We start from the raw sequence: 65378 nt of genomic DNA on the forward strand, positions 1-65378 counted from the left end.
GGCTCCTGTCAAACCACCCTGATCAGCTTCTACGAGGAGGTAAGTTCTAGACTGGACTGGGGAGAGTCATTAGACCTTGTGTATTTGGACTTTTCCAAAGCGTTTGATACTGTGCCGCATAAAAGTTAGTATATAAAATGAGAATGCTTGGTCCTAAACTTAACTCTAGAGTGGGTAGAGATTAACCCCTTCAGTGGCAGGTTTATTAGTCAACAATGCAATTTAATCTCGCAAGTATTTATTATGGAATGCAACAATCGCATTGCAACATTTTTTTGTAATGAAAGAATACATTATAACAATTTTGGAAAATAATTTCCAAAGTTTAGAGGAAGGAGATTTTCTGGTCATGCCACTAAAGGGGTTAAGGGCCCATTTATACTGAATGATTATCGTTTGTCATTCATTTTTGGCAGGCATAAATGTTAAACGATAATTGGCCCATGTAAACAGGCAGTTCATCTCTGAAAAACTGCCTGTTTACTGTGAATGGAGGCAAGCAGCCAGAAGAGATCACCGGCCACTCCATTCACTGAATGATTATAATCGTTATAATTATTGCTCCTGTATGAAAGCACAGGAGTGATAATTCCTAGGATGACTGCCAGGTGCTTTATTATCCTGTCGTGGGCTGCATTCAGACGAACGTATATCGGCTCGGTTTTCACGCCGAGCCGATATACGTTGTCCTCGTGTGCGGGGGGGGGGGGGGAGGATGGAAGAGCCAGGAGCCAGAACTGAGCTCCCGCCCCCTCTCTGCCTCCTCTCCGCCCCTCTGCACTATTTGCAATGGGGAGATGCCGGTCGGGGGCAGGGCTAAATTACGAGAATTAGCCCCGCCCCACCTCTCCCCATTGCAAATAGTGCAGAGGGGCGGAGAGGAGGCAGAGAGGGGGCGGGAGCTCAGTTCCTGCTCCTGGCTCTTCCATCCTCCCCCACCCCAGTGCACACAAGGAAAACGTATATCGGCTCAGCGTGAAAACCGAGCCAATATACGTTCGTCTAAATGCAGTCTTAGGGTGCATTCAGACGACCGTATATCGGCTGGATATTCACGCCGGCCGATATGCAGAGGGAGGAGGCTGGAAGAGCCGGGAGCAGTGCTCTGAGCTTCTGCCCCCTCTCTGCCTCCTCTCCACCCCCTTGCACTATTTTCAATGAGGAGAGGTAGGACGGGGGTGGGGCTAATTCACGGAACTTAGCCCACCCCGTTCCGCCTTCTCTCATTGCAAATAGTGCAGAGGGGTGGAGAGGAGGCAGAGAGGGGGCAGGAGCTCAGAGCATTGCTCCCGACTCTTCCAGCCTCCTCCCCCTGCAGAGAGAGACGCCGAATATCGGCTGGGCATGAAAACCCAGCCGATATACGGTTGTCTGAATGCACCCTTAGGCTGGGTTCACACAGCGCGGATTTGCCGCGGAAATTCCGTCCGAAATTTTGCCGCAGCAAATTCGCCTGCGGCCTCTAATCCCGGGGTTAGCCAGCCATGTGGACGAGATTACTCAGAAATCTCGGCCACACGGGAAGGCGAATCCATCGCGGCAAAGCTGGCGTTGCAGCGTGCATTCCCCGGTCGCAGCATGTCCATTCTTTTTTTTCCCCGTTACGGCTGCGTTCTCCTCTATGGGAGCATCGGCCGCAAAGGAAAAGCATGTGGCCAAGCCACTCCAAAACCCGCAGCTAAGTGCCGCCGGTTTCAAAGCAGCGCTTTCCTGGCGGAAAGCTCACAGTTTTTCGCTGCAGCCAAACCGCGAGATTTCCGCCGAGAATACGCAGTTTGGGAACCCAGCCTTAAAGGACCGCTACTGCTTTGATGTCTCCTATATACAGCACACAGAAAGAAAAGGAGATCATGGCATACTATGTCTCTCACCTTCAGCCCTAGGCACATGACCTTTTTTTCGGTTCGTCTGCTGTCTGAGCTTACAACTGACTAGACTCGGATAGTCCACAGCAGTCAATGTGTCAATTCACACATCAGTTTTTTCACATGGACACACGAATCACATGTAAAAAAAAAACAAAACACAGCATACCCTATTCATGATCCAATTTGCTGAGAAAAGTGCCTACTCAAGTCAATGGGGGTGCAAACAAACTGAACAGCACTCTGATACCGACTGTTTTTCATAAATCCATTGCTAAGAAATGCAGAAAAAAAGAATTGGGCCTGTTTATTTAATTTTTTTTTTTGCACACATGAAAAGAGGATATTACTGCAGTAAAGAAATGGACAGACACACCGCATACAGATGGTATATGGAGCTGTACTTAGACTTTAAAAAAAATGTCAGTTTTTTGCATATGCAACACGATGAGTTTTTATACAGTTAAGTGCCTTAAGGTACATTTACTCAGAGCGATAGTCGCCTGAATAATCGCTCGAGCGATTTCGAAGGACTGTTGGCCCTTGCATACATGGCTCCCAACAAGGCACTGAGCAGGAAGCTGCTCAGTTGTCACTAGTCATTCCGTTTCAGTTCACTGAAACAAAATGACTGCTTAGCGCTTCTTGCTCAGTGTAAGCAGGAGTTGCTCAATCTATGAGTGAGTCCTGTTTACTGTAAATGGAGGCAGGTGGGCAGAACAATCCCCGAAGCACTCTGCCTCCATTCACTTCAATGACTATCACTCCTGTGTGAAACACAGAAGCAGTAGTCGCTGGGATGGCTGTTGATCGCTTTATGCACCCAACAATTGTACTATGTAAAGCTACCTTTAGGCTTCAGAAGCAGCAACAGCATGGAGGACATTATACAACAGTACAAAACAGTGTTACTGCAAACCTAGCACTGGAGTGAGACAGTAAAACATTTATTAGAACCAGCAGCAGTGTTTCTCTGTCATTACTGTGTCTTGCTCTGAAGCTGCTTGCTCCTCGTCTTCTCCTCCATAGACTTTAATGGGCAGCAGCTGTAACCTGATTCCTAATTGAATTTAAATTCCATCTTTATCTCAGCCTCTCTAAAAATGGATCTTAGCCTTTTTCTCTAATAAGCAATATTACAAAGGCTCTTTTCTTCTTTTGTACGATTGATTTATGCAAAGTTTGTTGAATCAACCATGCTGATTTAAATTATCTTTACATGTAACTCTGGACTTTATCTGCACTTTTAAGATGACATCATGAAGTAAAAGCAATTAAATTGTGAGTGAGGAAAGAGTAATAATCAGGTAACTGATGATCAGATCCTGGAATTCCTCTGAACTTCGGTAAACAGAACAATATTTTTTATGATGTATCGGTCCTTTTGGTCCCTGACACATGGGTATTAACAGCTTTTTTGTATGGAGCTGTGACAGGACTCCTAATCCAATGCATTTTGCCTCAACTATACCTCTGACTTCAAAGAAAGGTATACCGAAAAAAATCATGGCATGCTCAGAATCAGGGTCACAGTGAGACCCCTTAGTAATTTATAGGCCTCATTTTGCCCCCTTAGTAATTTATAGGTCTTGCTATACCTTTAGTCATTTGTAAGCCCCACTCTCCCCCCTTAATGATTTATAGGCCCCATTCTGGCCTTTAGTAATTTATAGGCCCAGCTGCCCCTCTTAATAATTTATAGGCCCCTCTGTGTCCACTTACTTATTTATTGGCTCTATTCTGCTCCCTTATTAATTTATAGTCCCAATTCTACCTCTTAGTAGCTTATAGGCTCTGCTTTGCCCACTTAGTACTTCATAGACCCTGCTATACACCTTTAGTCATTTATAAGCCCCTCTGTGCTTCCTTAATAATTTAAAGGTCCCATTCTGTCCGTTTAGTAATTTGTAGGCCCCACTGTGATTGCTTAGTAATTCAAAGATACGACTGGGCTTCCTTAATAATTTATAAGCCCCTGTGTGCCTCCTTACTAATTTATTGGCCCCATTTTTCTCCCCTATTAATTTATAATCCCCATTGTACCTCATTTATAGGCCCTTCTCTGCCCACTTTGTAATTTATAGGCCCTGCTATGCTCTTTGAGTCATTTATAAGCCCACGTTGCCCCTTAGTACTTTATAAACCCCTCTGTGCTAACTTAATAATTTATAAGCCCTATTCTGTCCACTTAGTAATTTATAGGCCCTGGCGTGCCCCAATAGTAATTTATAGGCCCCATTCTGCCCTCTAGTAATTTATAGGCCCCACTGTGATCAGTTAGAAATTTGTAGGTCCTGCTGTGACTCCTTAATAATTTATAGACTGATGTGCCCCCTTAGCATTTTATTGGCCTCATTTTGCTTTCTTATTAATTTATAGTTCCCATTCTGCCCCATAGTAATTTATAGGCTATGTTGTGCTCTCTTAGCAATATGTAGACTCCATTGTGCTCCCTGGGTTAATAAGACCCCACTGTGCTTCAGTAATAAAGTAAAATAATAAACTCACTCACCTCCATCACGCTGCCACAGGATCCTCCTCCTCTGCTTTGGCCTCTTCTAGCCAGGATCATGCGGAATAACATGGGCAGTGTGATGACATCATTGTATCACCTGCATGACAGGAAAGGTTCCAGGCGGTGAAACAGTAAGTGCTCAGCTTCCCGCAATGCCACTATCACAATCAATTGTATCCAGATCTAAAGGCTGATATAGACACAATGTGAATCTCTCAAAATTCGCTCAAAAGAATCTCTTGAGCGATTCTTGTTCTGTCTAAATGCAGGGACATCATGCAGTTTAGTGCACAAGTTATTGATCGCTGAATTCTGACTTGCTAGAATTGAGCAATCAGCTGTTATCAGCGGAGCAGACTGTTATCAGCCGGCTGCGCTGATAAGATTCTCTCTGCCTGTGTCCTGCTGTGAATTCACAGCGGGGCACGGGCTGTAAGAGCAGAGAACACTACAGATGTTTGCTTATGCAGAACAGCTGTAATGTTCGGCAAGAGATGGCGGCAGTGTCCCACTGCGCCTGCATAGCTGTATAGTAGCTAATTAGCTACTATAAAGTATGCAAAGATGATCGATCAAAGCTGTCACTCAAACTGTCGTTTGAGCGACTGTGGAGCAATCATCTGTCAGTGGAAATGGGATCTTAGAGACATGGATACAATTAACTTCAAACAATGAGGACTGGAATGATCTTACCCTGAGTGGAACCCCTCTGGCTCAGTGGGCCCCTGTTCGCACAGGCTTGCTGGATGCTGACACCAGCTCAGCTCAGAACTTGTCTCCCCCTAGAAGCATTATTAGGGATCCATAAGGCAGCCATGCATTGATGTGCTGGTTCGGTCTTGTGCATGGGGCCTAACTTTTTGAACTTTGGTTTATAATGTGCTGTTCTTAGCTAGGGCAGCATATTATACTGACAGATCCACTTTAGGGTGCGGTGCACTATATTGTAATAACTGTCTGATAAGCAAATATATTTATTGTGCTTAAAAACATGATCCTAGCAGGCAGTTTGGCAGGTTACAGCCCCTAAATTTTTAATAAGAATTTTCTAAAGGAAAATCTAAAAGACAATTCAGCACTTACGTTGACAAGAATGAATTTTTAATAGACAATCAAAAGTTAAACTTCTTAAAACTGCAAGCATTAAGCATTAGCTCGAAACAACCGAATGAAGCTGTATGGGAGCCTAAACTAATTATGAAACGGCATGAGGTGCATTACCGGGTCTGTTGTCCAATGAATGCATCTGTAATGAATGGCAGCTTCTTCTTCCAACAACCTCCTGGGCATCTAGATGACATTGTACAAATATGTTGCTTATATTGACATTTTACAGTGAGGAAGAATGTGCCAAAGAAACAATAAAACCCAATCCTAATAGGATAAATATTCAGTTTGAACATACACATGGGGATGATAAAGCATGCAGGAAGTCATCTGGCTTCATTTTCCAAAATACCGAAAAAGAATTCGGAAGACGTGTTATTCTGAATCCATACTAGAATATTTGGAAAACTGCTCAAACACTGAGGAAAGCAGCTATAAGACACCTCTTAAGCCACTTATCTCCACAGACCACAAAGTATCAAACACATAAAAACCCAACCTGTTCCATCCTTGACTTTCCCAATGCAAATCACAGTTGGACATTCTGTTCCCATAAGCAATAAATTGCTAGCAAGTCTTGCTTTTTCGATACATTCAGTAATGGCCCTAGGTCAGATGGCACCCTGTGCAGAATTTATTTGGCGTTGGTATGCAGTCTGCCTGTATTCTACTTGTGTATACCAGAAACATCATTATGTACCCACGCCAAAGCAGCTCAATGAATAACTACTGTACCAGAACCAGGTTCACATCATAAATACAGCACCAAACCCATAACATAAATACAGCACAAACAAACCTCAGTACATTGATACAATACCAGAACCAAGCTCAATAAGTAAATATAGCACCAGAACCATGCTCATAATATAAATACATTACCAGAATCAAACTCATAACATGAATACTGCATAAACTAACCTCAGTACACCGATACAATACCAGAACCAAGGCCATAACATAAATACAGCTCCAGAATCAAGTTCATAACCTAAATATATTAGCTGAATTATACGATTGTGTTGCGGACGTGCCGATGGGATGACAGCGGTGCCTTGGAACATCAGAGGGGTAGAGAAAGAGCCAGAAGGGGCATGATTCATGTAGTACTACAAGACGCAATTGCACGGAGGAAGAAGATCATATACCTAGGTGGAGTAAGGGGACGATCACCCCAAGCCTTCATCCATCAGGTATCCCCATACAAGCTGGTGGTCAGCACCATGTGCTAAAGCCAGACATTAGTATAGCCATTTATAGTTTATAAATTAGAAAGGCCAAAAATCTCTGTTTGCTGAGTATATAACTACAGGAACACCCACCAATCACAGAATGAGTGTACTTTCTAAAGTAGCTGCTGGAGGGACCATTGATTTCATACTTCGATGTGCAGTGTGTGAGGAGCAGGCCCTCAGCCGAAGAGACAGCGGGGTAGAGAAATACCTTGTCACGGGGCTCTACCGTGTTCTCCCTAAGGGTAGCTCGGGATCCAACCACGTTACTGCTGGGGGAGATCACAAAATGAGGTAAACGTGGTTACCTGTAGTCCAGCTTGTCACACGTGATGCCAACATTCCATCCTCTGAGGTGAATCTTGTAGATGTAATAAAGTAGTCCACGCACAGAGTGTACTTTTCTGAACAAGAACCGAGAATGTTCGGTTCTGCTCATTTACTTACCTCTTTCCAAGGCAAACAACAATACAATAGTCTTAAAGGGGTTGTCCCGCGGCAGCAAGTGGGTCTATACACTTCTGTATGGCCATATTAATGCACTTTGTAATGTACATTGTGCATTAATTATGAGCCATACAGAAGTTATTCACTTACCCACTCCATTGCTGGCGTCCTCGTCTCCATGGTTGCCGTCTAATTTTCGCCGTCTAATGGCCAAATTAGACGCGCTTGCGCAGTCCGGGTCTTCTGCTTTTCTCAATGGGGCTCCGTGTAGCTCCGCCCCGTCACGTGCCGATTCCAGCCAATCAGGAGTCTGGAATCGGCAATGGACCCCCCAGAAGCCCTGCGGTCCACCGAGGAAGAAGATGCCGGCGGCCATCTTCAGCAGGTAAGTAAGAAGTCACCGGAGCGCGGGGATTCAGGTAAGCGCTGTCCGGTGTTCTTTTTTAACCCCTGCATCGGGGTTGTCTCGCGCCGAACGGGGGGGGGGTTGAAAAAAAAAAAAAAAACGTTTCGGCGCGGGACAACCCCTTTAAGTAGAAAACACGATTTGAAAGAGTGCTGGATCAGTGAGGATTCTCAGGGGATTGCTCAACCACAGTCCCAGTTATCTGTCTGTTTCCTCTCCCGGTAATCCCCTCTCTACTGTCAGACATTCACATTTATCTCGCTCTTTGGCAGTTTCTTTTTCTCTACGGACTCATGCGGTTCTTTACGCGTCTTCTCAGGTCCGGGCTCATTCATTCTTTGAAGATGGAGGTCTTAGGGAGTTTCTCTAGAAGGGCTAGGCCCAAGCAGGGTATCGGGCCACCTCTCGGACTCTTCTATGTCTAACCCCTGGCTCCTCTCTCTCTCTCTCTCTCTGGAACTCACGAGGTACTCCTCTCTCCTTTAGATTCTCTTGACTTCTCCCCACATAGACATGTGACCCCTCTTTTATACCACACACAAGACAAAACAATACATTTGCCAGACACCACAAGACATTAACCCATTAATGCCTACAGACATCCAATACACATAAATCTGATTCATTCCACATACAAGAAAGTCAAACATAAAACATGTATTTTGAGGTGCTGGAGGGGACCTTTAACTCTGGGCCACTACACATATACAACTCCTCCATTTGCAATGTTAATAAAACTCTAAATAACTTTATAACATGCTCTAGCGAAGGGGACTAGCAGATTTCACCCACATTACAAGCCACCAGCCCTCCCGTACACAAAGTGTTTAGTTCCAGCAATGTCACCAATTGCAGTAATTGTTGCTTGCCATCAAATATACATTATATGGCTTCTCTCTAAGGGATCATGCACATGGAGGTCGTATAACTCTCTAGAGGAGCATATCTCTGTACATTTAGAGTCCGATTAAACATGCCAGAAATGAGTTCACACAATATATTACACCATTTCTCTTTAGGGGTTAACACTCCACTACTACAATACAGTTTATTAGAAATGCAGATTACAGAATACACTCAGAATATATCTTTATTTCAGGCTTGCTCGATACCCCATACAACGTTTTACTCTTCCCTTGCCAACAAATATCTAAGTGCATGAACAGTCACTCAAGCGCCAGAAACTTGCCAACAGTCCAGCGTTCTTACTGTAAGATTTATTTCCTATAATATGTCTGCTTACTATCTACCCGTAGTCCTAAAAGTGCGCACACTTAAGGATTTTGATAAGACCGGCCTCACTTACGCTTTGATGCGTGGGAGTAGTCACTTTGACCTACAATCAGCAAACGGCAGTATGGTAAAGAATACTCTGCTCCTTGCTCGGTCTCCTCGTTGATGCTGATGGGTCCTCTGTCTGTCCTGCATGGTTTTGATCCTTCTCACTCTCTCCTTCAGCAGCGCTGGTTCTCTAGTTGAGGACAGACATTGATTTTGGTCGATTAGACTATTCTCATACATGTATGGGGACCTTTTGATGATACTCCTACAGATGATGTCGAGGAAAGAAAGATTGCGCAGCTGAATTGTGTCACCATACCCTTTGTCCCTCTGGAGATAAGCTGCCACAAAAGCGGTCTGGCTGCAGCATTCTTCAATGTCCCCAAGTAAAACACATGAATGTGCAGCCAAACTGAGCATTCATATGTATGGGAGAGTCGGGGAAAATAGCTGTTGGCAGACGAGTATTCAGCCATCAACTACTGAATGTGTATGAGCAGCCTAAGGGTACATACACACGGGTGTGAAGAAATGGAAAAATCGGACCAGAATTCATTAAAATAAATTGGTGTATTTAGACGTGCACTTTTATGTGGACTGATGTTGCAATATAAAAAAAAAAATCGCAGTAGGAAAAATCGGAATTCCAATTAATATTAATGAGACAGATTGTAAGCGAATCAAATTTAGCATACATGAAAAATCAGCGTTCATAAAGTTCCCGCGCCACAGGTACATTAGGCCGTGCGGTCCAGTGAGCGGGTCGGACCATCTCTGCTTCCTGAAGGCTTCTCCCATAAGTCTGCCCCTCTCTACTTCTATGACGCCTGCAGCCCTGCAAATCTTGCACTGACGCCGAGAGTTCACCGGCTAGCGCATATACAGATGACCAGTCCCTTTAAAGGATATATTCGCTGTGCTCATCTGCGCATGCGCCAATCAGTGAACACCTGAACTTTTTTCAGGTATGCTTTTATGAAGAACAGCAGCAAAATAGGTTTTGTAAACAGGTGTATGCCATGGTTCTACCACTGTGGTGACAGGTGCCTCTTAAAGGGGAGGTCCAGTCGCAAAGAGTTTTTACATTTTGATCCAAATCAGTTAAAACAATAAAACCAGAAGGACTTACCTGTCTTCAGCTCCAGCGGTGCAGCATCACAGTCCTCCTGGCCTTTGTTGTGGGACGGACACCACGTGCCCGCTGGAGCCAATCAGAGGCCGCAGCGGTCGGGGGCCGTTTCTCCTGGCATCTCCACTCAAATGCTGGGAGCCTTGATGCCAGGAGAACAGCCCCCGACCACTAAAGCCTCTATTGCCGTGGTCACATGGTGTCTGTTGAAAAACGAAGCCAGAGAGGACTGCGGGGGTCCCAGTGCTGGGGCTGCAGACGGGTAAGTATAGCTAGTTTTATTTTAATTGATTTGGATCGAATTTTAAAAACTCATTTTGCACCTGGACACCCCCTCTAAATTCCATCACTAGGAACTGGTCATATGCACCAATCAGCTTTCTCCACGGCCGACTTAAAGCTGAATGGATATTTCTATATGTTTTAGTCGTTATACGATTTTGCATGGCTGGTTTCTTATATTGACTTTATACTGCAATGCTGTGGATTGTAGTTCTGCGACAGATATCTAAGTCTAATGATAATGTGTGTGTATATATATATATATATATATATATATATATATATATATATATATATATATATATATATATATATATATATATATTTTTTTTTTTTTTACGTTTATATAGTGCATACATATTCCACAGCGATGTACAGAGATTGTCACCACTTATATTTGTTCTTGTCCCCACTAGTTCTCACGCTCTTAACTTTAAATGAAATCTACACACTATGAGGATTACTCCACACAGCACCTGTAGATGACACAGCCGAACCAAGCACAATAAGAAATAACAGGAAGTGCTGGCTCCTCCCCGCGCTGTCATCTATAACCTATGAGAATCAGCACATTGCCTTCACATCTCCAGGCAGTGGTTTCACCGCCACTTCCGGGTGTGCTTCGCAATGCATCCTGGGTGTTGCAGTTTCCCGGCACTCTAAGTACGAAGCCTATAGGGGTTCTTCAAACTACAACTACCGTGAGTCTAAGCAGGTAGAATAGGCGTGGTTTTAGGAAAAAAGGGGCCGTTACGTCTGTCAACGACTCCGAAACAGAAGGGGGCGGAGCAGCAGCTGGCGGCGAGCGGGGGTTGTGCTTCCGCATTGGGGCCCGTTGCCGTTGCTGGTGTTAGGGATGAGCCAGCGGTGACCGGGGTGCAGCCATGTCCCAGCAGCCGCCACAGTCCCCGGCGCAGGCGCAGCAGCAGAGGAGGAGAGACCGCCGCATCTTTTCCGGGACGTGTCCGGACCCTAAGTGCAGGGCCCGGCTGTTCTTCCCGGCTCAGGGCTCGGCAAGTATCGAGTGCACGGACTGCGGGCAGAGGCATGAGCAGAGGCAGCTGCTGGAGGTGGAGGAGGTGACTGAGCCGGACGTGGTGCTGCATAACCTGCTGAGGAACGCCCTGCTTGGGGTGGCCGGGACCCCCCGCAGGAACACGGACATGGTGAAAGTCATGGGGCTGTCCAACTACCACTGCAAGCTGCTGTCCCCCATCCTGGCACGCTATGGCATGGACAAGCAGACTGGCAAGGCCAAGCTGCTGCGGGACATGAACCAGGGAGATGTGTTTGACTGCTCCCTGCTGGGGGACAGGGCCTTCCTCATCGAGCCGGAGCATGTAGACACGGTGGGCTACGGGAAGGACCGCTCCGGTAGCCTGCTGTACCTGCATGACACCTTGGAGGACATCAAGAAGGCCAACAGCAACCAGGAGTGCTTTATCCCTGTGCACGTGGATGGCGATGGGCACTGCTTGGTGCATGCTGTGTCCCGGGCGCTGGTGGGCAGGGAGTTATTTTGGCACGCTTTACGGGAGAATCTTAAGAAACACCTGAAAGAAAACCTAGACAGATATAAAGCCTTGTTCCACGACTTCATAGATGTTGCAGAGTGGGAAGACATCATTAACGAGTGCGATCCGTGGTTCGTGCCCCCGGAAGGCGTTCCTCTAGGTTTACGGAACATTCACATCTTCGGACTCGCCAACGTTCTCCATCGTCCTATTATATTGCTCGATTCCTTAAGCGGGATGAGAAGTTCGGGGGATTATTCGGCTACTTTCCTTCCTGGATTGATCCCGGTGGAGAATTGTAAAGGCAAAGATGGCCAACTCAATAAGCCGATCTGTATTGCGTGGAGCAGCTCAGGACGCAACCATTACATCCCGCTAGTTGGTATTAAAGGTGGCCCCTTGCCAAAATTACCCTTGAAATTACTTCCCAAAGCGTGGGGGGTGCCGCAAGATCTGATCCGAAAATACTTAAGGTTGGAGGAGGATGGCGGTTGCGTTATCGGAGGGGACCGAAGTCTACAAGACAAGTATCTACTGCGGCTGGTGGCTGCTATGGAAGAGGTGTTCATGGACAAGCATGGCATCCACCCCAGTTTGGTAGCTGACGTGCACCAGTATTTTTACAGACGGACTGGGGTTATTGGTATTCAACCTGAAGAAGTAACGGCTGCCGCCAAGAAGACGGTGTTGGAAAATCGCCTTTACAAATGCCTCATATGCGGGGCGCTATCAGAACTTCTGGTTCCTCCAGAGTGGTTGGCACCGGGTGGCAAGCTATATAACCTGGCAAAATCAACCCATGGGCAATTGAAGCCTGATAAGAACTACAGCTTTCCCCTCAATAACATTGTTTGTTCTTACGATGCAGTAAATGATATTTTAGCACCCGACTTTACGTTGAGCAATTTGACCAGTTGCAATTGGTGTCGAGGGAACTCCGTCCGTAGGATGAGGAGCAATTCGTCCATCGTGTATCTGGATGGAGACAGAACTAACACTAGGTCTTATGGGGGCAAATGTGGTTGCGGCTTTAAGCATTACTGGGATGGTAAGGAATATGACAACTTGCCTGAAGCATTCCCTATAACACTAGAATGGGGCGGAAGAGTAGTCAGGGAAACGGTCTACTGGTTCCAGTACGAAAGTGACACCAGTTTGAATAGTAACGTCTATGATGTTGCGATGAAGCTGGTCACCAAGCACTTCCCAGGGGAGTTCGGTAGTGAAATTCTTGTACAAAAAGTTGTGAATACGATATTGCATCAGACGGCGAAAAAGAATCCCGATGACTACACCCCTGTGTCGATAGACGGAGCTCACATCCAGCGAGTGGAAGATATTAAGCCCGAACAGGACTCGGACTCTCAGTTACCAACAAAAATCATTCTTACTGGCCAAAAGGCTAAAACTTTGCACAGAGAAGAGTTGAGCATGAGCAAAACCGAAAGAAAGATTCAACAAAACATAACTGAGCAAGCGTCTGTAATGCAGAAGCGCAAATCTGACAAGATTAAACAGGAACTGAAAGGACAAGTCAGATCTTCCTCTCCAGGCTTGGTTAGAGATGGTCCATCATCAGGGCCTTCAACACCTACAAAAACGCCTTACTCCCCCACATCCTCCAAAGAAAAGAAAATCCGCATAACCACCAATGATGGCCGCCAGGCAATGCTCACCTTAAAGTTCTCGACAACCTTCTCTGAGCTGCAGGAAGGAATAGCAAAAGAGTTGGATATTCCCCCGTTCTTGCAGTGCATTCGCTATGGATTTCCTCCAAAGGAGCTTTTACCACCAAAGGATGGCATGGAGAATGAGCCGGTACCCCTACAACATGGTGACCGAGTGACGGTAGAAATTTTAAAGGCCAAAGAAAAACCTGTCCAGCACACGTCTGCTCACTCAGCGCATTACGTCACGGAGGAAGATTCTGCTGTGTCTATGAAATCCGTTTCCAAGGAGCTTCAAGACCAGATTGATAAGGAGATGTACTCCTTGTGTTTGCTGGCGACTCTTATGGGTAAGGCTTTATTTGCATGATTTAACTTTTTGTGTTTTTTCACCATCTTCTCTGTTCGGTGGGGTTGACAAAAACTGCATTCAGATGAAACCTTAGACGGAAGGTGCAAGCTATGGTCTCCTCCTGAGCGGGATTCCCTTCCAATCTGGCATTTTTGCTGGGCAGAATACCATATTTGACCGTGCTATTCTGTTCTGCAAAAATAGTAGGGAGGAACGGAAACCTGCTCAGATGGAGACCAAAGTGGTCTCTACTTGAGTGGTGAAAGCCAGGCGTTCCATCCAAGGTTCTGTCCGCTGCTTTCAGCAATTCGGTTGGAACCTCGAGACGGAAAGGCCGGGAACGTATAGATGCTTTGTGAACTCTGTCGTACTTGGAGATTACTAGAACTTGGGCACATGTATTTTAAAGTGGCCCTTCCATTTTGGGATAGAATGTTGCCCTGAGACCAGTGAGTTTAGGTGGCATATTACCTGCACTTCTCGGTTGAGCCTGTTGCAGCCCTATTTTCAGGTGGCCAACATGGCTGGCAACATTTTCTAGACTGTACAGCACTCTGATTGGCCAGTGCTGACTACATGAGCAGCCCTGGCCAATTGCAGAGCTAGTATAGTGCATTGGTAATCTAACACTACCAGTGCCCTTTGGGCTATTAGTCTAAAGAAAATGGACTGGAACTGGCACAGCGTAGTGATGAGAAGATCGAGTGCAGGTAATATACCCCCTTCAGTCCCAGGGTAGAAGTTTGTCCCAAAACCAGTCACTTTGCAAACTACCAATTTAAAGGCTGTACACTTTGAACACTTTATTGCATGTACTTTTTAGAAATGGACACTTGCAATTTTTTTTTAATTTAACCTCTTTCATTTGGCTTCCCTCCTTTTTGCATGTGATTCAATAAAAGCTGCTCGATGGTGTTTTGTTCTCATAGCCGCAGACCGCGCTCTCTACAGCCCCGCTCTTGCCTCTCCTAAAAGTTAATCAAAGCTAAAGATTCAAATAAACAAATCGAAATAGGATTTGTGCTTGGAGTGGCTTTCAGGAGTGATGAGTGAGGCTAGAGAGCCATCGGGAGATCAAGCAGCTGCTATTGGGATTTATTATATGCAAGTTGTAGAGTCCGCAAGAAAAATTTTTTAATAAAAGGTATTGAAATACAATAAGTGTTCATATGTATCCATAGTCTTTAAAGGGGTTGTGCGGTTACCGGACAACATTCCCCCTATAGCACCCACTGTGCTAAAAGACCAAAATCGGCTGTACTTGCCTGTCCTCTGACTCCAATGATGTAGTCTGCCGACGTCCCGCTGTTTGTTGAAGATGATGTCACTGGATATCCCATGACTGCTGCAGTGTCATCGCTCGTTCTCTTGGCATCAGCGCTCACATGCCAGGTGCCATGATGCCAGGAGTTCAGAATGGTGACGTTTTAGTGGTCACGTGATACCCGGTGACAATATCTTCAGCCACGAACACCAGGGGGATGGCAGAGCTGGATCGTGCCGGCAGTAAGCAGGTGAGTACAGCTGATTGTTTTTTTAATAGCACAGTTGGTGGTATAGTGGGATGTTGTCTACTAACCGGGCAACTGCTTTAATACAGTTTGTTCCTAAGGACTGTAAATGGACCTTACTCTCCATGGCTTTGGATCAGAAGCCTCTGCCAGTAACCACCTTGGTTCCTACATAAGTGTATGAGTTTGATTCTTGGCTCTTGCTTTAGATTTGGATGAAGCCTTTCCTCTTGCATCGATAAAGGAGCTGCGTCTATGTTTCCATCTGAATTAAACGCACCCTTTGGATGGTGACTCTCTTCCTTATGTACAGGAGAGTCTATACAGGATGTAGCCAATGGAGGCGTTTTTTTTGTACTTGGAGGTTTTCCCATTAAAAACACTTATCACGTATCTGCAGAATATGTGATAAATGATTGATCGCTGGGGGTTCAGTCGCTTGGACCCCAGAGATCACGAGCACAGTGCACCATAAATGTACCTTGTGAATGGAGCAGTCGATCATGCTCCATTCACGGTCTATGGAGATAGCTGTGCTATGTCCCTCCGTCCCATAGAAGTGAATGGAGCGGTGGTCACGTGCACCGCCACTCGATTGATTGGGGGGATTCAGGGCGCTCTATTCGTATGATTCCTGTGGGTTCAGCAGTCCGACTCCCAGCAGTAAGACATTTATCACTTATAAATGTCTTTAAAGGGAAAACCCCTTTAAAGGAATTGTGATAACGTCACAGCCTGTGTTTATAGGTCCTATTGGGGCATATGGCCATCCCACTTGGGACCCCTCTTTATGATCCAGAGCAGAGAGCCACTCGGTAAGAGCATTGTGGCGTGCCTTGTCCTGTCAACCGAATTGAAAGGTCTGGCTGGCTCCAACTTTCCCTGATATCAGCTGGGATTGGGACTCGGGTCGATCAGCTCAATGCCCTGGGGCCTACATACATACTAAAAGGCTTTATAGCTGGCACAAGCCCTTTAAAGGCGCTGTCCTGCTATAATTTTTTTTTTTTTTTAAACTATAGCTGCAGATGTGTTAAAATAAGAAAAGTGGGGGTACTTACCTGTGCTCTTCCTCAGCAACTCAGCGCTGCAGCCCCACGGTCCTCCCGATGCTTGTTCAGATACGGCTACCACCTGACTGCTGCAACTGTCACATTCTGTTCTCCCGGCATCAGAGCAGTGATGCAGCAGAGTGGCATGTGACCGATGCAGCGGTCATTGGTAGCCGTTTCTACACCAGCAGCGCCATGGGAGAGGATGGGTAAGTACCGCTGCTTTTGTTACGTCTAACACACTTGCAGCTTTAGTTGAAGAGTAGCTGCACTTAAAACTAACTTTTGAGATGTTCTAAAGACATATCACAAGTACTGCGGGTCAACAATAAAATCGATTTATTTTTGCTTGCAGGAGATCGTGAATTCCATTCTTTTTCACGCACGGATGTATGCGGATCATTCGCATGTGAAAAGAAATGTAATCCGACCTGCCGAATTGAATTCACCCTTCACATCCGCACTGCTCATTGTAAGCTCCCATAAAGATGAATGGAGCACATCCGCGCGTCATCTGGAGTAAAACGGAGCATGCTGCAAACCGCCAAAAAATCACATCCGCAGCTATTTAATTACGTGCGGATGCTCTATGGTCGACTTGAACTGCTGATCGCTCGCGTGGGTGATCCGCAATTCAATTCTGCCCGTGGACATGAGGCCTTAGTCTAATGCTATGTTCACACCAGGGAATATGCCGCATGTTGGTAAACTGTCGTGAAATCCGCAAGACATAAAGTTGCTGTTTGTTGCAATTTTTGTGGAGTTTTTCTCAGTAATGGAGCATGTTTACGGTGCAGATTTAAGCGCGATTTGTGATTTGCGTTTGATTTAGCGAATTTTCTTCTGTTACTTTGTTCCTCTATTACCTTCATTTTAAATTTCTGCTGCGGAAACGTGCAGAAAAAGCTGTGATATGTTGCTTCTCCGCAACATTAAAATCCGCTTCTCAAGCAGTTATGCAGCGGATGTTTTCCTCTCTTTGGAGGCGAAAAATAACTAAACCTCTTTCACTTAGCTGGGATTTAAAAACGCTGCGGATTGTATCTCAGACATTCTGCAGCGTATCCGTCCTGTGTGAACATGGCTTAAGACACTACTGACCACATGAATAGCACTAACCAGTCGGATCAGCGTGTACTGCCTGAACGCCCGCTTGGGTGTGTGTCCTGCCTACTAGGCACATAAAGTCATAATACAGAGGAAATGCGCATGTACATGTGTATTTGCTACGTTTGTTAAATCCCCATAGTGCGTAATATGCACCAAGATATGAGATGCTGCGTCTTTCTTCATGTGTAATACGTGTGTGAAAAAAAGGCAGGTGTGAGTCGCCCAATAAAAATCAATGGGCTTTTAGCACTGCGTATTATGCGTGGTAGTACGCAAGTGACGTACGCTACTTAGGTCGGGAAGGGTATCCTCTTTTCTTAAGGGCTCCTGCACACACGCAATTTTTGTGCGATGCGTTTTTAACATTAGAAAGTCCCATTGACAATCGCATGAAAAAAACAAGTGTGCAGGAGCCCTAAGGAGAGCACCTGGAAGGTGTGTGCAGACACCTAGGAGGTAAGTGAGGAAATAAGGGCTTATGCCCAGGGGCGTATTCGTAAAATGCCACGGGTCTCCCACAGCGTTTTACACATCACAGCCCATACACTTTGCTGGCAGAGATCGCGGATAGGCTGAGTATGGCACTGCGCATGCACAGGAATCTGACGTCAGACATGCGCAGTGTGATTTCTTTTTAATTCCCCACTCTGTTCAGAGTGGTGCTGCCTATCAAAACGCTGCCCTATGCAATATCATATGCAGCCCATAGAAGGGCTTCGTAACATGGATAAATAAAGCTTGCTGCGGTTTATTCCTCTTGCTTATGAATACAGTTTTCCCACATGCCGGTGTGCATGGAAGAATCAAAGTCCATTGACTCTCATTGCCTCTTTTCACCATGTATCACACATCCGTGCAGTGCACGTGTAATACGCAGTTGTAAAACGCCCGTAGACATGAGCCCTAAGAAGGATGGAACAATACCCCTGCAGCGCCACCTCCCGGGTGGCAGCATTCCTGCAAATCAATGTTGTCTTAAATCTACCCATGTATGCTATGCACAATATGCATGAGGTAGTCGGACGAGCAGTTCGGCCATCTTTGTTTCATCCGGTTAATTGCCACGCAGGTACAGCACTGCTTGTACTCTACGGCAGGGCACCTGTGTGTCCATCAAACAACCAGGACAGGTTCCCGATAAATGTCAGCAGGCAGAAAGCTTGAAAATTGCAAGTAAGTAATACAAAAAAGTTTATAGGGAAATTCACAATTTCTTTTGTTCTTGCTCTGAAAATAGAAAGCGATAATCTGGTTGCTATGGGCAACACCAACCGTTTTTGTGCATGAGGTAAAATTTACGAAACAGACTTGTTGCCCATAGCAACCAATCGCAGCGTAATTTTCATTTCTTATGGTGCTGTTAAAAAGAATGAAAGATGCGCTGTGATTGGTTGCTATGGGAAGCGGAGACCGTTCTTCTTTTAGATGGTTTCATAGATCTGCCCACAGGTGTTTTGGTGCAACCATAACCTGGCGCTAAGGAGTCTATTTGAGAGGCTTTCGGTATCTGGGCCCCTCTCTGTAGGGTAAAACCCTATTTCCCAATACACAAAATACACAGAAATACTCGGGAAAAACCAACGTGGAGGTCCCTTTGCGTGTCGCCACACTAAGCCTACTTTTATTCTTGGTGCGTGTAAATAAAATATTTCCCGCTAAACAACATTCCAATGAAGTTTGTTATACAGGGTGGGCCATGGAAAATTAGCCCGGCCCCAAACTCTACAGGAGGCTGTCTAAAAGAAAATATCAGTTGCCCATAGCAACCAATCACAGCGCAGCTTTCATTTTACCTCAGCAGGATAAGAAATGAAAGCTGCGCTGTGATTGGTTGCTAGGGGCTTTTTCATAAGTCTTCCAGTGTTTGTCAAAGGCTCACTGCACACACTTGGTCACAGTGGGATCCGCTGTACGCAAACAACCGCACTCAGTGATTCCCATCTGGGGACGTTGGCAGAAAAAACACATTTTATTCAACGCGTGTCACGTTCATAGAAGCGTTAGAAAAATGTGGTGCGATTAGTCTAGATTTGGCAGAAATAGGACACAGATCATTAATATTAATGGCTGCAGTAACATGTAAATAAATATGCCATAACGTAAGACTTGTTTCCTGTCAGAGCAAAATACATCGGTTTACAGAATGCTGTGAGAAAATGGAAATGTCCCGGCTGAAATTGTGATACTTCGCTCTCGCCATGTCTAATAAGTGACTTATCAACTACTTGTTAATGAGTAGGACATGCACAACTGCGCCAATTCTTATACTACTGGCTATACGGTCAGTGTGTGGTGTACCACAGATAGGAGCCTCTGAGGTAGACGGCCCAAGTGGTTAATAACATGCACAGTCTGTTATCTGCTCACTTATGACACCAGATGGTGAACTATGATTGGTGGTTGTTGACTCACTTTGGCGCTCGGCAGCACTTGTCCCTATTTATGTTATTAGCGCTTAATGATTTCAGGTTAATTTCTGACTTCCCCCCCCAATATAATGTGAGTTATCAGCTATGTACTTCCTATGGCTGGATTCACACAGGCGAGTGCGATTTTGCTCAGTGAAAAACTGACTATTTTCCATGTGTTTTTCATACATTTTGCTCTGCTCTTCCTTTTTTTTTTCCACATGTGGATCCCATAGTAACCTACCTAAAAAACCGTATCACATTCGTATGACAATTGCATGCAAGTCACATGGCATGTGATTGCGAAGCGGTTTTCTTTTTTTTTTGAACAATCTCATAGAAAATAACAGGTGATTCTTGAAGAGTCGCACCAAAGTAGGACATGCAGCAATTTTTTTCCCCTAAGGCCCAATGTCCACGGAAGATTCGCAAATCATAGGGAAACATGGGTGTCCACAAATGAAATCATGCAGATTTGATTTGCGGACCTTTCGGTCCGGAACAAAAATGGCAGCATGCTCTATTTCAGTGCTGTTCCCGCATGGACGGCTTTCATTGAAGTCAATGGAAGCCGTCCGAATTGTAAAAGGGTTTACGATTCCGCGGTAAAGCAGGAGTTTAAAAAAAACAAAAACTCCACTGCACGTGTGTGTTGGCGCGGCGGCTGGTGCTTCAGCACACAGCCGCAGTGAAGGAGATGGAAGACCCTTATGGTTAAGTAGAAGACCTGCTGTGTCCTCGTGAACGTGAGGTCTAACTCCACTCCGTTCATCTTGGAATCAGACAGAACTGGCATGTAAAAATCATCCGTGTGAATACAGCTTAATTAATATGGAGAGAAGATGCATAGGGCTCATTATTACACAATGTATTATTACATGGGGCCAATCAATTGAGCCACCTTCTCTGTAATGCATGGATGGATGGCCTGAGTTCTGCAGAGTGCTTATGGACCCTCCAACTAGAATGATATCTTGATGTGTGGAAAGTGTTTGTGCCCTTTAAATATGTAAATATAATAGTAAATCCAAAGTTAGATCGGTAGCTAAAGTTTTGATCCCTTTTTTATTTAGTGGTCTGAAAATCTGACTCTTTTCTAACCGCTGTATGCGCCCTGTTCTATAGACGTCTGGGAGTGCGCATGCACTGCGGTCTGAAAGGTGTCCGTTTTTGTTTTGTTTTTTCAGACCACTTAGACTTCGTCAGCGGACGCTGGGGAAGAAGGTGATTATAATAAAATAATGAAATGCACCCCCCATCTCTATATCAACAAAGGCACAATAACTTTGTGGTGCTGACAGGTTACCTTTAACCCTTTCCAATCCACTGTTTGACGTCCTCAGACATTCTGATTGAAGCCTGTACAGCTCTGATGTCGAAAGACGTCCGGCGGGGTATTCTTACTGTAGATTACTGGCCGCTCTGTCGGGGGGCCTCTCCGGCATGTCACATTTTGCAGTACTGGCTCTAGCCAGCAGGTGGTGCCATTGTATAATGGCAGAAAGAGAAAGCCCCCCCCCCCCCCCCCTAGGAAACCCTGAATCCAAAATTGGATTGCAAAGAGTTAAAAGTATGCTGTTTTTTTGTTGTGGGCAACAAATCTATTTTCCAAACCTAGCTGTCATGCTGACATTCTAATTTTTACATTTTGGATGAAAATCCTCTTTTAAAAAGATGCGTCCTCTCATTTCCTACGTCCATTAAGAATCCCCACGGTGCCTTTGCAGCTCTATGCTTTTTAATCTTTCACCCTAATATCCATTATCAGCCTTCAATGTTTCTGTATCATTGCAGTAAATCATTTTACCTTCTCCTGGCAGTTGGACGACTGACTATATCACAAGTATCAAAGACAGTATTTGCAAATCGGATTCTTTTCCTTCGTCTACGTTGTCACTCTGTAATTCCCTTTTTACATTACACTAATGGAAGTGATACTGTGGATTGCAGGTTCAATTATAGCATTTTACAGCCTTCTAGAAGGGCAGGAAGTTTATAGCGTCACAAAACTTCTGGGTAATTGCAGATAATTAGATGATGAATAGCAGGATTGTGGGTCATCATGTATAATGCTCATATATTCAAAGCTCCTAATTTGTGCTTTATTTTTGTCAATAAGCAGATTAAGACGGTCCTTTTCATCTCTTGGAGATTTTCTGAAGAACAGTGGCACTGATCTGCACTTCTCTGCCTTTGTCTTACAGGAGAAGACGTTTGGTCCTATGCTAAAGGCCTTCCTCACTTGTTCCAGCAGGGAGGCGTCTTTTACAATATTATGAAGAAAAATATGGGTAAAGTAAAATCTTGTTAAAGGGATTCGGCTTCTGACTGTTAGCATAACTGACTTAGCCGCCAATATTACAAAGTTACCAAAAGAAGATAAAACTATGGAAATTGTTTACAGAATAGTATGAGATTGGGAAACGGGGTGTCTCAGGGGTCTGCAGTCCTGTTGAGCAGCAGGACAACATCTGCATGGGGTTTGCTTCCTCCAAGTTAAATGCTGTAAAATTGGTAGAAGTGGTTATTCAGGGATATGCAGGATATTTTGTTGCTTTATATTTAATTTACAGTTGCTTAACGGCTCCTGCATACTGGCGATTGCGGCAAAATTGCTGCTTTTTTCCAGCAATTTTGAGCGCCGTCGCTGCGTTTTCATGCAAAAACATTGCTGCTGCGCGTGATTTTGCTACAATTTTTTTAGCGGGAAAGTCAATAGGACTTTCTAATATTAAAAACACATGACATTGCGATACAATAAAAAGGAGTCTCCATAGGGAAACATGGGCGACAAAAAAACGCACATCGCAGATGGAAAGGACATGCCCCATTTTTTTTTTTTACTCTCACAACATCGCATGACTGAAAACATTTCAAATGTGAAGGAAACCATTAAAAATCGTTGGTTTCATAATTCTGCGTTTTTTGCTCACTCTCGCATCGCGCGATTTTCTCGCCAGTGTGAAGGAGCCCTAGGGTATCTCTTTTAAAATGGGTACAGAGCGAATCTGTAAATACAAGCACCTTCCAAACTTTCACTGTGCATGAGTTGCAACTAAATGTCTGAGGGGGTTGTACCAGAATCGCTAGTTGGGGCTTTCTGTTCAGCCATCCACCAAACCTGAGAATGGGGGTCCTTTGCCCCCTCAGCCTGTCAGTGCAGGGTCATGCCACACCCAGCAGTGATGTCAAAAAGAATGGCGTGCTGGCCAAGAATGCCCAGCCACCGCTCCATTCTTTTCAGTGGGGCTGACGGAAAACGGGGTGGCAAAGCACTTGCGCAACCAGCGCTCCATTCAGTCTCCTTTTCATTGTAGGGTGTGCAATATGCCTGTAGTGAGGAGTATAGAGGGCATAAGACCCTCATTCTCAGTATGAGTGGGGCTCTCAGTGGTCGAACTCCTGCTGGTCAGCAAGTTATTCCCTATCCTATGAGTAGGGAGTAATTTGTGATTTTGGTACAACCCCTTTTACCCATTAAGGACCAAGCGCAATAAATTTATGGCACTTGGTCCTGAGCTTTAATCCTAGCCGATAGTAAAAATACGGCGGAGTGGGGGCTTGAAGCTCATGCTTCTGCAGTCAATCAGAACCAGGACGGGGTGTCAGCTCTAAGTCACAGCTGAGAACCCGAAGGAGAAGGCAGGAGTGTTTTTTAACCCCTTCTGCCTTTTCCTTTCCCTGGTACACAACGCTCAATGAGCGCTATGGACTTAGAGTGAGAGTGGAAGTATTTCTTCCACGAGGCGGGTCAGTGATCACGTCACCACCGAGATCCCCTGGCACAGCAGAGCTACAGGGTCCTAGCAGCCCGTGAGGAGCTCTTCCAGTGACTATTGTCATTACAGGGAAAGGGGGGAGGTTTTCCCTATAACTGGGACTCCTCCTATGGATGCTCTAGCTACAGTGGAAAAATGTTAAAAAAAAAACAACCCAAAAGCATGTGAATGTCCCCCTGAGGTCTTGTATGACGTCATGGGGGACATGGTAAAAAAAAAAATTACATAAATGAGTAAAACATAATTACAGAATAAAATAAAAATATATACATAAGAAAGAAAATAACCTAAAGCAGACACCACCAAAACCATCGTTATATGCACCCTGTAATCCAAAACCATACATGTATAATATCGAAACGTCCGAAACAAAATGAGGAAACCGTTCCCATACTTTATTTTGGCGTAAATATACTAATTTAAGAGAAAATAACTATAAATATAAAAAAATATATATATATTTTTTTAGCTTTTTACCCCCAATAAAACGGAAATAAGTCAGTGAATAGGATATTAAAAAATAGCCCTATATATCACAGAAAAAAAACCACAGCAAAAATAATTTTGCTAGCTGAAGGGAAAAAAAATAAGGCAGTTAAACCACCACATGGGTAAAATCCCTAAAAAGAGCCTGGTCGTTAAGGGTTTAAACAGCAAGTAAAGTATGGTTATCTTTCAGAAACGCAGCGGATACATATTGAACTGGTATGGGTTTGTTGAAGAGCCTCCGGAAGTTTGGAAGTATCCCATGTGTTAACCCCTTCCCTCCCCATGACGTAAGGGTACGTCATGGGAGCGGGGTACTTCCCGCAAAATAACGTACCCTTACATCATAGGGATAGCTCGAGATCATAGCAGATCTCGCGCTATCCCGCAGCGGGAGCCGGCTGTCACAGAGATGTGCCCACCCGCCGTTAACTGCTTACCTGCCGCGATCACAAAATAGCCCGTGTTCTTAAGGGGTTAAACAGCAAACAGAAACTTCACAGAGCAGTTTTCCACCAAGAATGTAAACTTATTCTGACTACAAAAAACTTACAGGTTGATTCACTGCATGCCAAGACTGTGCCAGGCTCTCATACAGGCAACAAGTGGATATTTCCCGGAGTTCAAGATGTGACTTAATTTCCTGATTCCAAGAATCTTTTTTTTTTTAGTTCAGTGAACAAACACAACCCAAAAAATTGAGATTTTTGATTACTCTAACTTAACATTTTTAAGGATTGTTTTCAGACTTCTGTGGGGGCTGTAGAAGGAATAAATAAGGAGAGAGGATCAGAGGAAGAAACTATGAACTTAAAAGAGCAGAATCCTCTGCAGGGATAAATGGAAACATGTTTCACCCTTTCAACCGGCCTTTTTAGGGCCATAATGACCCCCATTTTTTTTAATTATTATTTTTTCTTGAAGTTCAAGACTCAAGTCCAAGAGGAAGCCATCTCCCTCTTAAACCACTTAGATGCCACATTCACTATTGATCGCAGCATCTAAGGTGGGCGTATTGAATGCCGAAGTTCAGAGGGTGCTCTGATCCTGGCTGTTCGAACAGCAGCCTGGATGTCATTAGACACCCCATTACCTATTTATTCCAACATGGGATGTCTGTGCATCACTTAATCCAGGCTGCTGTAAAAAAAAAGGTAACCTAACCTCAGGCCCCTTATTGACAGCTGCAAAATAGTGTATCCACTATCACTAAGGGGTTAATGAACAAAACAAAGTGGAACCTCGCTGTACCCAAAGTGGGTTAATGTTGTGGGGTTCCTAGTGGGAGGGACGTTAGATCATGGATGCATCTTCAAACTTTGGAAAAGCACGTGTAGTTTTTGTGTCTTGTCTTTTTGTTTGTTTTTGAGCCAAGGCCAGAAGTGGATCCAGCAGGGAGGAGAAATAGAAGTACTTCCTTCTATATTTCCCATTCCTTTTGATTCCACCTCTGACTAAGGCCCAATGTCCACGGGCGGATTTGGTTTGCGGAATCCGCACTGGCCACCTGCGTGGAAGATCCACAATTCAAAGTGCCCATAGGGAAGCATTGGCGTCCGCAACTGAATTTAAGTATGCAGATTTGATTTGTGGACTGCTTGGTGCGGAAAACAAATCGCAGCATGCTTAAAGAGTAAGAAAAAGTCAAACAACATGAATTCCGACACTTTTACTGTAGGTTTTTGTCTACATCTTCCATATTTACTGATTTTTATGCATGAACCAAGCTCTGAGAGTTGGTCCATTTCGTCTGTTTTAATGTATCTAATGTTCCAGTGAGATTAGGTATATTGAACATGGGCTACCTTTCCTTATTTCGTCTGACTGGCTGTCTTAATGAGGGGGGGGGGAGGAATTAGTTGCATAATCAATGTTAAAAAAAAAATCACCGGAGTGGCCCTTTAACATTTGACAGAATAAATTTACATAAGTGTTATTTCTACAAATGCGCTAAAAATTAGTTCTTAACCTGGTTTTACAATGGTATGTAAAATGAAGGGAAAAGTAAAAAAAATGATTGTCAGTCAGTATGGTTCAGGGCTCTCACACGAGCATTTCGTGAAGGGAGCGCGTAGCAGTGCGTTGCATACTTGCTGCGTGCCGACAATCCCCATACACTATCTTGTCGTTTATGCGCACGTAATATGCGCCAAGATAGTGCATGCTGCGTTCTATTTTGCGCTCTGTGTGAGAGAAGCAGTTGAAGGTAATGTAAATTTTGTAACTGCTTATTACGTGCGCAAAACCTGCGGTAAAAAAAAAACGTGTGTGTGAGAGTCCTTACACAAGTAGGTTTGTACGGTTTGTACCTTAGTATGGCAAACCTAAAACTGATTTCTTCATACATGAAGTGACATACAACCGTTTTTAATGCACCTTACAGATGTTCAGTGTGGGCGCCGTTGGTGACACGGCAGATTTCAAATTGGTAGTCCATTTCTGCTCTGACGCGTCCCACATATCCTTTATTGATTCTGCTGTAGTGGAGATGCATGTGTTTTAGGTCTTCTAGTGTCGCCAGTGGTGACCACATGGAACACCTGTAGGGTGTCATGCACACCGGCGGATTTGATTTGAGGAATCAACAATCAGCACCCGCACGGGAGATCCGCTGTACTAGTCGCCCATAGGAAAACACGGAGCTTCCTCAGCCCCATGCACACATGCGGATTCTGCGTGCAGAAAGGAAATCGCGGCATGCTCCGTGTTACCGCTGATGGGCTCCATTGATCTCTGTGGAAGAGAGCGATCTGCAATGCATCCAATTCAATTGGGGGAGGGGGGCGTGATGGATTTACAGGACTTGACTGGGCTTTCTGGCTGGGTGACGTCACCTGTCAGATGCCGCAGTGCTGGACGGCTGAAATGGAAAACCCCTTTAAGCGGAATTTCTCACCATATATTATGTTGCATAAAGTGGCAGACCCTGATCGCAGGCGCTCCTCCCCACTGCAGATGATAACTAAAATGTGTATATGGAAAAGGTCGTCAATTGGTGGTGGGGACAGTCGTAGCATGTGACTATTACAGGCTACATAGCGCAAGCGCTACAGTACAGAGACTCTGACTTTATGAAAGCTACCAGAGTAAGTGACCCCATCACTGGCCGAGCCATCAGGGTGCCTGTCACCAGTTTATGCTGCCCTCAGACAGGCCACTATAAATATGGTGACAAGTGGCCTTTAAACAGATCAAATTTGTCATTTCATTGTCTAATAAAAAAACAAAAAACTAAATTGCCAAAAACTTTCCTTTTACTAAACTTCAGTAATAATGATGATATGGTATAGTATTCATACATGCAAGATTTTCTGATTCGGCTCAATGTCTTTCTGTTTTCAGGAGTGGTTGATGGAAAACACTGCACATTTCCGTACCTACCTAACAAAACATTTGTTTACAACGCGGCTGAAGACCGGCTAGAACTGTGTGTGGATGCTGCCGGCCATTTTCCTATTGGCCCTGAGGTTGAAGACTTGGTGAAAGAGGCACTGACTCAAGTACGGTCTGAAGCATCTTCTAGAAGCAGGGAGTCTAGTCCATCTCATGGACTGATGAAACTGGGCAGTGGTGGTGTAGTGAAGAAGAAATCCGAGCAACATCACAACGTAACAGTCTTTCAAGGCAAAGGGCACTCTCTAGGAACAGCTTCCACTAGTCCAGAACATAACCAGAGAACCAGAGCGACAACTAAGCCTAGCTCAACAGCCAGCCATAATAGCACTGCAACGTATTCTGACTCCTCATTCATGTCTACATCGAATGATAGTGAGCTTATCAGAGTAGCTCCTGGAGTAGTCACTATGAGAGATGGTCGCCAACTTGACCCCAACTTAATCGAGGCTCAACGGAAAAAACTGCAAGAAATGGTTTCTTCCATTCAAGCTTCTATGGATAAACACTTACGGGATCAAAATGCCGAACCCTTGTCAGGAGCTGATACTTCGCCAAAGAAGGGAGAATGGCTTTCCTCAAAATCAGTGGGCAGCCCTTCTAGGGGGAATGTAGACATGTCTGTGGGACCTGTAGCACCTGCTGATAATGTTGGCAGCTCTATAGCAACATCCTTATCTGTTAGACCTAAAGTTCAATCTGCAGTTTCTACAGATGATCCAGAAGAGATGGACAGCCAGGACACGGAAATAGCCAACATAGCTGAGCCTATGGACCATTCATGATTAGTGAAGGGTCCCAGTCTCCAGTAACACGCGTAAATATATATAAATATATAAATATGTAATAAGATGGCTGGGCCACAGTTTGAAATCCTTAAAAAGAATTCTTGTACATTCAAAAAGTATATTAAACTCCTTTTCGCTGCATGAAGATGTGTGTAATTTGGGGGAATAAAAGCTTTTCATGGTTCTTCTTAGCTTTTAGATGATTGAATTAATCTGATGGTCTGTGCATTTTTTTTTCAACAATATTGCTGCCTTTAATGCTGATGGGAATGTCCACTGCTGAAACGCACAGTCCGGATATGATGGTGAGATGCTATAGAAGAGGCGACCGCTACTCGGTGGTGTTGCCATCACTTCAACCATCAGCGAGGAATGAAGCGGACCTGCTTGGTGGTGATGCTTCTAGTTTGTACTGAAGACAAATATTGCCTCCATATTAAAGAGTCTACGGCCATTGTGGGACTAGAGACCTTAGCTTCTAGGTATGTGCTTTACTGCCTTTTATAACACCAGATTCTGAGAACATCATTTTGTCTTAAGTGTTTAGTCGTTAGAGCTTTATTCTACTTGCAGTAATACGGCCACGTGTGATGCTATATAGTAAGAATAAAGCTAATGAATCACACATTCTCCTTGAAAGCTTGAATCATAATCCAGAGTGCCTCAGTTTGCTCAATACGGCCTTTAGAGAACATCAAAAGCTTCTCCTGACCAAAGCGAATGCGTCTAGATAGATCCTCAAGACAGAACTAGAACAACGTGGGAGAAGGACTCTTGTAAATTGTTTGTGTGCGATGTCCAAGATTGGCCAAAAACCTTTGTATTTGACTTTTTTTTTTTTTCCAGTTTATGCTTGGTAGTTATGAGTTGTTGGCACTTGGGTCGGATATTGGAGTCTGGTGAGTGGGTGGTAACTGACCTCATTGGACATTCTCCTATAGTCAGGATGTGTCTCATAGTTTTTGAAGCTGGTGCGTCAGAGCAAAAATATGCTGCCAATTCTGATCAGTAGCTTTGAAAACAAATGGCGTGACTTGATTTCATGTGACAATGTTTTAATACGTTCTGAGCTTTAATAAGTGGTTCTAAAATTCAGTAGGCATGGGGTACACTTTTTTTTTTTTTTTTTGCTTTCTTTAGGTTGAACTGTGGTCTTGCATACGTGTCATTGGTGACTGCCATAGACCTTCGGCTTCATTTTTCATCAATTACAATCAAAAGAAGCTAATAAATATAGCGGACACAATGCAACGTCAAAATGATCCAACAGGGTATAAAGTTATATAAACGACGTTGGGTCGGTTGCTGTTTTGTTATCCATGTTGCCCCGTTTCTTATTATTCCTTGTGTTAACTCCACTGTATGGCGCTTTTGCCGTTTTGAGATGATTTTTGTTGGATGGTTGTTCTCCTGGAACTGACTGTAAAAACAAGGGGGTATTTATGAAAATACTGACTTGATGGACCAGCCATTCTGTCATAGATGTTGTGTGCCTCCTATTCTAGTCCAGTGGGTAATGCTTGCAGGATATTTTCAGTTGAAGTGGCAAATAAAAGGAACCTGTCACCAGGTTCATGCTGCCCAAACCACAGGCAAATATGCCAATTTGGCCCATGTATGTTTGGAAGCTTGACTCGGAGCTGAGCTCTCAAGTCAAAGGGGCACACCCAGCCGGGATCTCCCCACCTGGGTCAAGAGCGACAGCGCCTCTCCCTGCTTGTGTATAGGGAGGGACCTGTCACTTTTGATCCTGCCGGTAGGGAGAGCATGGCCCGCCTTTTTGACTTCAGAGCTCAGCTCCAAGTCAAACTTTCAAGTATGTTTTTTCTTCTAAAACGCAGCATCGGGGCAGCATGAACATGATGACAGGTTCACTATAAAGGTTGCTTTAAGCCGGCTGTAAATGGGACACATTTCAGTGGCTGTTAAATGAGCACAACCTCTGGTGTTTCAACTGAACCGTACCATCACCATAGAATCCTATGATCTAAATCCCGTAAAATGGAATCTAAATTGGGGTCACATTTTGGTTGTTTGATAAAGGTGGCTTTAAAGGGGTATTTCAGTCTAGGACTTCTATGACATATCCACAGGATAGACCATAAAAGTCTGACAATTGGGTCCCATCTATCTTAAGATCTTAGCAGCCCAGCCTGCCTGCATGCAGTGCCCGGTGGTGGTCAGGAAGCGGCCAAATGTGCATCTCTATGCTGTTTCCATAACTTCCATAGAAGTCAATGGGAGTTAAGGAACTGGGTAGCACCACAGTCTACGCTGTTTCCTAGGTTGCAGAAGCAGCATGGCTCATTGGGCTCTTTCGGCAACTCTAATTATTCACAATTATGGGAGTTATGTAAGCGGCGTAGTATAGCCTGCTCAGCTGTTTCCATACTCCCAGCTGCCGTGTAAAGAGGAATATTGCCATTAATTTACTTTTTATCAAAATCCCTTTTAGTAGTATTTGTGACTCATGCAAGTTGGACTACTATCTGGAACTTTTACACGCAAGCATTAATTGGTTGTCTATCATAATCCAATTTTCTTGGGTGATTGCAGATTGCTGCTATGACTTTTTTGTTACTGATGGGCTGCTTTTTCAAAACTAAAGCGTACCCATCGTCATGACTGGTTCCTCTAAGTTAGGGCATGTGAAGGGAGCAGGTGGACACTAACTCCTGTTGATGGGCTAAGACCTCACTTCTATGCCAGTAAAAATACATGGTGGCCTGTCGCCCACTTGCAGACGAATACGAGGTTTCTTCCAAGCAGGCTTGATCCTGTCTTGAGTGGAAATGTTAATTTCCCACTCCGCAATGAGCACTTGCAACACCTCTTTAGTGATTGGCCATCTTGTTCATCTTCTAGGACAGTTTTAAAGACACCCCCCCCCCCCCCCCATCCCCAAAGGGAACCTGGTTTGATGACCTGTTCTATTAGTACTGACATTTCTACTGGTAGACGGGACAAAATTAGGAAGGTGGTGTAAAATGTGATTAATTACATTAATTTACCTTGTAGCATGTTTATATAGTTTTGAGTTATAGCTGATCTTACATTTCAAGTAAAACTGAATTTATGTATTTTCATGAAATTTTAAAGTAGATTTCAGAGGTGTTCCAAGAGATGACGTGATCTATCTAATTTACACAATTTGACATTGTTTATATATAATATATGAGATATTTTCTGCTGTCAGACAATTGATAGAAGGATATTTCTAAACTTCTCTTCTTACACAGGGACTTCTATTAAACTGTTGGTTCTAAAATATCAGGTCCTCTGTCTGGCATATAAGATGTATAACGCTATTTATTTTGGAGGTCCATTGGATGTCTTGTCTGCAATTGACTTTTACAGTGGGAAAAAGCCTAGCTGTTACAATCTTTCATTGACTTTAATGGAGACACGATAGGTCCTCTTTAAAGCATTGTAGCTTAAAGCGAACTTCTGGCCCTGGACAAACAAAGATGGCCGCACCACTTCTTTTGACTACCTCATGCGCACTGTGCACTAGTATGCATCCGTAGTCTAAGACCCTGCGTGCTGCCGTGAGGAGTTAGTGCTGCTCACATTGACAGCAGTGGCCAGTCAGAGCAGCATGTAGTGTTTAAGGCCCATTTACACGCAATGATTATTGCTCAAAATTTGTTCAAACAATGGCATCTGAACAATGGTTTTAAGGTTCTACCGGGAGAGATAACACAGACTGCACGCTATGTTCGGTACGGGAGTTGGAGATTACATTGTATTCTGCTGACAGCCCGTGTGAGAACAATGGAGCTGTGTGCAGAGCTCAGACCGCATGCTGTGCTCTGCAAACAGCTCCTGGAGGCCCTTTTAGACGCAAATGAAGCTGATAGTGCTAAAGGACATTTGTGTCCATCAACACTTGATGCAAAACGATCACTAAAACTGTCAAATCTTTCAATCGTTTGCATGTAAATGGGCCTTTAAACTGCCAATGCATACTAAAGCATAGTGTGCATCAAATAGGCACTATCTACAGATTCAGATGCATTCTTTTAAATATATGCCTATTTTTTTATTTCTTTATAAAGAAATAGAATGATCTTTTGGCCTCTTGTTTTTAGAAGGGCTCTTTCTTGTGCCCCAATCCCTTCCATTATAGTAATGCTTAAATTCTGTTAAATGTAAGTTTCTGAACTTTCACATCCCATATATGTGAAAACTATTATCGGTAAATCCATAACCAGTCAATATAGTAAATAAGAACAGTGTAATGTCATTATTAAGTCGTCATATATTTTCTGCCACAATTTAATTAGTTTCCTCTTTGTTAATCTCGTTAGCTAGTACGCTTCATCCTATTGGCTGCACAGAGAATTGTGAATTTTGATGAATGCAGCGATCAGTCTAATATAGCGTAGTTGGATAGGAAATACTGCTTTTAGTATGAATGCTTTAAAGGAGAACTGTTAGATGAATTTTAGTTGGGCTAACATCACATGGTGAGTGCGATATTGGACCATGAATCACGGCCCGATATCGCGCTCGCAAAAATACAATTTTCTCGCTAGTGCAGAGCGTTTTTATCTCAAAACCACCTCACATCACTTCGGGGGAGTAGCGATCCTCTGCCATGGCTGACAGTCGTGGTGGAGGATCGGAGAGTTTCTTGCATCATACCGCGTTCACCTAGCACGTGGCACAATGCTGCTGCTGGCCCCATTAAATACAAGGGGCGATGAGAGAGCACGCCCAAAGAGCGCAATGTGGGGAAAAAAATTGCTCGTGTGTATCGCCCCTATTCAGAAAAATTGAGTTCATATTTGTGCGTCTCGCAACGCACAAATCTCACGCAATTTTCTTGCCAGTGTGAAGCCAGCCTGAGAGTTGTGGTTTATAGATCTTTTTTCATTTTGATATTACTGATTTGCGTTATCAGACATTGACATTACGAGCCTTTCTGTCAGAACAGCTTCTGTGTCTGCTGGACAACGTTTGCTGCCTATCATTAGGACATTGTGTATTAAAGAGATTTTCGGGGGAAATACTGTTTAAGGCCTGTCCTCAGGATAGGTCCTCAATAGTTGATCGTCTGGAGTCGCCACAATGCGCAGGAAGATGGAGCAGAAGCTGCTGCTCTGATCACTGTGTAGTGGCCGGCGCTTGTAACTGCAGGCGCATCTCCTATTATTTTTCTTAATGAGAGCTGCATTACACAAGGGTCAGAGCAGCAGCTTTTGCTTCGTACACCTATGTGTTGGGGCACTGACAATGGACGCTCGATCAGCTAATTGGCTGGGATCCCGAGTGATAAACTCCAGTTGATCAACTACTTATGTTCTATTTGGGTCATCAAATAGTATTTCCCTGGAAAGCCCCTTTAAAGGCTATGAACACCTTTTTTCTGACATTATTTTTATTGTATGTATTTTTTTTAAGTAAAACCTATTTACTTCAAAATGTAACGTTTTGTTTGTAGCTTCCATATATTCTAATACCATGCAAGGTGCTGGATGCTGGTCAGTGGCGGCTCTGTCTGATGACTCGGGCCACGGCCCTCTTCATCTTCTCCTGGACACTAATCTACACTCAAACCTTATTTCATTTGTGTTTTTAAAACTCAGATGAACTAATATTTGAGCTTGGGTTAGTGCCCAGAGGGGGGAGAGGGGCTGCCTAGTGAGCCAGTGCGGCACTGAATGCTATTAGAATACATGGAAGCTACAAGAGAACACATGCAAAAAATATGTATTCAGCGGTGTCTGTAGGTCGCTTTAAAGACTATCCGATTTCTTTAGTCACCTTTTTTTTTTTTTTCTTTATCTGATATTGAAAGCTAGGCTTCCTATTGACGATGGAGCGTTTGATCTTGTAGTTGAAGATCAATGTAGCCTTGTTCAAATAAAGCATTTTTGTGCCCTGCAGCTCTGTTCCCGTCACTTGTGACACACGTGTGTTGTAGAAGTCAGGACAGGAACACCTTACGATGTATGTGCCGTTGTGCCCATATTTTTTTGATTTATCAGAATGTACTCTATAGATCTGGCTTATATTGAAAAGCGAATAACATATAATGCACATGGGAACCAATGGCAGACACATGCGACGTTTAGGCCTATGTTTGGCAGCACTATTCAAATGTCAGTTTAAAGGGGTGATATGTATGTATGTGTACATATTTTTTTAATTAAAGAGACACTCCAGTTTTGGGACAAAACTTTGTTTCAGACCAGAGGGGTTAGGGGGTTTATTACCTGCAGTTGTTCTCTGCTGTCCCTTTAATCCGCCATTTCCAGGTCCTGTTTTTGGCTAACACAACCTTCAGTCTACCTTACACCCACAATGCATTGGTAGTGTTAAAAAATAGCAATGCACTATACCTGCTCTGTGATTGGCCAGGGCTGCTCATGTGATCAGTGCTGGACAACCAGAGAGCAGTGCACGGTGTGCATTAGGTAGTTAGAAAATTGCTGCAGCTGTCTTGGACGGACCAAAACCGGTGGACACGAGGGGCAGCAGATAAGAACTGCAGGTAAGATACCCCATCCCTCCGCTGTCCTGGGACAGATTTTTGTCCCAAAACAAGGCGGCCACTTTTTAATTAAGGGCTGCAAATATGATTAAACATCTTTAAAAAAAAAAAAAAAAAAAAAAGCGAAGCAAAAAAACAGTCCTTGCCTGTCCTCTGTCCCAGCGATCCAGCACAGCAGCTCCTACGGTCCTCCCAATCTTGACATGCGACAAGCTTTGACTACTGCAACTATTCGGTAGCTGCAGCAGTCACATGCCTGCAGTCGTGGCATCGCTACTCAGTGATGGGCACTATACAATGCCAAGAGTGCAACTGTCACCAGCAGTGTGGAATGTCACTTCTGGCGGGGGAGCTGCAATGCCGATCGCTGCGGCAGAGGACAGGTGAAACAATGTCAGCAATGCCTGATGCATATGTTGGCATGCGGGATGGCTTCTGGAAGAGGCATTATATGCTGATTGTACTTCTCGCTCCAGCATATGCATGCTGTGTGTGTGTGTGGACATCTCAGTGGTTCACATCATCCATACTGAACTCTAATGCTGGAGACAGATAATTCGGACTATCCGCTACCTCATTTCATGGAATTGTTGGGAGATGGATGCCAAAATTCTGCAACAAAGTGCAGCAGAATGTAAGTGACTCGGTGGACCGAAACTACTGTGGAAATAGTCGTGCTGTGGTTTGTCAGATCTGTAGCGTGTTCTGTCTGTTGCGGAAAAGCAATGGGTTTTCCGAGGATTTCATTCATTGCAATGGATAAAGTCTGCAGTCATGTGTGGATTTCCTTGCCCCAAATAATGAGGATATTTGCTCACAGCCTTATAGTTAGGCAGTTTCTGACCAGAAAGAAGATAAATGAGTTAATGGTGATACTTTTTCATATTTTTGAGTCACGTTTTTTTGTTTTTCATCATAAATCTGTCCATATGATAGAATGAGGTTCAGTTATTAAAGCAATACACTGTCAGCCATTACCGTAGACAACATAGTGGAAATTGTAGGGATGCAACATCGAGGGGGTCCATTACTATATATATGATGGGTAAGGCTTCAGTGCCATAAATAACAAACTGTTCACAGAGAAAAGGTGGGTGTTGTACCCTTAGTAACCAGTCGCCATTCACCTTTTATTTATTTTTATTTTCGGCACCGATTAGAAGGTCAAACGCGGTGGTTGTATTGACCAAACCGACCCTAATTTACTCTAAAACCAACTTTATATTCTGTTTTACAACTTTTTTTCCCAATACCATACATTGACAGCTTTGTATCATGCTGACTTGTTCTTGGAATCTTCATAGGACTAACTGTCAGAATTTATAAAGCTTAAAGGGGTTTTGTCATTACAACAAAACCCTGTCCACCTGCTTGCCAGGCCTAAAATAGAAAAAAGCGGGCATACTCACCTGTCCTGAAGCCATGGGAAAAAGCTGAGCGCGCCACCGGTATCGGCGGTGACTTCCGGGTTAACGGCCCAGCGGAAGTCGGGTGCCGTCTGTGGCCAATCTGAGGCCGTGTGCGGTCACCGCCATATGTACTCGCAGGTCTAACCACCCGAACTTACAGCATTGCAGATTTGTAGCTTTAAAACTGGTACAAAAAAGTACCTGTGCCACGCTTGTATAGAACACCAGCCCTGACTTATTCCTGTCCAGACAATTCCGTTGCCAAGTCCTCCATAAGGCTGTGTATTTTGGTCAAAGAAATATATATATTTATCCCCCTTGTGAGGCTGATGAAAGAAAAAATTAAAATTTGCAGATTCAGTGTATTTTTCTGAAGACATGTTGGGTATTTGACTGAGCTGGATGATGATAGGACTTTGTACGCAGTAAAGGACAACTCTTATCACCTCTGAGCCCCATAAACTGCGTTATGGGACTTCACGGTGAGTGGACAGGGGTCCAGGGAGCTGCTTTTTATACTGGTGGAGTCCGGTGCCCCTGAGAAATCAGCGCCCGCACACAACCTTGTGAAACAAGTCGCACTGTTTGCATTTGCTCTGATTCCTTGGGGGCACAGTGCTGGAACGGGGCCTAGTACGTCTAAAAAGCAACTCCCTGGACCCCTGTTTCCTCACCTTTGAGTCCCATAAGGCAGTTTATCACTTTCATGGGTCCCAAAGGGGATGACAGAGGCCCTTTACTGTGTGTACAAAGTCCTATCACTTTCATGGGTCCCAAAGGGGATGACAGAGGCCCTTTTTAAAGCTTTTATATTTGAACATCTAACACTTAAGTCATTGTAGTTGCCCTGCCAGTCCACCTGTATATTGCCAGACCAAAGATTGTTGCCAACGTGTTTGTGGCATTCTAGACCTGATAAGCTAAAGAAAATCTACCACCTTCATGTTTCCAGCTGGCCGGGGCTTTTTTCAGTATTGTGGACCTCATTTTATAGGTATGGGGTATTTCTTTTATTGCGAATGTAGTAGGGCATAAAAATAAGCTCAAGCGGGATATTTTTTATTTCTTTACACTACAGGTATACCGTGATGACTTCACGCTTCGCTTGATTACCTGCTGGCCACTAATGCATATAGTCTACTGTAGCCTGGAACAGTGGATCTCCCGAGTAACTCGTAGGGGAACAGCACATAAAAACTTTGGGCATTTCCTCCACAGTTTGCTTGCCTTTTGTGTTTTTGTACGTTTTTTTTTCTCTTTAAAGAAGTCTTCCTAATGCCCCCTGTCCACGGCCGTGAGGGAATATCACTAGCGATATTTCGCCACGGGGGGAGAGCTGTCGGGTCTCTGTGGTGAGCCTCTCTGACAGATGGGCGCACCACAGAGAATCGCGGCATGCGTCGGGACTGTGCTTTCCATAGTAAATCTATGAAAAGCGTTCACTGCTTTACCCGCGGCCGGATTATTGCCGCAGGTAACGTAATGAACTATCGCCCGTGGACAGGCAGCCTTGGTCTAATGGAAATATTTATTTACGTTTGCTATAAACTGATCCTTAGATAAGTTATTGTGTAAAAGGTCTTGCCTGGTGACAAGGGCTTGTCCAATTATTAAACCGTAGCCATTCTAGATTGAAAAGCTATGCACATTTCTCAAACTGTACTTTTGCTTTAGTTCCTTCCTTTTTATTAAGATATGTTTGCTGTCAGTGAATGGAAGCAGAGTTCAAAACTGGTCATTTTGGGAGCTAAACACAGCTGCAACATAAACCTGTTAACCCCGGATAACACAGCGCTCGCTCTTGCCTACATTGTAACAAGCCTGTCATCCTTGTGAACAGGACTGAGTGTGGATGGGATTTCTTTCAATTTAGACTCATTTACTGCATAACTTTTAATGGCAAAATAATTCAGCATTTTTTCTAACACCGTTTAAATGTTTTGCCACGTATTTTGTTTAAAAAAGTGAAAAAAGAGCCCTGGCAAAAACGGAGTAGTTGCCTATAACAATCAGATGGCACTGCAGGGATTCATCGTGCCCTCTGTAAGGCTACACACACTTTACTGTATTACAATGGAGGGCATGGAACCTTACAGAGGGTCCTAAAGAGAACCACAAGTCCCACAATATACTCCTAGCGGTCTCATTCGTCATCTAGCACAATTCATTATATCTCTTTGCACAGGCCCATTGAATCTTTCCGGCAGTGTTCATCATTGAAATTGGGTAGAGGGAAGCGGCACATAATGCATTGAAAACACTGGATATGATATGGCAGAGATCTCCGTCATTACTGTTTTGGACAGACGTTAGGGGATGGTCACCGGGCGGCATTTCTGTGCCGCCATGTCATAGAGGAAAGGCTCATACTGTGAGTAAATTATACAGACCTATATTGCCTCAGATTCGTGTACATAAAGTGTGTGGTGTAAAAGAAACTTTCTGGAATTGGAAAGTTTGTACATTTATGCCAATTTTTTTTTTTATTTCATAAAAGGAGCACTTTAGAAGGAAATGCAGAATAAATGTAGATATGACACATGTAAATATAGAGACCTTTTAGTAGGGTGACCGCTCGGCGTAGGATATTAACCATTTTCGTTGCACTGGCTTTTTCCTCGGCCATCGATTTTTGTTTTGTGATTGCTGTGCTATCTGAATTTTTTTTATTTGTAATGTAACAATAGTGTATTATAATAGTATATAGTGTACTATATTACACTTGACTGTACAGTATTTGAAGTTGGATTGCTCTATTAAACAATGTTAAGTCTACATTATGTGGTCTGTGTCTGCTTTATTCATCATGGTACATTACATTCATATACGCAGTAAGGCCGGCGATATGCAGTGAATTGAACACATTGGTTTCAATAGGTTCCTTCACATAAGCGTATTTTTCCTGAATCTCGAACTCATTAGACTAATTATCCATTTCAATGACTGAGCATCGGTACGTATTTATAAAATAAGATTTCAAAAAACGTAACCATCTCAAACAAAATGTATCCGGCTTGTTCTAGTCATTTAATATCACATATTGCACTTGTTGCTGTTTGGCGTACAGACTGGAAATGATGTCATCACGCTTTGCTTCATATATATTTCAATTATTTGTTTGCAGAAGACTAGTGCTATCCAGCTACAAGTAGCCACACTCTTAGTCACGCTGCTAAACTCCCTCCCACCTCCCTTCTCCGGCCGCTGTCATTGGCTCCCATAGGAGCCCATGCAGTGTCCGACGTATTGCGGCCTGAAAGATAGTTCCAAGACTATCTTTGGGCCTGACATAAAAGCGCCCGGTGCTTTTACGTTGCGGGAATATGTCCATGTGATCTGATGCATTGGAATCCAATGCAGCAGATCATAGCGTGCATCAGCCGACCATGAAAAGGGCGGGCCGATATACGCTCGTGTGAAAGAGCCTTAAAGGGGTTGTCTCGTGGCAAACCTCAAAATTTTACCTTACCCCATTCCCCCTGTCACCCCCCTGGCATAAAATAGCAAATTAAAGCGGTTTTTAAACCGCTTGCTACTTACCGATCTGACGAAATAAGGACTTTAAAAAATCTTCTCCCTAAGATGGCCGCCGGTCCTTTCCCAGGGATGCACTGCGGTTTTCTCCCATGGTGCACCGCGGGTCTTCTCCCATGGTGCACCATGGGCTCTGTGCGTTCCATTGCCGATTCCAGCCTCCTGATTGGCTGGAATCGGCACACGGGGCGGAGCTACGCGATGACTCTTAAGAGGGGGCGGAGCCAGAACACCGCTCGTGCCTGGACCGAGCAGAAGGGGAGAAGACCGCACAGCGCAAGCGCGTCTAAAAAAGCAAGAAGACAGCGAAATTAGACGGGGCCATGGAGACGTGGACGCTATCAACGGAGCAGGTAAGTGAATAACTTCTGTATGGCTCATATTTAATGCACAATGTATATTACAAAGTGCATTAATATGGCCATACAGAAGTGCATAACCCCACTTGCTTTCGCGAGACAACCCCTTTAAGGGTGCTTTCATATGACAGTTTTTGTGGTCGGTTTTTTGTGAGCCAAAACCAGGAGTGGAAAGAAAGTATAATAGAAAGATCTGCATGTCTTCCATGTTTTGAACCCACTCCTGGTTTTGGCTCACAAAAAACTGAACACAAAAATTGTCATGTGAAAGCGCCCTTAAGGATGCCAGTACATAAATGTGTGCGGCACTGCAAAACACAGGAGGAGCTTCACTCCTTACAGCTGGTAGCTGGATGTCTTATTAGTCACTGAACTGAAGCGGCCAGGTGCCAGCTGTAATCACTTTCAGTAATCCTCTTGTGTTTTTCAATGCGGTAACCCGTGTGTGTAATATAGCACCCTTAGGGGGGGTTGACACAGGGCGGATTTGCCGCGGAAATTCTGTCCGGAATTTCCACGCGGCAAATCCGCCTGTGGCTGCTAATCTCGGGATTAGCCAGCCATGTGGACGAGATCTCTCAGAAATCTCGTCCACACGGGACAGCCAATGGTGGCGGGACAGCTGTGGTTAATCCGGCCGAAACCACGGCTGCGGAGTGGCTTTGCCGACCGCAGCATATCCATTCTTTATTCTTTCCGTTGTGGCCGGGCCACTTCAAAGGCGCCGCAGGTTTTTCTGCGGCGCTTCTCCCGGCGGAAATCTCACGGTTTTTGCTGAAGCCAAACCGCGAGATTTCCGGTGGGAACCCAGCCTTAGACTCCAGCACACCTGTGTTTTTCTCATGCGATTTTAATGCATTTGTAACATTAAAAAGTCCTACTGACTTTCATGTTAAAAAAAAAAAAAGGCGCGAGAAAAACACGTGTGCAAGAGCCCTTAGGGTAATCTCACATGGACAGGCGCAATGGTCAGACCATAAAAAGCTCCAGATGATGACTAAAATATGTGTAAAAGTATAGTATTAGTGAAGGACTTTCTTCACAGGGGTCTCTCTACACCCCTAATCCAGATGAGCAGTATAGTCCTCTTAGGGACTTCAACTCCCAGGGGAAAATCCGGCCAAATGTCCAGTGGGCAGGTTCGTTTCCACTTTAAATATCCAATTTTCCCGCCCCCATAATCACACTCCCCTCCATGTGAAATACCTGTGGCTGCGAGGAGGTTTCATCACTTCAGGGAAGAAGCAATCCTCTGCCGCTGCAGGAGGATCATAGAGTTTCTACCATTGGTTTCAATGGGAGACCCTGCAATGCTGCGTCGGCCCCATTGAAAACAATGGGCGCTGCAACATGATGTTTTCATGGACCCATATAGCGCCCACCCATGTGAAGTTAGCCTTAGGGGGGTACATTCACATAGTGGAATTTTCACATTTGCTGGGACCTTTGGCCGTGAAGAAAAATGAACGCCTCCACGCTTTTCTTTCATGCTGGCATAGTATGCAGCGATTACAGTATTCTGAGCTGTAAACTCGTATTACTTATTATAGTTTATTAAAGCTTTACAATTTATCTGTAAAAATGTTGTCTGTCTCTGATTTCTTTGCTACAGCCAGGAAGACCTTTCTCAAATGTATTTTTACATAGCAGCAACTTATCACAACTCTCCATTGTAGCTCATCGAGCAGGGTCTTTGTAAGGCTATGTACAGGAGTGGTCTACTTAGAGCCATGGGCAAGTTTGGAGGCTTTCCTGATCCAGCAGGATCACATCCAATCCTGTCCTTAGCATTATTTGGATCCCGCCTAAAGCTTTGCTTGGATTTTAATTTGATTTTTAAATATTTTGATTTGTATTCCATGATAGATTCAGGGATTCCTCAAGGGGCAATTAGTGATTATTATAACCTAGATTATGTGATTGAACTTTTAAATGAACACTAACTTTTCCCACAATTTCTGCTCATCTAGGAGCCTAGGTATGCATCATCAATCTTGTAATATACTTGCGGAAAAACATTTTGGGTTTTCCCACTGAAAATCAGGTTTGAAGCGGCTGCTCTTAGGGTTCTCTCAGCAGCTTTACAATCCACTGCCTGTCGTTAGGCATTTGGCTTCTCTAGTAACGGGGACATGAGGACACTGCTAGTTATTACATGCAATAATTGCTGCCTTGCATATAATTGGAGCAAGGCATGGGAAGTGTAGGAGTAGAAGTCCCAGACAGTACTGACAGAATGGCTGGCATAGTACATTCCCATCTATACGTTGATTTCAAACAGTAGAGCAGCAATAAAGAAATAGGAAAATCTATATGAAAAACCGAAATGGTATCAGTCAAACTAGGTACAAACAGCAGCAGAGCAAAGGCCAATGAGGACTCTTGGCTGGTTTTGAAAATTTTTGAAATCTCAGGTATGCTTTTAGGTACAGTCTTACAAAGACAACATGTTACAGCCGCAGGAAGGGTGAAGGAAATGGCAACAGTAACTGTTATCAATAGTACTATGATATAGTGAATATGGACAAAAGTATTTGGTCACTGCATGTTTTTCAAAAAAGTGCTTTATTCTTCTATTTAGTAACGTATCAGCCCTCCTTTTGCTTGTATTACAGTGGTAACACGTCGAGGCATACTTTTCACAAGTTCTCTAAGTCTGGGCAGGAATAGCTCGCCATTCCTTATGCAAGGCTGTGAGAAGGGATTGTTGTGAAGATGGGCGTGGGTGGCGTTGTCGTACCTGTTTCTCCAGTTCGTCTCATAAGTGCTCGATCGGATAAATGAATAGTTATTACAATATGAGCAGCTTTTTAGTTTACCCATGCCCTTCCCAGCCTACCGTTCGGCAAACTCAGTATTTGCATAGTTGCTGATTTTCTGCATTGTCCAAATGCTTTTGTCCATATAGTATATGTCAGCCTTTACACCATATGCTTTTTATGTTTCGGCCTTGTTGTTATTTCTATTGACCACTAGGTGGTGCCATAATACAAGCATCACACAAAAAATACTGACTTTTATAAAATGCAGGATTTTCTGATGTTATCACTGGCATTACATAACTTATTTCTTTTCAAGAGCAATCTAAAAGTAATCTTTGCCAATAAGTTTATGTGCACATCTCAGTTGGAGGTTCCCCTTGGAGCCCCAATCGCAGATACAATCATGTTTTTTCAGAATAACAGTGCATGTGCTGCTATTTTTCTCCCTTAAAATGATAGACAACTCTGATGCCCAATGGACTTACAATGGGATCAGCTGGGTCCATTGAATTGTCAGTTATGCAAGGGATCCATCCAGTGAGGGATGCCTCTAGCCTTCCTGCTGCCTAAGGGCTCATGCCCATCGGCATACGTGTAAAATGCTGCAGATCTCTCCCCCCCCCCCCCCCCTTTTTCTTTTTCACCCTATTCAGAGCAGGGGTGCGTATGAAAACGCTGCCTATACACAATGTATTGCACATGGACAGCGTTTAATACATAGCTCATACAAATGTATCGGGCTCACGCTGCATAGAGCATGCTGCGATTTATTTCTGTTACGTATCGATATACCGTATCCACACGCCGGTGTGTATGAATCAATAAAAGTCCATTAACTATGTATTACACAGTGAAAATACAGCCCTTAGGCAAATAGTGAAATGGCACCCCTCTGCAAAAGGAAAAAAAAAAGCATTACTTCACTGACAAAGAAAAAGAGTACTATAATTATATTATATATCCCTAAACTAATAATCCAATAAAGTAGTTATAGTATCAGTAATTATACATGCATATTTGGAGTATTCTAATAGTTCATACAGTCAATACAGCACCAGAACGGAGATTAATAAAGGGATAAACTGTAAAGTCACCTAGCTTATACTTCCTGATACAACCTGAACAATGGTAAAGTATGACAGCAATTGTCATTTCACAAGCAAGAATGCTATTACTCATAATCACTCTACAGCACACACAGGGACTACATGATTGAATAAACAATGACACTGTAACTCGCACATGAGGTCATCTCTAATTTGCATGGTGTTTTTCTTCTTTATCCAGTCCAGACCAGCATGATAACTTCTCCTGGGCACAATTTGTTTCTTCAGAGGTTGCCATACGGAGGTCTTTGGTTCTATGCGTTTTCATATCCATAGTCCTATTTTAACAAAAATTGTAAATAGTGCCACACATGGTTTCCCTTAAATACTGTATAATAGTACAGCTTACAGTGCTGCCTGACTTATAAATAAGCTGCACTATCCTCCTGCAGTAAATAAGGAGCCATACTGTCCTCTATAGTAATAAATAGGCATAACGTCCACTGTAGTAATAAATAGCTATACTGTCCTCCTGGATCAATAGTTAGTAGAGATGAGCGAATGTACTCGGTAAGGGCGATTTCGCAATCGAGCACCACGATTTTCGAGTACTTCACTACTCGGGTGAAAAGTACTCGGGTGCGCTGTGGGTGAGCAGGGGGTTGCAGCGGGGAGTGGAGGGGAGAGAGAGAGGGCTCCCCCCTGTTCCCCGCTGCTACCCCCCACTCCCCTCTGCAACCCCCCGCTCACCCGAGTACTTTTCACCCGAGTAGTGAAGTACTCGAAAATCGCGGTGCTCGATTGCGAAATCGCCCTTACCGAGTACGTTCGCTCATCTCTAATAGTTAGCTGTAATGCCCCCTCCCTCCCAGTAATAAAAAGCCATACCGTCGTCCTGCAGTAAATACTGCCCTCATGTAATAAATTGCCATAATGTCCCCTGTAGTTTTAAATAGTTATACCGCCTCACTATAGTAATGAATAGCCATATTATCCCCCTGCAGTAATAAATAGCTGTACTACCCTCCTGCAGCAAATAAGGAGCTATACTTTCTCCATGTAACAATAAATAACTATAATGTTCCCTGTAGGAATAGCCATAATGTCCCAATTCCAAAAAAGTTGGAACATGTAATATGTAAATAAAATGCAATGATTTGGATGGTAAAAAAATGGCAGAATAAAATTAAAATAAAAGAAGCAAATAACCCACCGCCGACTGCAACCAAAGCCGTCACATATGTGCCCTGTAATCGAAATCTTTACATAGATATAAAAATGTCTGGAACAAAATGAGGAACCCATTCCTGTACTTTAGTGTAAATATACTAGTTTTAAAAATAACTATAAATTTTAAAAAATAAGCTTTTTACTGCTAATAAAACTAAAATTAAAAAAGGGGGGAAAAGTCAGTGAAAAAGAAAAAAATAGCCCTATATGTCACGGGGAAAAAAAACATAGGGCAATAAAACTATTACCTGGGTAAAATCCCTAAGGGCGGCTTCACACCGGCCGAAAGATCATGCAAGTTTTGTGCCTTGCGAGGCGCACAAATATGAATTTTAAATGGGGTCATACACGTGAGCAATGCTTTCCCGCATGGAACCGCGATGCGGGAAACAGTTCGCAGCATGTTCTCTCATCACAGCGCCCATTGTATTTAATGGAGCCGGTGGCAGCATCGCGCCATTTGCTAGGTGCCCGCGATGCGGTGTCTCACATTAAAAACAATTGGAGAAACTGAAGTGATGCAAGGCTGTTTTGCCATGAAAACGCCTCCCATCCACTAGGTTTTTATATGGATGGCGACCATGATTTTGGAGGCGGGATTCACAACCCCATATCGCACTCTCCCGTGTGAAGTTAGCCTAAAAAGTGTTTGTTCCTTTAGGACCAAAACACCCTGGTCCTTAAGGGGTTAAACATAAAAGTGTTATTTGCACAAAGCGCACTGACATTTTGTAGAGAAAGGTCACTACGAATGGTGATAGTTTTGGATTGCTTAAAAAAGGCATTAAAATGGATTTTCCTATTAGATAGAATGTCACTCACGGAGAGGTTTAAATATGGAATATAATGTCCAACTATATATATATATATATATATATATATATATATATATATATATATATATACGGCTCCAGCATTCTTGCGCCGTTACATCAGTATAAGTTTGTTCTGTTTTTTCTGGTTATACGAGATATGATGGCCGTATGTGATGGCCAGCCAGAACCCTGTGCACACATCCACATGGTGACCATGGATATTTTGGAGTATTGCCATTCCTTGAGGGGCGAGACCAACGTACTAGAGTTAATAAAGAGCCATTTTTCTGTGCTATTGTTTGCCATGATTGGTTACTCCAATAATTATTATTCTTGATCATTGGCGTTTATGAATGACGTAGCGGGATTGTCACTGTTTGACATTTTTGAATATATTTGTATACATTCCCGATACGTAACATGAGATTTCTAGTGTGGTTCTTATGGGCTACATTTATATAGAATATCTATATGGAGGTTCGTTTTTAGACCTCTACTTGGTCCTCTGTTTTGGCCGTTTTATACACAGATAGCAATACACACTACCCGTCTGGATTAAATGGTTATATATGCATTTTTTTCTGTGATGGTTTATTTTGGTAAACCCGCGTTATTATGAAGGCACATTTGGGTTGTGCTATTGAGTTGAGTTAATAGTCGTAATGGGCGAGTTCCTATTTGCAGTTGAATATTCCCCTTTTAGTGCTAAGATGTATGGGATTATATAGGCTGTTGAGTGGTAGTTGTCCATTAGTGGAGCTATTTATATTTCACCATGTTCACATCAGTGAAAGTATGGGTCTGTTTTCATGTCCCCTTTACAACGTTCTTATTGAGATTTGATTGGCAGATTTATATATATATATATATATATATATATATATATATATATATATGTATATGTAAATTGCCAGATTGGGAACAACAGATTGACATGCACCCGTAGCGTCCCTTTTATCGCTTATGCAATTTTATTTTGTAAATTTGCATATATGAAGGTTGTATTTAGGTGCAATGGTGTGGCGTACAAATATCATGTTTCATGAACGCCATCTCGCAGGATTTGGTAATTGAATTCCTGCGGCTGTGCAGCTAAAATGTCTGGATGTTGAATGATGTGGATGGCTCCATGTTGGATTTGCACGCTGTGGTAAAGGCTGATTAAAGATGATGTAAGCATGTTAAATTTACTCTTGGGAGGGGCTTCAGCACTGAGAAGAATGCCCCTGTAAGGCATAGTGAATGCTGGTATGCCTTGTCTGATGATACGGCTTGCAGCGGCAATCTTGGACATATAAAAGGATACAGTGCCGTAGACACAGTTAGGTAAAGGTGCCAAAAGCAGTGTGTGCTGCTGGGCATAAAGAGAGACCCCAGGGATGAGAGAGAGGAGCAAAGAAGAGGCTGCCGCAGATGTGGTTGCTGCCACACAGGGCAGAACTCTCCACCTTGGCGTTGAGTCTGATTTCCATTAGGTTAACTTGTGGCATACCCCACCCGAGTGTGATTTGATGGAAGATCTCTGGGTTCAAAGCCCATTCTCCTAGGACAGAGAGCCCTCAGCTCAATCTGTGTGCCACTATATTGCATGTCTCTTGGATATGCATCTCTGTCAGGTAGGTTAAATTATTCTCTGCCCATCTCAAGATCTTTTTTACCTTCTCCAAGAGGGATTGAGATCGAATGCTTACCTGCTTGTTGATGTAGTGGATTATTGTCTTGTTCAATTTGACCTTCATTGCTCAGCCCTTGATTTGGGTTGCAAAGTGAAGTAACGCAGGACGAATGGTCTAAAGCTTTCTCACATTGGAGGACAATGTTCTTTCCAGGGTTGACCAAGCCCCTGCCATTGATTCTTCCAGATGAGCACCCCACCTCCACTGGGATGCATTTGTGCTCAACAGGGTCCATACAGGCTGGACTGTGGATTTCCTATCTATCAAGTTGCTCCACCATCTCAGGGAGCGACAGGCCCTCCAAACGGAACTTTTTTTGTTTAACCCTCTTGGGGTGTGATGCCAAAGGCTTAAGACCTCCTCCTGTGGGGGTTGTAAATGCCATAAGTTCCAGGGAACCGCTTCTATTGTTGCAGCCATAAGGCCAATGCTCTCATCTGGCTTCTGACAGTTGTCCTTGGAATAGACAAGAAGCTCGTGGCTACCATCACTCTCTCCTTCCTCAAAGGGGTAAAGAGATCATCTGGATGAAGTCTATAAGAAGCCCTAGGAATCTCTTTTCAGTGTATAGTCTCAATTTATAATCCTAATTGCTGGGGGGTAAATTTTGCCCGCCTGTATCTGAAGCATTAATGTATGCCTGGAGCTGCCAGCAGCAGCCAATTGTATACATAGAGGATTATGGACAAGCCTTGAAACCTGGGGCTTCCTGCCACCATAGAAATCACATTTGTAAAAGGCGTGTGGTGAAGCAGAGGATATCCTAAAAAGCAGCACTGTAAATTGGTAGTGTTTTAGGGTGCCTGCCACTCGGACAGCGATTCTTGAGTATTTTCTGCAAGGACTGGCTATTGATATATATAGATAGGCATCCTTCAAGTCTAATGTGGCCATATTATCTCCTGGAAGCAGGATATTCAAAACTGATTTTCTAGTTTCCATTTAGAACTTACTCTTCGAAATGAACTGGTCCAGGAATCTCAAATCTATGATCATTCTGCACCTTCCTGTGGAGTTTTAAATTAGAAAGTCTGGAGAAAAAGCTCCATAACATCATATAAGTGAGGGACTTCTTCTATTGAGCTTTTGATTATATACTCTTCGATAGCTTCTCTAGGGCTGTCTTTCCTCAACCTGTGCACACAAACCTGTCTGTTGGAAGATTCTATGATATAACAGACCTGAATTATCCTTAAAACCCAAGGGTCCCGAATTAACTTGAACCATTTCTGGAAAAAAAACAGGGCAAGACAACTTCCTACCAGAACATCTCCCACCACTAAAGAAGTGGCAACTGTTGTCAGAATTCAGCCCTATCTTTGGTTTGGCCCCTAGGGTATTTCTTACCCCATTTGGTCTGAACCACATTGGCATTGCACTCTCGCTTACAGATTCCTCTGCAGGGATCTACCCCTTCTTATCTGCTAGTTCTACCATTATTTTGTTGAGCTCAGTGCCAAATAGCTTTTCTAGCTTGTATGGTAGACTACAAAGGTGGAACTTTGGCTTAGACCCTGGTCAGCAAACAATGCACCAAAGTGTTTGCCTAGCTGCCATGGATAGAGCCATGCCCTTGGCTACTAACTTTGTTTATTGGGCAGTTGGATTGCATACAAACTCAGCGTCCAAAGTAAATAATTTGAAAGCCATGTGAATGTCATCTTGGGGTACTCCACCATCGATATTTCTATGGACCTAAGCTAGATCCTTCCTGAGGGTATGTGCTACTTCATTAGATGCCACCGCTAGAGAACACTGAGTGGAAGATGCTGTATAATTGCGCCTAAGTGTGCAGTCTGTCCGGCGATCCATCCCGTCTTGTCTTGCAGGCTGGACCCATCTTTTGCTGGGACCACTGTATATCTAGACAGATTTGCAATTGCTATGTCTACTTTAGGTTGTGGACTTCAGGCGCTTGCTTGGGCTTCCTCAATTGGGAACAAGCAGTTAAAGCATCTTGAGAGGCTAGTTCTTTCTCTGGGTGTTTCCATTCTGCTGTCATTGCTTTATTTAAAGCACCATCCGCTTTGGTCCCACAGAGGTGTATTCAGAGGCTGCCCCATGATCAACATTCTGGTCCCTTGACTGGATGGACTTCAAAAGAGTATACACAGTAGTCTTTCTACTGGGAAGTAGAGCTTTCCCTCAATTTTCTCATCCTTCAAAGAAGATGAAATTGTTTCATCCAAGAATTACAACTGCTCTTCTGCAGAAAATCTAGGTGTCTATTTCCTCTAGAGATGTTTTGTTAGCCTCAAGTGCTGCGAGAAGGAATCCTTAAGGTCTTGCATAGAGTCCTGCACAAATCCCTTCACCCAGATGACAGCGTCTTGGATGGTAGGTTCGCCAGCCGGCACTTGTGGGTGACAACCTCTACAGAGAGAGTACTTGTATCCATCTGGGAGAGGAGTGTTGCATTTTCTGCAGCTTAGATATCTTCTCTTAAAGATGGCCGTCTTTCCTGTAGAGCAGAGATTCCCAAACTTTTTTGCCCCCGTAGACCACTAACCAATTTTTTTTGTTTTCCGTAGACCCCCTGCCTGCCTAATATTGAATTTTCCTTAACTTATTAAAGTCAAATGGGTTTTTCACACATGATTTAGTGCTGCTCACTTAGATAGGGTCTTTTGTAGAGTGGACAATTTAAAGGGAAAAAAACATGTACAATTTTTATTCAGACCTTTATTGAAAAGACAAAATGCAAGTATCGTATATACTTGAGTATAAGCAGAGTTTTTTCAGCACCTTTTTTATGCTGAAAATGCCCTCTTCGGCTTATACTCGAGGTTAAAAAAAACATTTTTTAAAAAATGCAATACTCACTTCCCAGCAGGTGTCTGTGGCCCCAGCGCAATTGTCTCTCCGGCGATGCGGCAAGCTGCTTAACCCCTTAATGACCAGCCCATAGTGTTTTTACGTCCTCCCGAAGTGGGCTTTATTCTCTGAGGACGTAAAAACGTGTCCTGCAGAGAATAAAGCCCCTCGGGCTCTGGACGTGACAGCTCCATGCTGTCGGTGTCCGCAGGTAGCCGACAGCATGGAGCTGTCATCCCGGGCTGTACGGACCCCCCCCCCGGCATCGAGATTGGCGCTATCCAATGGATAGCGCCGATCGCAAAAAAGTAAATAAAAGTTGAAAAAAAGTTACATATTCAGCTGCCCTGATGGATCGGATCCATCGGGGCAGCTGAAATTACTCACCAAGGTCCGCCGCACGGCTCCCCGCTCTCCCGATGCTCCGGGCCCCGTAGCCGTCCTTCTGCGCATGCGCGCCAGGCAGCATTACATCAGCCGCATGCGCAGAAGGCCCGGCGGCGCGGAAAATTTAAAATCTCCTGGCTTCCGGCTCCTGTAGGTAGCCGGGAGGCAGGAGATGTCAGCGGGGACCGCGGTGAGTGGTCCCCGGTACCGCGATCGCCGTTATACAATGGATAACGGCGATCGCGGAAAAGTGAAAAAAAGTTTAAAAAAAGAAAAGCTTCACCTCCCCTCATGGATCGGATCCATGAGGGAAGGTGAAAATACTCACCCCGCTTCCTCCATGTCCTCCGGCCAGTCTCCGGACCCCCCGCTGGCTTCTGCGATGTGCAGATGTGGCGCGCATGCGCAGAAGGCCGGCGAGCCCGGCTAATTCAAAATCTCCCTGCACCCGGCTGTCACAGTTAGCCGAGTGCAGGGAGATATGACTGGGGACCACCATATGCGGTTTCCAGTCATATGATCCTCGTTATCCATCGGATAACGGTGATCATATAAAGTTAAAAAGTACAAAAAAAAAGTTAAAAGTTTAAAAAGTTAAAGTTTCATCCCCCCTTACGGATCGTATCCGTAAGGGGGGATGAAATTACATACCCAAGGTCCCCGGATTTGTTCCCTGATGGGATGTTCATCTGCAGACCTTACCCCAGCTTCTGCGCATGCGCCTGTCAGCATGATGGCGGACACATGCGCAAAAGTGAAATATTGCCCAAGAAATTTAAAATCTCCCTGCTCCTAGCTACCAAAGGTAGCCAAGAGCCTGGAGATGTCACGGGGAGCCGCGGTATGCGGTTACTGGTCACGTGATCGCCGTTATCCAATGCATAATGGCGATCACGTAAAAGTTCTTTAAAAAGTGGAAGTTTTATCTCCCCTCACCGATGCGATCGGGGGGGGGGGAGATGAAACATCTTCTCGGAGGCTTCCGCATTTGAATCCATATGCGATTATCCTCCATGGACCCTTCCGGCTGCTGCGCATGCGCCCGCCGGCAAAATGCCGGACACATTCGCAGGAGGCGGGGAGCCCAGGAAATTTTAAATCTCCTTGCTCCCAGCGACCAAGGGTCGCTGAGTGCTTGGAGCAGTGACCGGTGGCCTCGCTGAGCGGTCCCCGGTCACGTCATAAAGTAGCGATCTAACATTAGGCCGGTCACACGTGACCGGAGAGGAAATACGGGTTCTGCATGCGCTTGATCAGCGGTAATCCACGGATCAATCGCATGCATTGGATTACACAATTCCCCCCAATTAGTGGGTCGGAATTACGTAATCTACTCGCAGAAACAGAACACGGCATGCTATATTTTACCGCGGATATCCGCGACCTAGAGCCCATTGTGCTCTATGACCGCGGATATACCCGCAGCCCATATGCAAACATATTGTGTACGGGCTGCGGGTACCCGGGTCATCTCTAAGCGACGGCGCGGGAAATAAAAGCAAACAACGGTGTACTGTGCATGACCGCCTGTGTGAGTAGGCAGTTATGCGCAGTACATTACGCGGCCGTACGCAGGGTCACAGCCGGGCTCACAGCTGGAATCCGCTGCGGGCCTCCACAAGCGGATTCCACCTACGGCCATGTGAGCCCGGCGTTATTCAGTACGCTACCTGTAATCCGTAATTTACAAGAAGCCCCGGGAACGTTCGCCTTCATGCAGTTCCAGGAGCAGCTTGTTGAGCGCCTTCTGTGTGAGACCACCGCACCGCAGCAAGATTATAAAACCTCACAGAGCGCCACTTTTTACACCCCATACCTGCCGCTGAGGTTACGAAATACCCCCCAAAAAGCATGAGAGGAGGGGGGATACACGGTTTTCTTGCCCCATGTGCCCAACCCAACCAGCCTCCGTAATTACCCCTGTCTTCGGACATAAAACGCAGTTTATATTATTACCTTTATCTAATATTTAGGGAATGCCAAAAAATGGGGATGGTGGGGGTGGGTGGGGATTATTTTTAGGAAGTCAATTTTTTTTCCGTATAAGTGGGCAATGGGGCCTGGAATTTATTCAGTTCTGCCCTGAAATCCAGCAGGCATTCCCTCCATTATGGGCCTAGCCATGTGTCCTGTAAGTAGATTAGGGCCACAATGGGTATGTTTCTGAACACGGGACTAACAGGGGTATCCATTTTGGGGTGAAAGTCTTTATTCCTATGTACACTGTACAAAAAAAACAGTTTTTAAATTGACACAATTGCCAAAAAAATGAAAATCATAATTTTTTCCTTCTGCTTGGCTTAGATTTATTCAAAAACTGTGAAGTCAAAAAAGTCATCGTACCCCTAGATAAATTTGTCAAGGGGTCTACTTTTCAAAATAGGGTCACTTGTGGGGGTTCTCCATCGTTTTGGTCACTCAATGGCTCTAGAAATAGGCAATGGGGACTAAATCTCCTTCAAGCAAAATTTCTGTTCCGAAAGCCACCGGTTGCTCCTTTCATTTTGGGCCACATTGTGCATACAGGCGTAATACTAGGACCACAATGGGTATGTTTCTGAGCACAGGACAAACAGGGGTACCCATTTTGGGGTGCAAGTCTTCATTTATATATGTGTTGTACAAAAAAAAACTGCTTTTGAAATGACAATTACCAAAAAAATTAAAACCGTTATTTTTTTCCTTCGGCTTGGCTTAGATTCATTCAAAAACTGTGAAGTCAAAAAAGTAATCGTACCCCTAGATAAATTTGTTAAGGGGTCTACGTTTCAAAATGAGGTCACTTGTGGGGGTTCTCCATCGTTTTGGTCACTCAATGCCTCTACAAGTGGGCAATGGGGCCTAAATCTCCTTCAAGCAAAATTTCTGTTCCGAAAGCCACCGGTTGTTCCTTTCATTTTGGGCCCCATTGTGCATCCAGACATACGATTAGGGCCACAATGGGTATATTTCTGAGCACAGGACTAACAGAGATACCCATTTTGGGGTGAACGTCTTCATTCATATATGTGCTGTAGAAAAAAACTGCTTTTAAAAAGAAAGAATTGCCAAAAAAATGAAAATCGTAATTTTTTTTCCTTCGGCTTGGCTTAGATTCATTCAAAAACTGTGAAGTCAAAAAAGTCATCGTACCCCTAGATAAATTCATTAAGGGGTCTACTTTTCAAAATGGGGTCACTTGTGGGCGTTCTCCATCGTTTTGGTCACTCAATGGCTCTACAAGTGTGCAATAGGGCCTAAATCTCCTTCAAGCAAAATTCCTGTTCCGAAAGCCCCCGGTTGCTCCTTTCATTTTGGGCCCCATTGTGCATACAGACGTAATACTAGGGCCACAATAGGTATGTTTCTGAGCATGGGACAAACAGGGGTATCCATTCTGGGGTGCAAATCCTCATTTTCATGTGTACTATAGAAAACATTCCTGTCTTTAAAATGACATATTTGCAAAAATATGAAATTTTAGTTTTTCTCTTCTAAATTGCATTGACTCCTTAAAAAAGACTGTGTGGCTAAAATACTCATGACACCCCTCAGTGAATACGTTAAGGGGTGTAGTTTTTAAAATGGGGTCATTTGTGGGGGTATCTATCATCTTGACTCCTATGAGCCTTTCCAATCTTGGCTTGGTGTAGGAAAACAAAGTGTTCCTCAAAATGCTGAAAAGTAATGTTAAATTTGTACGTCTCCTAAATGGTTAAAAAAAAAACGAAAGTTTTTCCAATGTGCACCCAAAATAAAGTAAACGGATGGAAGTATATATCTTATCAAAAATTTCTATATTATGTTTGCACATATTTGAGATATTGCAGTTGGAAATGTGAAAAAATGACGATTTTTTTCAAAATTTTCCCAATTTTGGCGCTTTTAATAAATAAACACAAATTCTATCGGTCTTTTATTTCCGCCTAAATGAAGTACATGTGGCGAAAAAACGATGTCAGAATCTTTTGGATATGCAAAACCTTTCTGGTGTTTTTCCATGCTAAATTGACACGTGTCAGATTTGCAAAATTTGGCCTGGTCATTAAGGCGCAAACAGGCTTGGTCACTAAGGGGTTAAGAATTATCCCCACTGTCATCTCCCTGCTTGGCTTTGAATTCCCCCACCATCAGTGCTGTGTAAGTAAGCACTGTGATTGGATCGAGCACCAGCCAATCTCAGCCGGTGCATGATAAACCAATCACAGCCATTCAGTGATGTCATTCACTGAATGGCTGTGAATGATCGAGTGCTGGCTGTGATTGGCTGGTGCTCGATCCAATCACAGCCCTTACTTACACAGTATATGACTTCAAGGGAGCAGAGAATGACAGGTGCTCTTGGAAAGAAGGACCAGGATAGAGATACACAAGCTTTATTACAGAGAGACTACAAGTTTCTGTGCCGGACCAGCACCTTCATCTGTCCATTCATACAACCCAATAGAATAAAGAGGGTATTTAAAAACCCCTGGTAAGTGACATCAAAGTCATATGACAGCCATCACACGATATACTAAAAACAGTGTTATAACCGGCATATAAAAGAGTAGCAGCTGATAAAAAGAGAAAAGGTAATTAACATGTACAGACCCAAAAGTAAACATACAGATTTTGGGGCTAAAGGGCAGCTATGAGTTTTAATCACTGAGGTTAGCTTTTTATTAGGTCTAATTTCATTAATTGTGTTTAATGGCTTCTACTTGACTTCATCTGATAAGTTTATGTATTGAGGTCTGTAGATCCTGCTGGGTCACACATGGGTATTTATATAACTATGTATCTATCTGTTTACTTTTTGGTCTGTACAGTTTATTAATTACATTTCCTTTTCTCTATATATCGGCCGCTCTTCCTTTTAGGTGTATGCCAGTTTTAACATGGTTTTTAGAATATTATATCATGTGACAGTTGTCACATGACTTTGTGATGTAACTTACCAGGGGGTTTTAAATACCCTCTATTGAATTGTATGAACGGCCAGATGAAGATGCTGATCCGGCACAGAAACGCGTAGCTTCTCTGCAATGAAGCTTGTGTATCTTTATCCGGGTCCTTCTTTCCAAGGACCCCTGTTCTCTGCTCTCTTCAAGTTTTACAAGGAGTGACCCGTTTTTAAGCACCTACACCTGGTCGCCTGCTGAATAATGGTTTTCACCTGGCCTCAAGATGTTCTGATTATGTTTTTTTGGTGCTTCTTTAGGATTCTTGTGCCAGCACTACTGTCATAGTGCATGCAGTCAGCTCCTCTGAGTGTGACCACCATTGTTCCAGCCATCACCACAACTGGAGGAGTGAGGAAAAGTGACAACTACTATACAAGCAAGCAGAGATGTTCCAGCTATTGTAGAACTCTCAGTCCAGCATGTGTTTTCCAGAATAGATTTACTGAGACTAAGGTTTTATTCACAGATAGCCGATTTACTGCAGATCTGCAGCAGTTTTCATGTTTCAAATAAATTTTAATTAAAGAGGTGAAATCTGCTAAAAATCAGCTATGTGTGAATGCACTCTTAGGGTTCATTCAGACAACCGTATATCGGCTAAGTTTTCACGTCCAACCGATATACGGCGTCTCTCTCTGCAGGGGGAAGAGGCTGGAAGAGCCGGGAGCAGTGCTCTGCCTCCTCTCCACCCCCCCTGCACTATTTTCAATGAGGAGAGGCGGGACAGGGGCGGAGCTAATTCCCATAACTTAGCCCCGCCACGCCTTCTCTCATTGCAAATAGTGCAGAGGGGCGGAGAGGGGGTAGAGAGGAGGCAGAGAGGGGGCGGGAGCTCAGAGCACTGCTCCCGGCACTTCCAGCCTCCTCCCCCTGCAGAGAGAGATGCTGTATATCGGCTGGGCGTGAAAACCCAGCCGATATACAGTCGTCTGAATGCGCCCTAGGATATGTTCACATGGTGGAATTCACAATGTAATTTTCCACGTGAATTCCACCACTAAAATCAGCGTCTTTTGTACTCTATTTATGGTGCGAATTTAGCCCTATCAATGGGCAAAATCCACGTGCGGAACTCTAACATTGAGAAAATCATTTCTGCATCAAGAAGTGACAGGTCTCCAGACATGAACATGTCAATCACAGCCGGCTCCCACTGCAGGAAGCTCAGGAGGGCCCGGGAAATTTAAAATCTCCTTGCTCCTGGCTACTAAAAGGTAGCCGAGAGCTTGGAGCAGTGATGAGGGCTGCAACAAGCGGGCTCCGCTCACGTAATCGCCATTATACAATGGATAATGGCGATCACGTAAAAGTTAAAAACAGTTAGTGTAATGCTCCTTTCAGTTTGGGCCCTGTTGTGCATACAGACTGTAGCAGGGTGAGAGGAGAAGTCGGGGATGGAAGGTATGTGTCGCAGAGGTTGCTCAACTCGATGATGTAGGCCTGGCATCCTTTCTCCTCTACAGTGCAGGTTTTCACCTGAGGCAGGGAACCAGGTGGAGCTCAGGCACCTGCTAGATATAAAAGGAGTCAGTCTGCAGAGCAGGGTGTATGTGTGTCTGTGAGTGTCAAACATGTGCACTGTGGAAGACTAAAACAGGAGTTTGTCTTCCCAGGAGGCTGATGAGATCCCTGTCCCTGCTACTACTGACTAGACTAGAGGAAGCTACTCACAAGCCTACTAAGAGGTTGCTACCAAGGAGGCTCCACTTCAAGCTGGTAAAAGCTGCCTGAAACAGAACTACCACTGTTATGTTTATTGCTATGGACTAGTACTTACTGCATTAAACTTGAAGGACTTTTGATTTCTTCCACTTTTACTGGGATACCAGCTGTTTATGTTATAACCTCTCGTGTGAATAAGCCAACACGAACGGACTTTGGTTGTGTGCCTGGTGTTTAAACCCCCTGGAGCGTCACAAGACATAATATTAGGGTCACAATGGGTATATTTCACAACGTGGGACAAACAGGGGTATCTATTTTGGGGTGTCTGTTCTGAAAGCCCCTGGCTGCTCCTTTCAGTTTGGGCCCGGTGTGCATATGGACATAAGATTAGGGCCACAATGGGTATGTTTCGGAACACAGGACAAACAAGGGGATGCATTTTGGGGTGTAAATCCCCATTTACATGTGCACTATAGAAACAAAAAACAATATGTCTTAAAAATGACATATTTGCAAAAATATGAAATTTTATTTTTTCTCCTCCAAATTGCATTAACTCCTGAAAAAAAACTGTGGGGTCAAAATGCTCATGACACCCCTCAGTGAATACATTAAGGGGTGTAGATTTTAAAATGGGGTCATTTGTGGGGGTATCTATTATACTGACACCTATGAGCCTTTGCAATTTTGGCTTGGTGTAGGAAAACAAAGTGTTCCTTAAAATGTTGACAAGTAATGTTAAATCAGTATGTCTCCTAAATGGTTTAAAAAAAGAATTTCAACTGTGTGTCCAGAATAAAGTAAACAGATGGAAATCTATATCTTATTAAAAATGTGTACAGTATGTTTGCATATATTTGAGATATTACAGTTGAAAATGTGAAAAAAATTACTTCAAAATGTACCCAATTTTGGCACTTTTAATAAATGTACCAAATTCTATTGGTCTATTTTTACCACCTAAATGAAGTACAATATGTGGTAAAAAAAAACAGTGTCAGAATCACTTGGATATACAAAACCTTTACATAGAATCCACCAATAAAGTACCAGTGAAACACCAAAACACTGTCTCATAGCTTTGAAGAATTGAAAGTGGTCGCAAACCAAATAGGCAATCCAAATTGCAAACTATATAACAACTTTTTAGATTCCAGGATCCAACTTACCCAGATTGTACCGCTTTCTCTATTACAGCCAACTGCACTGTGGAACACACATTGATATTGTTCTTATGAAGTAGGATTCCCAGGAAGGAAAACACTATTTACACAATATTACGTAATGCTAGAGCATTACGTCATACTGCAGGAGCGATCAAAACATCGCATATTGTAGTCTGCCAGGGGGACTAATTAGTTAAATCAAAAAAGATCGATAAAGTTTTTTACTTGTAAAAAAAAAAGTAATAAAAGTTTAAATCACCCCCCTTGCCATATCTGTAATTAAAAAATCTAAATCATAAAATAAAAATACATATTTGGTGTCACCACATCTATAAAAGTCTGAACTATTAAAGTAGCACATTATTTACCCTGTACGGTGAACGTCCGAAAAATAAAGAACACCAGAAATGCACTTTTTCAGTCACCCTGTCTCCCAGAAAAAACACAATAAAAAGCGATCAAAAAGTTGTACATATTTTGAATTAGTACTAACGGAAAATACAAGACATCCTGCAAAAAATGAGCCATCGCTGAACTAAGTCGACGGAAAAATAAAAGTGTTATTGCGCGCACAAGATGACGGCAGAAAATAATTGAAAAAAATTAAATGCCTTTGGAAAAAAAAAGTATAGTAAAAAAAAAAAAACTAGACAAGTTTGGTATCGTAGCAATCCTACTGACCCATAGAATAAAGTTATCATGTCGTTTTTGTTGCAGTTGGTGCGCCGTAGAAAGAAGACGCACTGAAAGATGGCGGAATGTCGTTTTTTTTTTCATTTTACTCCACATTTTTAAAATGTTTTCAGTACATTATATGGTTCTTTAAATAGCACCAGTAAAAATTACAACTCATCCCGCAAAAAACAAGCCTTCATACAGTGACGTCGATGGATAAATAAAGGAATTATGATTTTTTTAAAGGGGGAAGGAAAAAACGAAAATGGAAAAAAAAGGGGGCCGCATCATGAAGGGGTTAAAAGTTAGGAGGATCCGTGAAGATAGCTTATCAAAAATGTTTTGGTTAGGCCCAGAGGCCACAAGCCCTAGGCCCAGAGGCCACAAGCCCTAGGCCAGGCTCAGTCGCTATTAATTTCTAGGTCTGGCAAAGAGGCCCTAATTAAAACACAAAAAGGATATAGGCAATGCTCAAAGGCTATGGACCATATGTAAACCTCAAAAATTAAGTCCAAAACTACCAAGGCCACCAAACCACAGGGATAAAACCACAAAGGCCACAGGAGGCTGTAGGCAAAGCCCAAAGCCATAAAAGTTACAGGTAAAGCCATAAAAGAGATTAGGCCATAAGGCAAGTACCATAAAGGCCACAGGCCGAAAACCCCAGAGGCTATCAGCAAAGCCAAAAAGGTTGCAGGTAAAGTAATAAAGGATATTGGGCTACGAATCAAAGGTTATTGGGCTATAAGCAGAGCCGCAAGGCTACAAGGCAAAGGTTATTGGGCCATAGACAAAGGCCAAAAGGGTTATTAAGCTACAGGCAGAGCCATAAGAGATATTTAGGCTATAAAGCAAAAGCACAAAGGATGTAGGTAAAGCCCTAAAAGGCTATAGTCAAAACCATTAAGGCCATTAGGCTATAGGAAGAACGATAAAAGCAAAGCCAAAAACGTTATTAGGCAATAGGCAAAAAGCCCCTAACCATGCACTCACCCTTGATACCCTGTTACTCCTAGCCGCAGGGGACATATCCGCCAACCCAGGCCCACCCTGTACTGCTCTCTACCAAAATGCCCCCACTGCCCCATTCAAATGCGCCCTATGGAACTCTCAATCTGCTTGTAACAAACTGCCAACCATCCATGACCTCTTCACCAGTAAACACTTGAACCTGCTCGCCCTCACGGAAACCTAGATTCTCCCACACCCCCAGATCGGATGACAGAGGAGTAGGCATCATCCTCTCCCCAAACTGTACCTTCCAGGTCATTCCCTCAGCTTCCCTCGCTTACCTTCCACTCCTTCGAAGTCCACATCCTGCGACTCTTCCGCCCACTGCCCCTGCGTGTCGCAGTTATTTACCGCCCCCCCAGGTCCCATCCGCCTGTTCCTAGACCACTTCGTTGCCTGGCTCCCCACTTCCTATCCTGTGAAATCCCAACCCTCATCCTTGCTGATTTCACTATCCCTACTAACGACCCCAGCTCCTCATCTGCCTCCCGGCTTTTAACACTTACCTCCTCCCTTGGCTTATCACTAATCTCTGACTCCCCCACTCAGAGACGGTAACACTCTCGATTTTGTTTTCCTCCGTCTCTGCTCTGCCTTTCACTTTACTAACTCCCCCCTTCCACTCTCAGATCACAACCTTTTCTCTGTCTCTCCATCAGGCACCCTAGCATCTCCCCTGACCCTCCTATCTATCGCACCTCTAGGAACCTCCAGTCGGTCCGCACTAAACAGTTTGCTGAAACTATTCAGTCCTCCCTATCCCCTATCTCTCTCCTCCCCTGCCCTAACCTGGCAGCCGAATAGTACCACACCACCCTCAGCCGTGCCCTGGATGAAGCGGCACCGCCCGTGACTCGAGCCGTCAAACGCAGATCACGGCAACCTTGGCTCACGTCCCAAACGCACTTCATCCGGCGGTGCTCTAGGTGCGCCGACCGGCTGTGGAGAAAGTCAAAGCTGCCAGCAGACTTCCTCCACTTCAAATTCATGCTTAACACTTATAACCTAGCCCTTCACCATGCCAAACAAGTTTATTTCACCTCCCTTGTCTCCTCACTATCCCACAACCCCAAACAACTCTTTGAGACCTTTCACTCCCTCCTCAGCCCCAAAGAACAGGCCCCTGCGACAGACCTGACTGCTGGAGAACTAGTTGCCTATTTCAAAGAGAAAATTGACAACATTCGTAAAGAAATCTCTGAAAACTGCATGGTTAGCCCCGATAGCAGTTTCATCAGCACTGCATCCAGCACCTACTCACTATCTACGTTAGAACCAATGACAGAGGAAGAAGTCTCCAGGCTCCTTTCTGCTGCCCGCCCCACCACCTGCGCTAGCGACCCTCTCCCCTCTCACCTCCTCCGATCCCTTTCCCCAGCTCTCATTACTCACCTCACCACAATCTGCAACCTCTCACTAACCTCTGGCACTTTCCCCACCTCATTTAAACACTCCATCATATCCCCTCTGCTTAAAAAACCAACCCTGGACCCAACTGATGCTGCCAACTACTGACCGGTCTCAAACCTTCCCTTCATCTCCAAATTACTGGAACACCTGGTCTACTCCCGCCTTACTCGCTTTCTCTCTGACAACTCACTCCTCGACCCACTCCAGTCTGGTTTCCGCTCTCTACACTCAACCGAAACTGCCCTTACAAAAGTAACAAATGACCTAATGACTGCAAAGCCGAGAGGTGACTACTCCCTACTAATCCTCCTTGACCTGTCTGCTGCATTTGACACTGTTGACCATAACCTCCTTCTCACTATGCTCCGCTCTATTGGTCTAAAGGACACTGCTCTCTCCTGGTTCTCTTCCTACCTCTCTGACCGCTCTTTCAGTGTTTCCTTTGCTGGTTCTATCTCTGCTCCACTTCCTCTAGCTGTTGGGGTACCCCAGGGCTCGGTCCTTGGTCCCCTTCTCTTCTCTATCTATACTGCCCCAATTGGACAAACCAGCCACAAATTTGGCCTCCAATACCATCTCTACGCTGAAGACACCCAACTATACACCTCCTCTCGTGAGATCACTGGACCATTCCTCCAAAATATCACCGACTGTCTGTCCGCTGTCTCTAACACTATGTCCTCCCTTTTTCTCAAACTAAACTTCTCTAAAACTGACCTCCTTGTCTTTCCACCTTCTAACCGACCTCCCCTCAACATCTCCATTCCAGTGTCTGGCACCATCATAACCCCCAGACGGCATGCCCGATGCCTTGGGGTCACACTGGACTCTGACCTCTACTTTACCCCCCATATCCAATCTCTGGCCCAAACATGCCACATGCACCTCAGAAATATTGCTAAAATACGTCCGTTCCTAACCACGGACACGCTAAAGACGCTCGTGGTTGCGCTCATCCACTCCCGGCTCGACTACTGCAACTCGCTACTCATTGGCCTCCCCCGCACTAGACTCGCTCCGCTCCAATCCATACTAAATGCAGCAGCTAGACTTATTTTTCTATCCAGTCGTTACTCAGATGCCTCTGCATTATGCCAGGCACTGCATTGGCTGCCCATCCACTGCAGAACCAAATTTAAACTTCTCTACCTCACTCACAAAGCTCTGCATGGCGCTGCACCACCATACATCGCCTCCCTACTGTCAGTACACCACCCAGCCCGCTCACTCCGATCGGCTAACACACTCAGACTAAACACCCCTGTAATACGAACTTCACATGCTCGCCTACAGGACTTCACTAGAGCAGCACCCATCCTCTGGAATGCTCTACCCCAAGGCATCCGGACAATTCCCGATGCACGAAATTTCAGATGCGCCTTAAAAACGCACCTCTTCAGGGAAGCATACCAAATCTCCTGACCTAGTCCCTCGCCCCTCCCTATGGTGCTCCACCCTGTTTGCCTTCTAATAATTGATCTGCACATGAAATTTCCTATTGCCTGTGTTCCCCACCCCCTGCACCTCCTGTACCACCCTCAACCCATTTGTGTCTAACCAAATGTACCTCACATTGTAATTGTTGTATTGTTTTGCATTTATCCATGCCTGAAAGCGCTGCGGAATAAGTTGGCGCTATACAAATAAAGATTATTATTATTAAAAAGGCTATTATGCTATAGGCAGAGCCATATAGGGAAAGTACAATGGCCATAGACATAGCACAAAGGCTATTGGTAAAGCACAGAGACCATAGGCCCCAAACAAAGATTGTATAGGTACCAATCATTACATTTAGTCCTTGGATCAATGACTAGAAAGATTGTATCACTTTGAATTCCCAGACTTTCTCTTCTGTCGTTCTTAAAGGGGTTGTCCCGCGCCGAAACAGGGTTTTTTTTTTTTCAACAGCCCCCCCCCCCCCCCCCCCCCGTTCGGCGCGAGACAACCCCGATGCAGGGGTTAAACAAGAACACCGGACAGCGCTTACCTGAATCCCCACGCTCCGGTGACTTCTTACTTACCTGCTAAAGATGGCCGCCGGGATCTTCTCCCTCGGTGGACCGCAGGGCTTCTGTGCGGTCCATTGCCGATTCCAGCCTCCTGATTGGCTGGAATCGGCACGTGACGGGGCGGAGCTACACGGAGCCCCATTGAGAAAAGAAGAAGACCCGGACTGCGCAAGCGCGTCTAATTTGGCGATTAGATGCTGAAAATTAGACGGCTCCATGGAAACAAGGATGCTAGCAACGGAACAGGTAAGTGAAAAATTTCTGATAACTTCTGTATGGCTCATAATTAATGCACAATGTACATTACAAAGTGCATTAATATGGCCATACAGAAGTGTATAGACCCACTTTGTTTCGCGGGACAACCCCTTTAAAATGAACTATAAGGAGTGATATTGGAAGACCGCAGCGGAATCTGACCCTGTGCCCGGTCGGCGTCCGCACACACCTATCATTTGTCTGCATAGCTTGCTGTCGGACATGCACAGTACAGATGTTTTTAAAAAAAAGACTATCGCGGAATCGCAATTCGAAGGTGGTTGTGTGCAGGGGGCCTAAGGGGTTCTACAAGCGATCTACAGATCATGTAAGTTATTGTAGTACAGTTATATTTAGTGACTCACAGGGGACGTTCACTTTTTCTGCGTTTTTCATCCGGCCAAGAACACTATAAAAATTTCTTACAGCCGCGGCTTGTCTCTGTAAGGTTTGCAGCATAGACATTTTCAGGTTCTTGCCTTTCAGTATCCCACTACCTACAGAAACATTGTTGCTACTGCAATTATGTGCCTGTTGCCCTATCTGCCCCTATTACTGTACCTGCTGTGTAGTATGGTGCCTGCAACTACTGTGCTTCAAAAATAGCTATACTTATACTAATTACCTACAGAAAAATATAGTGTCACACAGACAGCACCCCTGAAAAGAGTAGTGGCAGACGGAGTCCTAAAAATAAGTGCCAGATAGCGGTAATAGTGCACTACACACAGTAAAAGTGCAATTTTAAGTATCTCAAACAGTAAGGACAAACGCATAGGGGCATATTTGCATTGCGGAATCCGGTGTCTTGCGCAGTGAATGAGGCTCTTTTTGCATAGGTGGGGCCAGTCTATATGCGTGCACAATACACCTGCACCACGATTTAAAAGACTATTTAGTCTAATGCGGTCCAGGTGTGTTCTTTTCCCCCACGGTTTAGTGCTGTTTTTTGCACATCGCTTTGCATATTGCGCGCGCATTTGTGCACTTCTAGAGACTATGTGAGATGTGCAAATATGTCCGTGTGAAGGAGCCCTCACCGTGCTTTCACATAGGTCATTGTGATATAGGTCCAAGAAACTCAACACTGATATCGCCCTTGCAAGCCTGTGATGACTGCCTGAGATGCATTTTGCAAGAAAAATACATCGCTGCACTTGTGCATTTCACGTTGGAATATGTTTTGCAACAGCAAAGCTAGAAAAATAGCATCGCAAACGCATTTACATGCAATTGTGATGCTATTATTTTTTTTCCTGTCATAGGAAATAATGAGCGATTCTTAAAACAAGAAACACCCAAAAATAGAATAGACAAAAAAAAAAAAAGAAATCGCTTATGTGAATTACATCATTGAAATCAATTGGTCATTTTCACATACGATATCTGCCCCTATCACGC

The 65378-nt window shown here is 44.1% G+C and overlaps 1 protein-coding gene and 1 long non-coding RNA gene across 2 annotated transcripts; both read left to right on the forward strand.

Annotated features, from left to right (window-relative positions):
- Positions 1-11032: 11032 nt before the first annotated feature.
- VCPIP1 (valosin containing protein interacting protein 1) lies at positions 11033-28949 on the forward strand. The gene is made up of 3 exons (XM_066578264.1): positions 11033-13795; positions 22083-22169; positions 27486-28949. The coding sequence occupies exons 1-3, from the start codon at positions 11149-11151 to the stop codon at positions 28319-28321; spliced, it is 3570 nt and encodes a 1189-aa protein (XP_066434361.1). The 5' UTR covers positions 11033-11148; the 3' UTR covers positions 28322-28949.
- Positions 28950-31235: 2286 nt separating this feature from the next.
- LOC136578302 (uncharacterized) lies at positions 31236-39007 on the forward strand. The gene is made up of 2 exons (XR_010786622.1): positions 31236-36963; positions 37024-39007. It is a non-coding gene; the product is annotated as an uncharacterized lncRNA (long non-coding RNA).
- Positions 39008-65378: the final 26371 nt, after the last annotated feature.

Source organism: Eleutherodactylus coqui, chromosome 9 (assembly GCF_035609145.1).
Source record: "Eleutherodactylus coqui strain aEleCoq1 chromosome 9, aEleCoq1.hap1, whole genome shotgun sequence".
Lineage (NCBI taxonomy): Eukaryota > Metazoa > Chordata > Amphibia > Anura > Eleutherodactylidae > Eleutherodactylus > Eleutherodactylus coqui.

What these genes read in the sequence shown, in the direction of transcription:
- VCPIP1 (XM_066578264.1), top strand. Translation starts at nt 11,149, where the DNA reads ATGTCCCAGCAGCCGCCACAGTCCCCGGCGCAGGCGCAGCAGCAGAGG. An exon ending in TTTGCTGGCGACTCTTATGG is followed by an intron (nt 13,796 to 22,082) that starts GTAAGGCTTTAT and finishes TTTGTCTTACAG; the next exon opens with GAGAAGACGTTTGGTCCTAT. An exon ending in TATTATGAAGAAAAATATGG is followed by an intron (nt 22,170 to 27,485) that starts GTAAAGTAAAAT and finishes TTCTGTTTTCAG; the next exon opens with GAGTGGTTGATGGAAAACAC.